Source organism: Euleptes europaea, chromosome 4, assembly GCF_029931775.1.
Source record: "Euleptes europaea isolate rEulEur1 chromosome 4, rEulEur1.hap1, whole genome shotgun sequence".
NCBI classification, from domain to species: domain Eukaryota; kingdom Metazoa; phylum Chordata; class Lepidosauria; order Squamata; family Sphaerodactylidae; genus Euleptes; species Euleptes europaea.
This window is the reverse complement of record NC_079315.1, coordinates 15787368-15859273: the sequence shown is the minus strand read 5'-3', so window position 1 is coordinate 15859273 and position 71906 is coordinate 15787368. Positions and strand designations below refer to the sequence as shown.

At 46.8% G+C, this 71906-nt stretch overlaps 1 protein-coding gene across 1 annotated transcript; it reads right to left on the bottom strand.

The window, feature by feature from the left end:
* Positions 1-14047: 14047 nt before the first annotated feature.
* B4GALT1 (beta-1,4-galactosyltransferase 1) lies at positions 14048-65911 on the bottom strand. Its single transcript, XM_056848493.1, has 6 exons — positions 65668-65911; positions 39646-39881; positions 21487-21674; positions 18602-18724; positions 15406-15510; positions 14048-14201 (listed from the first exon to the last, which is right to left on the bottom strand). Exons 1-6 carry the CDS (start codon positions 65909-65911, stop codon positions 14066-14068), a joined length of 1032 nt encoding a protein of 343 aa, XP_056704471.1. The 3' UTR covers positions 14048-14065.
* Positions 65912-71906: the final 5995 nt, after the last annotated feature.

Genomic DNA, 71906 nt, shown 5'->3' with positions numbered 1-71906 from the left:
TCTTTTCTTTATGTAGTCCTTATGTTGGTATTAAGGCGGTGGAGGGTAGAGCTTGCTGCCAAAGTTGCGTTTTGGCGATGTCCTTCCCTAGTGCCCTCGCAGGACCGGCGTCTAGGACTCCGAGGGGCTTAAAAAAGCCCCCTCAGAGTACCTAGGAGGTCAAACCGCGTTTGCGGGCTGCAGGGAGTTCCTGCTTTCCAACCCACTTGCAAGGGTCGGATTGGGGTATCTATGTACCCCAAAAATAACGCAAACTTGGATTTCTCCCAGGACAACCTGGGGAAATGGAGTGCTCTCTCCAACGGCACCACCGGAAGTCTATGCCTGGGAGGTTTTGCCTTGGGTTTGCAGCTCTTTAGATGCACATTTTCCCCATCCGAATTCTCAAAACTCTGCATGGGGGCTTATTTTTGAGAATTCAGATGGGGAAAATGTGCATCTAGAGAGCGGCGAAACCTCCCATGCGTAAATGGCCTAAGGCAGGGGTGGGGAACGTCAGGCCCGGGGGCCATTTAAGGCCTGCGAAATCATTTGGTCTGGTCCTTCGTGGGTCCTGGCAGATCTCTAGCTCAGAAGGATCTAAGATTGGCGATCCGCCCCCTCCTGCAGTCAGGAACAGCCTCTATTCAAGGTGAGTTTGTTTTGCTGAGAAAAGAAACCTTCCCCCCCCCTTGCAGAAGAGTAGTTAGCTATGGAGCTGCTAGGATCGCCCAAGAAACTGTATTAACCCTTTTCCACCCGGGCCGTGGAGAAACATATTCCCTCTGTACTACAAGAGGGCTGGGGGCAGAAGTGGCAACAGTGGAGGGGTTAAAGGGGGCAGGGCCAGAATGTGCATGGGGGGGCGCGAATTCTTGGCCAGTGTGTCCTAATTTCATCCCTGCAGGCGGAGGTAGCAGGAGCCAGCTGTAGAATCTGGCCCTGACCATGCGGAGCAGGAGCAACTCCAGCATGTGGCTGGACAGCTATGCCCAGCTGGTGCAACAGACCATCCTGTGCCACCAGATGGGCGAGTGCGCCACCGGTTGGATGCTTGCCTGCTTGCCTGCCCCTGGGGGGGGGTTTGTCATCTGGGGCAGCTGCCTGCTTGGGGCTTGGCCGGCTAATTTTTAAGTTGATAATTTTGTATGGCCCGCGAATGATGTTATAAATATCCAAATGGCCCTTGGCGGAAAAAAAGGTTACCCACCCCTGGCCTAAGGCATTTGCTGTGATTAGTTGCCACCTGACACCCTGGGGTATTCTGAACTGCTGATAACATACTGCAGAACAACTGTGGGTTGTTCTACACACACACACACACACACACACACACAACCCTAGCCAAAAGATGTCCCTTGGCTTTTATGTTAGTGGAAGGCAGGCTAACACAGCATACAGCAGGCAGAATGGTGCCTTCAACAATGTAGCATTGTATTATGCACGTGTTCCTTAAGCAGTGAAAGCACCATGCTTTGAAGCTCACCGGTTTAGGAAAAAGGAACCAAAATAATAATTAGGCATATGGCTGATGCCAAGATAACTCTTCGGTGGGGGCTGGTTGTAAAGGTCAGCCTGCCACACATCTAACAGCCTTTTATCGCCACACTGGCTCCACCTGGCTTTTGACACTGAAAGGGGAATTTTTCACGAAGATTTGCTGCGCTTTCAAATCTGATTTGTGTCGGTGCAAATTTTTGGTTATTCATTGTAGGTCCGCGTTTTCCCAAAATGAGCAATAAAAGCACACCTCTTGGCACATGGATGCAATTCCTGCCCCCCCCCCAATCCTGTCTTTCATTAAAGGGCAATGGGTTCCACACCTATAGAAAATAGAGGGAAGCTTTGAGGAAAGCGCTGCCTTGCCCCCCCCCCCAATTTAGAATCTGAGGGGTATTTTTCATGGCACCGGTTTCTGTCCTGAGCCAGCGTGGTGCCGGTTTATATATATTTTTCACGGGAGCCTGGCTTTTCTAATCTCCCGCATCATTCAGTATTCTTCATTGGAAAACATGCGCTTTTTTCCTCACGGACTCTTCTGTTCCAAAAGCAGAACAGAGCGAGGGTGGAAGAAAAATGGAGGAGACCAGAGGGACTGGTGGTTGTTTTTTGCGCTGGGGCTGGTGAACCGCACGACGTAATCTGCTGGGCGGAGTTGGGGCGGAGTTGGCGGCAGGCATAAACAATGAGCTTGTTGGAAGGGGAGGTCTCCTGCAAAAGGGACAGACCAAACCGTTGTCAAATACAGCGTGCTTTGTTCCCATGAAAAACCAAAACTACAGATAATTGACGGGGATAAATCGCAGCCATGAAAAAAAAATTTTAATCGGGTTTTTTATTGGTCCGTGGCAAAAGAGAAGCAAAATCTACCGTGAAAAATGCCCCAAAGAGATGTTTAATTTGGCACGGCTTTCTAAGGGCTTCTAAGAAGAAGCCACATGCATGTGAACCCCAGGGGCGGAGCGGTACATGGAACCCTGAGATTCTCCAGCAGGATCTTTGTCCAGTTATGTCACAAGCAGCCGGACGCGTGCTTTGATCTGCCGGTAACAGGCCATGGATTACATCTTGCCTCCAGATCCCAAGCAGATAATATACATCTTTGTTCTTTTTCAGTGAGCTATTTCGGTTTGCGGACAAGAAGCCGAATTAATGACTCAGTGGGGAAATGTTATTGCGATTTTGCCTTCCTTAGGTTCCTTTGTCGGTGCGCAGGTGAGCTTCTGACGAAGGGAAAGCTGATTACGTATAACTAGACAAACAAAAATTGTTCTTATTTGCCTTGGCATATCCAGGACTCTTGCATCATTCGTTGTGTTCTAGTCCTGAATTTCCATGTCTCCTGTTTCACATGCTTATTACTCATGTTCCAAAACTTCAATTAGTTTCATCAGCGGAAAAGTTATTGTTAATTAATAAGAAGAAATTGTAACTACTTGGACTTGGATCTAGCGTACTACTGTAAGAAGGAATGAAAAGGAAAATATAAGAAAGGGGTGTTCCTTCTTATGAGATTTATTCAATTGTAATTTATATTATATGCCTTTCAGTAGCTAGCAAAAATACACCAAGAGGGATTGCTAAAAGCTATCCATTTGAACTGCGAGTTACATACCTCTCTGGTGTCTTGAGATAGACATCCATCTCATGCCATATATAAAATATATTCCCGATGGAAAAAGCTACGGCGAAATGGGAGTTTATACCGGGTTCCCATCTTGGGATCTAGTTCTACATCTATAAACCCTACTTGCTCCCAGCAGAAGATTGTGTCCCCTCCGAGTGGAACACATCTCCGGGTTTTCGTTTCCGCTACACGAACAGCGTGAACTAGCTCCGGGGCATGTTTACTCTCCGGCTTTTTGGCTTGAATTCCTATGCTATGGCAAGGATTGAATGCAGTTTCATTATAGTTTCGGGACTTTCACTACAAGATGTACCTACGTATTTTTTTATGTACATTTGGATTATTCCTTGTATTATATTGTTGTTGCAGCCATCAGTGCGTGTCTGTTTTGCTTAACCTCCAGGTAGTAGCAGGAGATCTCCTGCTATTTCAACTGATCTCCAGCTGATATAGATCAGTTCACCTGGAGAAAATGGCCGCTTTGGCAATTGGACTCTGTGGCATTGAAGTCCTTCCCTTCCCCAAACCCCGCCCTCCTCAAGCTCCGCCCCAAAAACCTCCTGTCGATGGCGAAGAGGGACCTGGCAACCCTAGCTAGGGTCAAGGCTGAGAGGGTGTGCCTGGCCTAAGGTCACACAGCAAGTTTCCATGGCAGTGAGGATTCGAACCTGGGTTTCCCAGGTCCTAGTCCAACACTTTAAGCACTATACCATGCTTGCTCTCATTACATATACTCAGAAGTAAATCACATTTTATTCAGTGGGGCTTACTATCAGGAAAGTGTTTATAGGAGTGCAGCCTTAGGTACCGATTTTCCTTGTTACTAGCCAACATCAAAATACCTTTGATGGTGAAGTTGAACGTGGATGAAGATTCTTTAATTGTGGAACCTCAATAGGATTTGGAGGAACCCTAGGAAATTCTCACCACTACATGTATCAACCATAGGGTTGCCAACCTTCAGGTACTAGAAAAAAGTAACAGCAGAAAATTGCCAGTTCTTTACAAAATGCTAAATATAACTATAAACTTCAACTACATGTGCATCACCAAAATGCCACCAAATAATTACATGTGCTAAATTATAGTCCATTCATATTGATTAGGTCCACAATGGTATAATCCTATAGCAACTTCGACTTTCTGTCTTACCAAAGTTTTGAAAACAATGGAACTGTAAGACGGAAAGTCAAAGTTGCTATAGGATTATACCATTGTGGACCTAATCAATATGAATGGACTATTATTTAGCACATGTAGTTATTTGGTGGCATTTTGGTGATGCACATGTAGTTGTAGTTTATAGTTATATTTAGCATTTTGTAAAGAACTGGCAATTTTCTGCTGTTACTTTTTTCTAGCATACATTACAGCAAGCTGACCGTTTTGTGTTGTCATAACCTTCAGGTACTAGCGGGAGATCTCCTGCTATTACAACTGATCTCCAGACGGTAGAGATCAGTTCCCCTGGAGAAAATGGCCACTTTGGCAATTGGACTCTATGGCATTGAAGTCTCTCCCCTCCCCAAACCCCACCCTCCTCAGGCTCCGCCCCCAAAACCTCCTGCCAGTGGCTAAGAGGGACCTGGCAACCCTTAATCAGCCATGATAGGGGACAAGAAACGAATCCTCTTGGACCCAAGTGCGAATTTGAGGCAGTTGGCCTTAACAAGTGTCCAGACTACTAAGCCTATGGGGCTGCAGAAATGCAACATTGGATACGATGCACGCTACTGCCTTTGCCAACTGAAGACATAAACAGAAGGTGCAAGTGGAAACTATCCCAAACAATGGTCTCCATAGCAGATTGAGAATATATGACTTCCAGGAAAGGCAGTCCCAAAACATCCTCTTGGCTATTGTACTTGATAGATAAAAGTACCATATTTGGCATGCGGAATTTCCTTCTTTATTTTTGGGAAGGCAAAACTGTCAAGGTCTGGTGAATTGGCATTAGGAACATGCAGCTGACCATGAGCTATGAGCATTCCTGGAGATACTGGCAAAACATTTTAAACACCCACTAAAATGCTCGTCTTCAGCTTTCGCGGACCCAAGATGGGAGGGACTTCATTGCCATAGAGTCCAATTGCCAAAGCAGCCATTTTCTCCAGGTGAACTGATCTCTTATCGGCTGGAGATCAGTTTTAATAGCAGATCTCCAGCAAGTACCTGGAGGTTGGCAACCCTACCTTCAGCCAATCACTCGGTCTAACTTGCCTCACAGTTTTTCATTATTATTATTATTATTGTTGTTGTTGTTATTATTATATTAAATTTCCACCCAGCTCTCCCCAACTCGAAGGTCGGGCTCATTGTGCGGATAACAAGGAGGGGGGAATGATATTGTAAACTACTTTGGGTTCCCAATGGTGAGATAAGTGGGATATAAATGTTTTAAAATCTTGAAACACGAGGCCCAGGTCTCATTTACATCAGTTCTTTCACCTCCTGCTCCCTCTCTCATTTTCCTTACAATCCCCTTCTTTTTGTCCATTAGAAGCAAGCAAACAAACAAAAACCTATTCCAAACCACGATCATGGAGATAGGTCACAATGGGTAGCTGTGTTAGTCCCTCAGTAGCAGTAGAAAAGAGCAAGAGTCCAGTAGCACCTTAAAGGCTTACAAAATTTCTAGCAGAGTATGAGCTTTCATGAGCCATAGCTCACTTCTTCAGATACAATCATGAAGAAAGCACTACGTCTGACACACGTAAGGCTTTGGTGTGGCCTACTTATCGATCCTAAGCCCCCAGCCGAACACAACACACGAAGGAGTCTCAGACTTTAGACGGGAAACCCCAATTTCGAGTCTTTAAAAAACCGGTTCCACCAGGCCGGGGCAGGGCAGAAAAAGTCCTGGCCCTGGTTGAGGCCAGCCAGATACTCCTCAGGCCGGGGACCACCAGTAAGTTGGTATTCGATGATCTTAGCCTTCTCTGGGGAACATATCAAGAGAGGCGGTCCCACAGATACGAGGGTCCCAGAACGTGTAAGGCTTTAAAGGTCACAACCAGCACCTTAAACCTGATCTGGTATTCTAACTGGTATCTCTCTGCTTACATATGGGTGGGGCAAATGTTACTAGACTCAATGTTTTGGGGGATTTGCAAGGCTGTATTGGAGGTATATGTAGCCCTCTGCGGGTGCCAGTGATACAGTGGTAGAGCATCTGCTTGGCATGCAGAATGTTCCAGGTTCAATCCCCAGCATCTCCAGTTAAAAGCATCAGGTGGTAGGTGACGTGAAAAACCTCAATCTGAGATCCTTGAATAGACCAATAACCTGATTCATTATCAGGCAGGCACCTACATGTGTTTAAGGTGCCAGGTCCCATGAACAACATATTTTGGGGAGCTCCACCAGGTTGCAAGAGCTGTGGCCAACATGGAGATGTTCCTGTGAAGGTCCCATCAAATGTGAAAATGTGTTAACCGAAGCCCAAAATTTACTATCTCTTGTAATGTCAGGGGTTGTTTGATTATGGTTGCTCCTTAATCCTTGGTAGAGCTGGTTTAAGAGTGGCTGCAGAGTATGCATCAACTTGAAAGTTACTTGGCTGAATTCAAGAGTCATCTAGTACTGCTTCTCCTGGAGTATACCAGTTCTGACTATAGAAAGGGGATCTACATTTTTAAAAGGCCCTAGAACAGAACTATTCTCCCTGGAGTGCAGTGCCAAGTGTCCAAGGAGTTTTTAATAAGAGGAAACTATCAAACCTGCAATTCAGTACATCCCCTCCCACCCAATTCTGAAGTAGCTGACTCTAGCAATATACAGTTCTGCTTTTCTGGTATTAGAACCAAAGTGTGTGTCACTTGGAAGCAGAGAGAGTAAGTCACCAAGACACGATGGTACAAAATAGTAACAAAAATCAATTTATTCCAAGAATAACATCAAACATGATTCAGAATTATTATATTTTGTCACCGATAACAAGAGTGCAGAACCACAGTCTGATACACACAGAAGAACAAAAAGCAAGGGAAAACTTGTCCAAATAGACCACCATGCTAACTAATGAGTGAAGGGTATTTGATTTTAAAAAAGGTGACACGCTGTGATTGTTTGCACCTGAAATAATTAACATGCATTTTGAAGATAATAGGCACCTATGGTGATTTTCCAAATTGTCCTCTCTCTCCAAGACTGAGCATATTTAGGGCCCCCTTGCGATGTTTCTTTTAGTGGTCTGGGAGCAATCGCAGAGTGGCTCCTTGTAGCCCTGCCTAGTAACATCAGAAATTCAAGGTCATGTGGGAAGAGTCTATGCTGGGGCTCCTTCTCATGCCAGTATTGTTCCAGGAGGAGAAATGCAGGCATACGAAGCAGGGGGTGCCATATTGTTGCCGTGAAGCGTCCATTTTATTGACCTCTCTTTCCCCCTTCCATCTTAGAGCCGAGTCTAGCTCTTTGTCATCTCAGCCCCCTCTAAAGGGCTGCTCCAAGGAAGCACAGAACAGATCACTGGGCACAGGATTCAACTTCCTGAGAACCACAGCTTTAACTTTTTAAAAACTAATCTTCCAGCCCTTATGACATTGAAGATACGTCTGAAAGTTTCACAGGGCCATGCCTCCTGAGATCTCAGAAGTCAGACGGGAGGATGAATGAGATTACCAAAGGTTGGGGGCGAGTCTTCAGCGCCCAATGGGAAGCTAAGCCAAGATAAATGGCATCTTTGGCTCGCTTTGCACAATTTATACAGGTTGCAGAGTTTAGATGTTCTTAGTACAGAACTCGAATTGCCTGGGCGCAAAGTTCTAAAATGTACCCCACACCCCCTTGTGACATTGTCTGTCGACGGTTCACTGCGGCTACACGAGGAGTGACTATTGATAGAAAAAAACTGGACTAGAAGATTGATCCAGTTAAAAGAGAACAGATGCGGGTATCAGTGGTAGCATTTCAGTGGCAAGGGGTGAAAATAGTGCAGCCTGGATTCTTCCCACATGCCCTTAGCTTGCTGATGTTTCGCCCCGAGCAAAAGAGAATTGGGTTTCATTTACTCCATAAAGTTTCACCGTTAAACAGTTGATTCTTTATGAAGAAACCATGGAGGGAGGGAGCACCAGAGAATTAAAAGTACATGAACATAAACATTTTGAGTTCTTTTTTTTTTTTAACAAAAGCTTTATTATTTGTAACAGAGCAACTCTGAAACATTTCATCTAATCCTATTCTATGGAAAATTCTTTACCACCACCCTCACAAATCCATTTTAAGGCACTTTTATTAAAAACTTTGATGCTGAGAGATAACGTGTTCTCAAATCATCAAATGTGTTTTCTATGGCAATGTGACCTGATTTTCTCTCTCTCATGCACACACACACACAAGCAAAAGACAAAGCTATTTAGGATGCGCAACATAAAGCTGCTTGCATAGTTTGTACAATACGACAAATATTGTAATGTTTAGAGATAAGTTTACCTCGTGTGCAGAATGAACAGGGTTCCATAAACGACGAAGAGCCAGCATTTTAAATTTCCAAAAACTGCTAGTTTCTGGAAGGTGAGACTTCCCATCTCAGAGAGTTAGGAATCGGATTACGTTGGTAATAGGTCAGTGGTAGTTTTCTTTTCTAGTTTGTGTTGGGTCTCAAAATAGGGTTGCTAAGTGCCAGGTGGTGGTGGGCAAACCCCCGCCAATCCACCTGGCTGCCCGCCAACCAGCTGAGGGTTGGCAGGCAACGTGTGCACGCGTGCCTGCCCACCACGCCACTTCAGGTTTACACCCGGAAGCGCCGCGTCGCAAGGGGCCGTCTGCCACTCAAACTCCCAGTTTGAGTGGTAAAAGGCCCCTTGTGATGCAGCACTTCCGGGTGTAAATCGGAAGTGATGCGATCGTGGCCACGTGCGCAATCTGTGCCTCCCCTCTGCCCCAAAAACCTCCCGCCGGAAGAGAGGGGGGACCTGGCAACCTTAGTCTCAAAAAGAGGCAACCAAGAAACCCAGCCCTCAACAGCATGGGAACTTTACACACATTATTCCTTTCTAGTAAGAGTCTTGGGTATGGAAGCCTTCCTGAACCCCTTCACCACGAGGAGGGAAAGTATGTCTCATCAAGGCACATATCAGAACATGGTACCTGTCCATATCAGAACATGGTATCTGCCTCCTGATTCCATAGCAGAATCCTCCAATTTCCCCCTCGGAGTTTAAGGAGATACTGAACTGAACTAAGCTTGATTTGGAGGCTACTTTTTCAAAGTGGGGGGGGGGGGAAACATGCAAGAGCTCCAAACATTTGCCGGCTCAAGATTTCTCCACTGTAAGCAATATCTGAACAGGCCCCTAAGTTCTAAAGCTGCCTAACATTGAACGTTAGGACACTGAAGGGCATTCAACTAACCCCTCAAGGGACAATTTCCAGAATTACTACCATGGTGCCCTCTCCATGAATGTGCTCAAGCACATTTAAGAGGACCAGATACCTCTCCAATTACAGCCCAAATCATGTACTTAGTCTCCACGTTCACCGGTGGAAGCCCAAGCGTTTAAATAAGGAAGTGAATCCAAGATATCGCACGCACAAAACCAAAATAGAAAGGGCTACCAGCTAAAGGAAAATGTCGTCATTCTCTCCCTGCCCTGAAATACGTACTCAAGAATAAGGCACGCAAGTCAGAACATCAACTTAGCAAACTCACGGCCTGCTTGAATAGTACTCTCTCCCTGGAAGATTTTGGGTTCCCTGTCACGCTTCCCTCGCTGTGAGAAGGAGGCCTCGGAGATATTTAAAATGTGGGATCGCTTCTGCTCCTCTTTCAACCTTTAAAGAGGATTTTTATCTACAAGGGTCAGGGGATCCCACATTCAAATACATGTCCTCCATTTGACCCCTGCCTTCTCTTTGCCTTGAGGGGAGAAGCCGTATGCAGGCCTGCTGAGTTACCAGAGGCCGTTTATGCATGGTCATTTTTGATGCTCGCTCAAAGCTCTTTTTTAAATTGCGACTTAAAAAAATGCCTATTCACGGTCCCAGCGCAAAAGGAGAAATTTCACCCACCCCCCACTCGCCTGTCCCGTCGTTCGTTTGCATAGCCATTAGCATGTGCATAGCTAACGCACCGCTGTTGCTTTGCATGGTTCCCTCTGGTTATTCTTTGCAGCAGCGGCGAAGCAGGTCGGCGCCGGCTTCGCAGTCACTTCCGGAATGACGGTTCAGCGTGCAAAATTCAAAAAAATCTGCGGGGCAATTCAGCCGGGAACACGCTGCTAATCACCATGCCAAAATGGCCAGAGAGATGTGAGAATTCAGTGCCTCCAGCGGAGACCTTTTACACATTGATCTGAAAACAGGAGAATCTGGGGCGCTAACATTGGTGCCAGCCGTTTTTTGGGGAGAGCAGCAAAACACCAGCCACGCTACAAACTACTAAGCTGGGAAACGACGGGCTTCCTTCCCTCAGCTTGTCCCGTTAAATAGCGCGCGGCTTTCCTTTGGCACAGTTTGCTGGAGAACTATAGCGAAAAAAGCTAGCGGTTTTTGGAAAGGAACTGGGGTGAGGGGAGAAGGACCCTTCGCCCTTTTAAATAAGGTGAAGCTAGCGGGCCTAAGGATAGGCCCTATAGATAGTGCAGCCTGAGGTGAAATTGCTGAAGAACACGGCAGCTGTGCTCCCCTAAGGCACTTTTCTTGAGGTGATGTCGCTTATATTGCTGCTGTAAGGAGAGGACTACAGTCATAAGAACATAAGAAAGGCCCTGCTGGATCAGACCCAGGCCCATCAAGTCCAGCAGTCTGTTCACACAGTGGCCGACCAGGTGAATCTAGGAAGCCCACAAACAAGACGACAGTCAAAGCTTCTGTCCCTTCTTCTTTACATACATTATAAGCAGGGCCTGGTATATGGCTTGCTACAGACATGGCTGCAATGGGCGATCGCCAGTCTTTTGAAAGGCACCGAGAGCCCGCTGTAAAACAAGATACAAGACCAACATGAACAAAATAATAATTTAAGAAGAAGAATTTGGAGGCTACGGGATGAGGCTTCTAAACCGATCGTGTAACAACACTGCATCTTGTCCCCAGGAAGAAGTCTGGAAGGCCGGGAAACCGGGAGGGCAGCCCACGCAAATGGCCCCCCGTTTCAAAGGCACGCTGTTTATAAAACAGTTTATACGCGGAGATGCGGGCTCAATCTCCACAGACATAAAGAAGCCATAATTGTGCCACCCTTCTCAGTGACTGCCGAGCAAAAGGATGCCCAGCCTTACGCGGAATGAAAGGCATAAAACCGCCCTTTTCAGTCTGGTTTAAACATCATTTTGGCCTGCAGTGTATGTTGACAAATGCTGTTTTACGGTACAATAAGCTTTTATATACACTTCCCCTCCATAATCTCTCGTTTAACACATTGTAACAATTAAGAACAAAAACAACAACAGCAAATTCAAGTTTTACAGAACAAACATAGCCACGAAAAAAATATCTTTTTCCTTTGACATTTATACAATATTTAGGCTTTTACGGTGATAAACATACCTGAAAAAAACACAAAAAGACAATTTGAGCCCACGGTTGCATGTGATTTGCAGTTCCTCGGTGAGAGAAGGTAACAACATAAAGCAAAAGACAATTCAACATTCAGACATAAGGACACTGAGAAATACTGCCGTACTTATGCCAGTCAGGATATTTATGCAGCACAGGAGTTGGAAATAAAAGAGCTTCACTGAGCAATTATATTGTATAACTCTTGACTTCAGTGGGGGAATGCATGGCCGTTCCCAAGTTTACCCGCTCTACTATGGAGCTCAGGGTATCTGAGGGAATGAAAAGAAGGGGAGGTGGATCTTGACTCTCCCTGCTCCCTGCTTCCACCCAAACATCCCTGGCATGCTTACACAATGCGCCCCAAACCCCCTAAGCTCTCTCTTGTTTCTTCATACCCTGCAACCTTGCCCCATACACCGGTTCCATGAGACTGCCGTTGTCTACAAACGGAGAGGTACGATATCTGCATATGAAATCTTTGGCCACCTTGTACCTTCTATTCTTTGGGACTGCATCTATGCACTTCTAACCTGCTTGTTACAAAGGTCCAAACTGGAAGCGCCGGAAAGCTTTCGGGCAGATGTTATGTCAACGCGTCGGTCAGCTCCTCTCGCCGTCTGTCGACCACTGCAGTAGGAAATAGTTTCAATCCTGAACACAGCCAAACTACTGGCTCGTCAGCCACTTCCACAAGGTTGTCCTCTGCTGGAGACCTGCCCGCACTTTGCAGAATGCAAGGCAGAATGCTCCACCTGGTTGGGCAGAATGCTCCACCTGGTACGAGGGCAGAGCGACAGTTTACATACCGTCGTCCATCCAGCAGGCCGCTCTGCTCTGCTTGTAGAACACACCCCAAAAGCTCCTCTATACGAGCCGCAGGAGCGAGAAACACAGCCAAGCTGACCTCTTCTTCCTTCTAAAAAGCGCTGCTCAGCTGAGGAGGGGTACCAAGGATAACAAGAGGGAAGGCTGGTACTTCAAGCCTCATCTGTGAGGAGCAGCTTTGTAGAAGAAGCCTTCCATGTGCTAAATAAACAGTGACAAACTACTTGCTCCGTGTAACATGACCCAATCAGAAGGGACGCAGGCCAGCCACGTAAATGCGCGACCATCACCATGGAAGTTAATCTTTTCGCTATGTAACACTCATTTTTCCCGCAAAGAGACTTGAACTATTAAAAAAACCCTCTGCCAGCTGAGATGAAGGCCATTATTATGCTCTTCATGGACTTTTTAAAAAAACTGCAATCACACCAGAATGATTGATTTTATCTCTCTGGAGGGATACACACACACACACACACATATCAAAGTATGTAAACTCAATACAACATTAGCAGCATTTTCCAATCCTTCATACTGTAACTAAAGCACTGACATTTTCATAAATGTTACCCTAATGTAAAATTTAAATGGAAGGGGGGAGGGGAAAGACGTGGGCCTCTAATGACAGAACACACTGTCATTTGTCCAGCATTAATTTTTCCAAGCTGTGTACAACAATGACTTGAAAGCGGACAGTACTGCAGCAAACGGGCATGGGGACAATTCGCCAGGAAGGTCTCCCATGCAAGCAGGAGTGAAATGAATGGGAGGTGCACACAAGAATAAGTTCCCATTCATTTCAACGGACCGTGCCCGTCTTCTCCACAATTACAAATGGACATATATTCCAAAGTCTGAGTACAGTTTCTGAACCTGTAAAGGAAAAAAGAGCTAGAAAACTATATATGCAACAAAGTTTGGGATTAAAACTCTTGCTTGTCCTTGGAATCGCAACACAAGGCATCCTTTGAGATATCCGTTGTAATAAAAACAGGAGGCGTAAACCTGATGGGATGCATAGTCCTTGGTTAAGTTTTCCAAGGCCATTAACACATGGCTAGAGAGTGGTCGGTTTGTCCCTCTCATGTCTCACGCTTTTCAAAACCGAGAGCAAAAAACTGAATGCATGAGAGGGGCAACCATGAAGGCGTCTGTCGGACGGTAGAGGGCCTTGCTGCTGGGAAGGCCATCTGGCAGCTGCTGACCGGGCCGTTGCCCCCAAGTGTACGCTGCCGCCACCTCTCTCAGCCCCTCAACCTTGTCTCCCCTTCCTCCCGCGGCGGCAGCGCCCGGTCCGCCTCTCTCGGCCCTCCGCCTAGCCTCCTCCTGCTCCTCTCTCACCACCTCTCTCGGGGTGGGAGGGGTGTCGGAAGGGTCAAGCAAGGGGAGTCGGACCCCGTGCTTAAACGCACCAGGTAACTCTCAGAGTTGCAGCGAATATTTCTTTTAAGCCGCGACAAGCCAGGGACAGGAAAACCTTGGTAAGTTTCGGAGGGAGGGGGGGTTGATCCTGCGGGAGGCAGGCAGGCAGGCATGCATTTGTGAAACGCAGATTCGCTACACTTGGTGGATACTCGCAGGACAAAACGGCCATGCGTTAATGGCCTGAGTCTTCTGTTACGCCTCTCGATACTAGCTTTTTGGTGACCCAACATCCACAGTGATTTTTGTATACAAGTAGAATCTTTCAATCTTCACCGCCTTGTATGACAGAGTGTTCAAGCCATCCGAATTCATTGTCTCCTTTGTGTGAGCAATCTTGGTAAACCTGTGGACAGAAATGTTGGGAAATAAACTTGCAAACAGCCTGTTCAGTCCCGCCCCCACCCCCAAGAATAAAAACAAATGTTTTATATAGTCCAGTGTTCAAATTAAAAACAAAATATCGGGGACTGTGCTGGTGGGTCACAGAAGACCAACCCAGAATCTATGGAATTATATCTTTATTGAATTTGTCAGTTTAAAGATGGAACTCAAACGCTCATGTTTCACAGATTTATTTACTTCATTTGTATCCCCCCTTGGGATCAGACAGGGCTGTTTCTCCCCTTGGGATTGGACAGGGAGAGCCAGTATGGTGTAGTGGTTAAGAGCGGTGGTCTGGAGCGGTGGACTCTGATTTGGAGAAATGGGTTTGATTCCCCACTCCTCCATAAGAGCAGCGGACGCTAATCTGGTGAACCGGGTTGGTTTCCCCACTCCTCCACATGAAACCAGCTGGGTGACCTTGGGCTAATCACAGTTCTGTCAAAGCTCTCTCAGCCCCACCTACTCCACAGGGTGTCTGTTGTGGGGAGGGGAAGAGAAGGTGATTGTAAGCCCGTTTGATTCTTCCTTAAGTGGTAGAGAAAGTCAGCATATAAAAACCACCTCTTCTTCTTGCTACATGGTTAAGAATGTAAAGTGCCGTCAAGTCACAGCCAACTTATGGTGACCCTTCACAGGTTTCCCAGGCAAGAGACGTTTAGAGGTAGTTTGCCATTGCCTTCCTCTGCCTAGTGACCCTGGACTTCCTTGGTGGTCTCCCATCCAAATACTAACCAGGGGCGACCTTGCTTAGCTTTTGAGATCTGATGAAATTGGGCTAGCCTAGGCCGTCCAGGTCAGGGCACGTGGTAGAGTATAAAGTTTAAATCTAAAGAAAGAAGGGCTCGGTGTATTACAGATGGATTCTGTGCTTGTATATGAATAAAAGGTTTCTATTACAATCTGGTGTTTTTTCAGGGAAGGAAAGGAAACATAGGGCGAAAACGCATGGTCGCTTTATCCTCCTTTAATCCCTGTTTTAGCCAGGATCGAACGCACATTAGGCGAAAACGCATGCGTTTTCTGAATCCTGGCTGAATCCTGGCTGAAATAGGGATTAAAGGAGGATAAAGCGACCATGCGTTCTTGCCCATAGTAGAAGGAGAATATGACTCTTCGGAAATATCTGTACATGTGGCAGACACAGAGTAGTCAGAAGAACTAACCTCTGTGGGTTGGGCTCGTTTTTGTTGTCTCTTGAGTGGTGAATCATTCTGCATTTCCCGATGGTAGCATCTGGACGAGAGACTCCCATACCTTTAAAAACGAGCCTGCAGAAGCAAACAGATTGAGAAGTTGCCTTTCCTATTACTCAAGCCACACCCTGTTTGAAACAGGATTACTCTCCTTTCTGGTGGAAATAAAACTACACACTTTTTTTTTTGCACCACAGAAGTTTTGGCTTAACAAAAAAACCTGGATGGAGATCACTTAGATTGTTTATGCATAGTTACTTTCACTCACGTTCACCCCCGGTGTGAATCGGTTATTCCTTGGAGTTATGCATGAGTTTTCCGTCCATTAGAGATGACCTTGTGCTCAGCCCGCACAATGTCCGGGTCTTCCCATTCCTCTGTTAACCCGACTCTTCCATCTTCCCTGAGCAAAGTCCGGGTGAAATCCCCATGCAAAGGCAAAATGCTGGACACGCAAACTTGGCTATCGCTCACAGCCAATTACAAAGCAGCGTGTAAAGAGGCGGGGATTCAAATGCTTCCTGCTTCCTCAAAGTTCTTTCTGAGCAGAATAAAAGCTTTTTTAAAACCGAAGCTTGGATTTCTCCCCACACCTTTCAGACTGCTCCGTTTTTTGTTGTGCTTAAAATGCTTTTTTATGTGGTAATTGGGTTTGGGGGGGATTTTCACTCACAGTAAGCCAATTACAAAGCAGCATTTCAAGGGGTGGGGACCTGATTTGAGCTTGGAGACTGCTGGTGCAGAGACTCCCAACAGGAAAGCGTGGGTCCAGCCAGCAACAAACCTCAGGTACAACTCCCATGCATAAACAACCTTCGAGAGGAGATTTCAAATAAGGACTTCTCTAGATGCGCACTATTAGCCAATAAGCTATTAATAATTATGGCCACATTTACTTCTTGCCCATTCTCTAAGAGAGGCAAGAAGGTAACATAAATTTTGCTCTGAGCAAATGAATGGAACGAGCATTTTACTCATTCAGAAAGTGAAAATATTTTATAGTAGGTTTTTTGTTTAGAACACTTCCAAATTTTCAATTTCCCCCTTTAAAATGTCCTTGGAAGGGGAAAAAAACAGACTGCCCCCCCCCCCCGAATTTTTCTGTGTACTCCCTCCCAGGGCGTTTGCATCTCTAGTAAGTGGCGATAAGACAAGTTTTTCCAAGAACATTAATGAAAACATCCTGCTGCCAAAGGTTTGACCCAGGTGGCGGGAAACTGGACTTTGTTTGGTCTCCGACTCAAAGGGCGGCAGCTAAGCGACAAAGAGAACAGTGACCCTGCACAACGCCAAGCGTCGCGCTCAAGTCCTGGACCTTCTGCCAGCTCGGTTTGAGTGAAAGCCAGCAAGAAAAGGGACACAATATGCAAACAACAAGCCCAGGCCCTTTCAGGACGCAAGCCACCGCAGGCTAAAATTCACAGTTTCGATTGCAGCTGGAACGAGCTTCTCGGTTAAACTTTTCATAACGGTCGCTGGAGGAAACATAGAAAAAATGGCAGGTGTGCTGGTTCAGCTCAGACTTATGCATTGGATACGGTTCTTTGTCCTCCTCCTAACCCAGGCTTAGGGCCAAACTATACGTTACGGCACCAACCGCAGCTCTGACAGTGGCTGCCAATGCCATTTTACATGGAAATTTAGCTTTTTAACTGCTGCTGCGAGGCCTGTGCTGAGGCAGAATAGACCAATCTCCCCCCGCCCCGCTTTTTAAGCACCGAAGCAGCCATTTTGGGGATCCCCCGGAATTACAGCTCGTCTCCAGACCACAGAGATCAGTTCCCCTGGAGAAAACAGATGCTTTGGAGGGCGGACTCTATGGCATTGTACCCCACTGAGGTCCCTGTCCTCCCCAGGCTCCATCTCCAAATCTCCAGGAGTTTCCCAACCTGGATCTGGTAACCCTTCCCCCCAATCCCCTGCTGGTGTCCAGGGGGGACCTGGCAATCCTACCGTGGACTCCCCGTACTGCCTTGGCCAAACCACTCCTTACAGTCTCTTACAGTGCAATGCTAAACAGAGTTCAGTAGACGAGCAGCTCTTAGAATCATAGAGTTGGAAGGGACCACCAGGGTCATCCAGTCCAACCCCCTGCACAATGCAGGAAACTCACAACTACCTCCCCCACACACACCCAGTGCCCAGAAGATGGCCAAGATGCCCTCCCTCTCATGATCTGCCTAAGGTCATAGAATCAGCATTGCTGACGGATGGCCATCTAGCCTCTACTTAAAAACCTCCAGGGAAGGAGAGCTCACCACCTCCCGAGGAAGCCTGTTCTACTGAGCAACCGCTCTGTTAGAAAATTCTTCCTAATGTCTAGATGGAAACTCTTCTGATTTAATTTAGACCCGTTGGTTCTGGTCCGACCTTCTGGGGCAACAGAACACATCTTACATCGCTGCGTTCCAAATTATGCCCACGGAGTTCCTTGCAGGCCGTTATTTTTTTTTAAATTTTTTTTTAAAACCTGGCTCAACGCATTTGCTTATGTGGTGGTTCAGTAGAAGATCTCCCCCATTATGTCCTGGCCTGTCCTTTATACACTGAGCCCCGGAACAAGTTTTTGGCAAATATTCTTTCTGTATTACAATTGTCATCTGATGCTGACAAACTAATCTATTGGTTATCAGATATAGATCCTTATAGCTCTCAAAAAAATGGCACTGTATGGCCTAGCGGCCAAGAAAATCAGGGCAAAGCAAATCACAAAAGGTAGAAAAACTGGATAGAGCCGAATGGGCATACTTCAATTTTTAAAAAACTTTTCTATTCCTTTTAATGATATTGTATACGTTAATTTGCTGTTAAATTGTTTTAGATCTGATGTTATATTGTTTTAGATTGCAATGGCCTTATACAATAAATTTGACTTTGACTTTGAGTTCAGTAGACTTAGAAGGGAGCAACTCTGCTTAGGACAGCAGTGTCAGTTTTCCCCATCTGCCAGAAGGCTAAGCTAGACTGCTATTGTAACAGAAAGGAGAGTCTTGGGTAAATGGGAAGGAGCTGGCAGGAAAGTCTGAAAACCCCACAGAAGAAGACTGCAAGTCAACTGGCTCACAGAACAAGAAGTGCTAGGAAAGTACTGCGTCCAAGGTACATGCCTAGGTTGCTGCTTGCAAAGACAAGCTTCCCTAAAGAGCAAAAGGCAGAAAAGTCTTACCTGTTATAAATATCATCATCTTCTCCTCCCCAACCCCAATAATTATTGGGGAACCCATTGATTTTTTCAAACTGCTCCTTGCTTAAGGCAGACACCCCGCCAAAATACTGGTTGTAAGGTAAGCTGGAAGAGAGACAGAGAGGTGGTTAACAAGGTCAGGGCCTGCTATGGTAGAAGAAGGCTGGACCGCAAGCAGAAGAAGGGAGCCAAAGTAATGCAAACAAAACGTAGCATCGAGAATTTCAAGATGCATGTGATCGACACTGGCCCCCAAGGGCTTTCCAACATGTGCGCTGCAACAAAAGAAACATCTGTGCGGCTATTTTCACATTAACACCAGCGTTGGAAAAAATATAAATAATCTGAAAACCAGCTCTCTGAGGGCTAGACCAGTTGTGTCCTGGGAGTCCCGAATTTGGAGCTCCCATTAATTTTTAAATCTTAATTTTCAGGTGTTTGGCGACCTGATACGGATCAGGACCACAGCACACAAGGAAGTGGATTTTAAGTTCTCTCTTTGCGCCACTTTCACAACCTGCGATGCCCCCCAGAGAGCCGGTGTTTACTATGTTGGGCTAAATTTACAATTTATGACTAGGAAAATAGAAGAGCTATACTCGACCGCGGTACAGATGTGACCTTGCCTGCCTGCCCACACAGAGTTCAGACAACTTTCCATAGTGTGGAGTTCAAGGTCACACCTGGAAATTAAGCATGTTGCAGAATGTTAGTGGCCAGGGGTGGGCACAGCTGCACGGTGTGGGGGTATCGTATCAATGCAGAAGAACAGCGATTTGGATGTTGCTTGAAATTAATACATTTGGCAACAAAATTGACAATCACTTAGGAACCTTTGTGTATGAAGGCCATGAATGTGCCAAGAACAAGAATCTATGATTTCTTTCTTTTTTTTAATTAATAAAAATGGACAGTCAACAGTAAATATATACATAACTAAAAACAAATAGTCACATAATCACATGAAGTCACATAAAATACTTTACAAACCTGCATCCATAAGCCTCTTCTTGCTTAACTGAAAATATATCTTATTATAAAATGGACATTTCTGTTGTTCGAATGGTTCTTGTCCATAACAGGTCTACACTATTAATATCATTTTTTTGGGTAAGCGCTTCGCTTCACTAAAATAGACACCTCTTTTATTTTTGACAACCAATCATGTATCTTAGGGGAGGTTTTCTGGTTCCACTTAATAGTAGAGCAGAAGATCACAGTGTAACAAGAGATTCCCTCACACATCTAAATACATTTAAAGGCTTTGCCTCCGCAAAACTGTTTAGCAATTATCAACCTTTAATTCTGATAATACAAAAGAATAAGGGGGTGAATTCAGTTCTTTGAACTGTTAACCAGCAAACCAGACAGAAAACCTGTAGAAACTTTTCTTTTATTGAGATAAGAAATTGTTGCCTTTATTAAACAAGGCAGAAGAAAATAAAAGCTAATAAAAATTAACACTACAATTAAGGTGAAGATGAATGCTAAAATTACCAGAGTTCCTAGGATTGCTTAATCATATTATGGCAGATAATAGTTTTAAAAGCAAATCAGGTTTCAGTTTTTGTCTCGTTGCTTTTAGGGATTATCAATAAGCCCAGAAATCTCACCTAGTCTTCTTCTGAGACTTCCAGCCAGAGAAATCTGATTTGCTTGTCAAAGGCAGGCATGTTTATAGAAAGTTATCAGTCTTATTCATAACCGTGTGATGATTTAGATAAATGATTAGCTTATTTGCCCTTGTTGATCTCATATTTAGTCATGAGTCAATCAGGATGTGCGTATGAGTTACATTTGATACAGCAAGATAGGAAAGCCAATCTCAAATCTTAACTTCTACTAAAAAGGAATTGCTCTAACTTTTCTGTAACTGTTCCAATTAACTGTCCGAGATGAAAGCAACTTGAAGCAAACAAAGTCCATCGGCAATTGGAAAGTATTTGAACTCTTGGTCAGCTTGAAAACTCATCAAGAAAGGTTAGTGATATCAAAGCTACCTGCTACAACAGGTTCAGTCCCCGACATTTCCATTGCAAAGTACCGGATAGTAGATGGATGCAAAAGACCTCTAACTGGGACCCCCTGCCCAGTCAGAGTAGACAATACTGGCCTTGGATAGACTTAAGGATCTGACTCAGTATGAGGCAGCTTAATGTGTTCATGTTGCTTACCAACTGAAAAGGTAAAGGTAAAGGTCCCCTGTGCAAGCACTGGGTCATTCCTGACCCATGGGGTGACATCACATCCTGACGTTTCCTAGGCAGACTTTTTTTTACGGGGTGGTTTGCCAGTGCCTTCCCCAGTCATCTTCCCTTTACCCCCAGCAAGCTGGGTACTCATTTGACCAACCTTGGAAGGATGGAAGGATGAGTCAACCTTGAACCGGCTACCTGAAACCAACTTCCGTTGGGATCGAACTCAGGTCATGAGCAGAGCTTGGGACTGCAGTACTGCAGCTGACCACTCTGCACTACGGGGCCCGTTTACCAACTGTAGAAGGATTTAAACCAACTTCTCCCTGCCAAATCAATAGGTCTCTCCTCTGACCACAACCTTGTTACTTCTCTGCCGCCTCTGATACAGTTGATCACTCTCTTCTGAGTAACTTCCTTCATACCCTATGTCTCCACGATTCTGTCCTCAGCCAATCACTTCTTCAGTGTTTCCAGAGGAAGTTATTTACCTGGCTTCCTTCTCACTGCCGAGATCCTTCAGAGATCTGTCTGTAGCCCCTTCTCTTCTTTTCCTACACACCTTGCCCGGTAGACCCACCCAAGTAAGGCCCCTGTTATTCCCATCCTCGATGTTGACAGATATGCTGTCGTGACTGTGGGGTAGATAAACGTTGCCGATTGATCTCTTACCTAAATCCAAACTTGTCCATAGACACAGAGAGATGCCTGGGCTGGTCGTAACACTTGTAGGTATTTCGGTCGTCCATAGGAACCAGATCAACGTCGCTGAACACAAAGCAGTCGTAATCGTATTCTTTCAAAGCTTCGATGAAGCCTATGTTCAGAAGTTTCGCACGGTTGAATGTTTCTTCTCCTCCCTGATAATGAGAAAAAGAAGAGCGGTTCTATACCTTAAGCAGAGCCCAGCCGGCATTTCGCTTATCAGCTGAAGCCCTAAGCCTTCGCGAGCAGCAATGCAAGCACACAAGGAGGGAACCGATCATTCAAGCTTGTTATCTGCCATTTATGCTCGTGTCTGGTATAAGCCAAACATTACTTTTTTGCTTTCTTCACAGGTCTTCAACTGGACCCTTGTGTAGGCTGAAACACAGATGAAGCATTAATAGCGCACAGCACTGCCCTTACACTACCAAATTTACAGCATGTGCCACCCATCATGCCGTGCTACTTTCCTTTCTTCCTTCCTGCCAGCCAGCATGGTGTAGTAGTTAAGAGCAGTGGACTCTAATCTGGAGAACTGGGTTTGATTCCCCACTCCTCCACATGAGCAGCAGACACTAATCTGGTGAACCGGGTTGGTTTCCCCACTCCTACACATGAAGCCAGCTGGGTGACCTTGGGCTAGTCACAGCTCTCTCAGCCCCACCTACCTCATGGGGTATCTGTTGTGGGGAGAGGAAGGGCAGGAGATTGTAAGCCGGTTTGAGACTCCTTAAAAAAGGTAGAGAAAATTGGCATATAAAAAGCAACCTTCCTTCCTTCCTTCCTTCCTTCCCCCCCCCCCCCCACTTTTGGGAGAAAGGCCAACCCTGCCCAATTGGCAGGTCAGGCAGAGATTAATGGATTTGCCAAATCAAACCTGAAATTAATGTCCGTGTGTTGCTCTAGTGTAGTGACTCAGAAGGGTCAGCCTACACAAGGGTCAATGGCTCAGGAGCCACACGTGGCTCTTCAGAGCCCCCTTTCCCAATGCGGTGCCTGTCTCACATTCCAGGAATTTTGGCCAGGCCTTCGTACAGCACGGCTTTTGGTTGGCAGATGGTTTGCACCGTGAAAATAGCCAACACCGGAAGGGCTGAAAGATGGGTAAGCTGCTAGCTTTTCTGAGCAGCAGCCCTCGTGCCAGAGATGGAAGTAAAAGGCCAATCCTTTGCAACCACCCCCCGAACACACCTGTGAGAGCCAGGTGTCTCTGACTCCCCTTCCCCTTCTTAGCATTCCCTATCTCTGGTCCTTTGAACTCGTAAAAGCAGTTCACACCTCCCCGTGCCTTCCTGGGCCCCAGCGCCTCTTCTGCCTTTCCCAGGTGCCACTCCTGCCCTCCCCTGCGGCGCTTCCTGCATGCACTCCCTCGGGCCGAAGATGGCCTTGAGGGTCTGATACTCCTAACAGTCTCTCTGGGACCCGTTTGATGTTTTGTATTGCACCAATCTATCTTGTAGCTTCCCACGACTGAAGTGTGAACCCCAGTGCCCTGTAGTCAATATATTCTGTAACCCTGATAAGCTAGCTCACTTGCAACTTCAAACCCGTGTCTGTCTTGTACTATCTGAAGTCTTCAATAAATCCTTTGTTTCTGCATCCAAGTCTGAGCAAGTGATTTTGCGAAGTTAGCACAGCTAGGTTGGGACTCTCACATTAAGTTGCAAGTCCTTGCCTTTTCGTTCTGCATCTGTACCTTAAGGGACAGCAATGCCAGGCGATGAGGATCCCTCTACACCCCCGGGTTCACCGGACAAACCCGAAGCTCCGGCGAAACCTGACTCTAAGGAGGAGGGTGCCAAGTGGAAGGTACCCGGTGCCCCCCACCCGGGACCGGGCTTGGGTACGAAGCCCAAGAACACCTTCAACTCCTGGCTGGACTCTCCTAAAAGTTGGTCGCTCTCCCGGACCGAGGCGAAGTACCGCCGCATGGCCTTGTCAGGCACGAGGCTCGAGGACGACCCTGCGCGTAGGGAAGTCATGATGGACGAGGAACGGAGGCAGTGGCAGGAGGAACGCCAAGCCATGCTGGAGCGCATGGATGCCATGCAGGCCGTGATGGGTGAGATGGCTGCCGCCATGGATGCGCTGAAGGTACAGCCTCCCCCCGACAACCTCCCGGATGGGACACCGGCGGCTCCCCCCGCGCCTCCCAGTGCCCCGGCCCGCCGTGAACTGAAAATCACGTATGATGGGTCGGGGGACCAGTTGACTTTCTTTTTGGTCCAAGTGGATATCTTTATGCGGGAACAGGGCCGGACCTTCTGAAGAGTCCCAGGTCCAGTATGTGGCCTCCCTCCTACAAGGCGAAGCGGCCGCGTGGATGGTGTTACAGTACGAGCTCCGCTCCCCGGTACTGCGAAACCTGGATGAGTTCATGGTTGCTCTCCGAAACCGGTTTGAGGACCCGAACTTGGGGGAGCGGGCCAAGGCTACTCTGATGCAACTACGCCAAGGGACTAAGTCGGTGGCGCAGTATGCGAGCGAATTCCAATCTTTGTCGAGCAGAATCCTGGATTGGAGCGAAGCTACCCGGGTGCAGTGCTTCAGAGAAGGACTAAACCCGGACCTGCAACACTGGGCCTTCATGCAAGGTAATCCCCCGGACGTCGAGGGCTGGGTGCGCCACGCTGCCGATATCGAAAATCGGAAGCAGCTCCTGACTCTGTCCAAACAACGCACCGGCAGCGACTTTAAGCCGAGGGGGGACCGACCAAGCGGTCCCAGAGATTCCCGCACCCCAGGCGGCGGCGGCCCCTCGGCAGCCGAGCGCCGCAAGCGGTTTGAAACCAGGGTGTGCTTGGTGTGTGGAGGTAAGGGCCATTTCGCCTCCCAATGCCCGTCCCGCTCCGGCCGTCCGGCTCCTCCTCGCCCGACCCCGCCCGAACCGGAGAAGGCCCCAGCGGAGGGCCAACACCGACGCCGAAGCAGCGCCCCGGGGCGCCGGAGCGCGCCCTCCGCCCTACAGGTGAGCGCTCATGACGGAGCCTCTACCTCTACTGGTCCATCGGGACCCCGGATTACAAATACAGCTTTTGACTCGGCCGAGTCACGGAGTACAACTACCACGTCTCCCTCGTCCAGTGAGGAGGAAGAGTGGGAGACGCCGGCAAAAAACGCCGTCGGTCTGCTGTAAGAGGGGCTCCTCAGCAGACCGCTCCAATCGTTGTGCAAGGAGCTCCACCAATGGTAAGCGCCCAAGAGGATAATGTGTACATCCGGGTCCACCTATCCTTACCCAAAGGGGGTCCGGTGTTAGAATTCCCCGCGCTAGTTGACTCTGGGTGCGCCCGCACCTTGATTAGTGAGGAAACCGCCAAGAAACTGTGCGTTCGACGCAAACGGCTCCCGGGTCCCCTCCGTTTCTCTCAAATGGACGGTAGTGACTTTAAAAAGGGGCCCGTCACTCACCGTACCACTGAGGTGGTCATGGCTGTGGGGGAACATTGGGAACGACTGTACTTTACCATCGCCCCCATAGTGGCACCCGTAGTTTTGGGGATGAATTGGTTACAGGGACACAACCCCTCCATTAACTGGGTCAAACGGACACTCACTTTCCCCGAGGACCCCTGCGGAATGCACGACAAGGACCGAGTACTGTGCACCCCGGCCGCCGCGCTGGTGGGTTCCCCTGGGTCCGTCCCCGCGACACCCCATCTCCCCTCGGAATATTCCCAGTTCGCGGATGTGTTTGATGTGAGGGAATGTGATGAACTGCCCCCACACCGAGAAACTGATTGCGCTATTGAGATCGTGGGAGATGGCAAGTTGTCTAAAGGGAAAGTTTACCCCATGAGCCCAAATGAAAAAGCTGTGTTGCGGAACTATTTGGACAGTAACCTAGCGAGGGGCTTCATACGTCCCTCCAAAGCTCCGTACTCCGCCCCCGCCTTTTTTGTCAAAAAGAAAACGGGTGACTTGCGACTGTGTATTGACTTTCGTAGACTGAACGCAGTCACTCAGTCTAACGCTTACCCCCTCCCTCTCATTCCAGACCTTCTAGCACAACTGAAGGAAGGCCGAATTTTCACCAAACTGGACTTGGTGGAAGCCTATCACCGCATCCGCATTAAGGAGGGGGATGAGCCCAAGACGGCCTTTTCGAGTTGTTTTGGCATGTTTGAGTACCTAGTAATGCCGTTCGGACTTTCAGGGGCTCCGAGTGTATTCATGCAATTAATTAATGAAGTGTTACATGATTTGTTGTTTCGGGGGGGGGGGTGGTGGTATTTCTGGATGATATCCTCATTTATTCTGAAACCATGGAAGAGCATGTCCGACTGGTGCGCGAAGTCCTCCAGCGGCTGCGGGACCACAAATTGTATGCGAAAGTGTCTAAATGTGAATTCCACCAGCCTTCTATCACCTTCCTGGGTTATGTAATTTCCCACCAGGGGTTAGAGATGGATCCCGAAAAGGTTCAGGCCGTGCGGGATTGGGATCCTCCCACCACCCGCCGCCAACTACAACAGTTTTTGGGGTTTGCCAACTTTTACCGCAACTTCATTCCCAATTTCGCACAGGTGGCTCTCCCCCTCACTTCCCTTTTGCGCACCAAGGGGAAGGGAGCGAACGCCGCGCTACCCTCGGCCCGTTTGCAGTGGTCACCGTCCTGCCAGCAGGCGTTCGAGGAGCTTAAAGTGCTGTTCTCGTCCGAGCCGGTACTATCCCACCCGGACTGCACTAAGCCTTTCGTGGTCCAGGTGGACGCCTCGGACGTAGCCATGGGGGGAGCTCTCCTGCAGAAAGACGACAGTGGGGTTTTGAGACCATGCGCCTACTTCTCCAAAAAGTTCTCCCAGTCGGAAATCAACTGGGCCATTTGGGAGAAGGAGGCGGCGGCGGTAAAACATGCCCTTACCATCTGGAGACATTTTTTGGAAGGGGCGGAATTTCCGTTTGAGGTGTGTACCGACCACAAGAATTTAGAGGCTCTCAAGGGAGCTAGAAAGCTCAACGCTAAACAGATTCGTTGGACTCAGTTTTTCGCCAAGTTCCGTTTCACCCTCAAACACGTCCCCGGGAAAGAAAATGCCCTGGCCGATGCCCTGTCCCGACTCCCTCAATACCGCAATGACTTCGACCGTCCCGTGGACTCCCTGTTCACCCCCGAGCAACGGGGGGAAGTCTCTGGTCTAGCCGTCACCACTCGGTCCCAAGCCCGCCAACCGAGTCATCCCATGCTCAAAGGGGTCCCAGAAGCTTTTCAGCAAAAGCTCCGAGACGCATCTCTGCAGGAAGCGGAGCAACAAATACTCCCCGCCGGTATGGAACAGCGGGACTCATGCTGGGTGCGGGGTGGAAAGCTTTATGTCCCAACACCTCTCCGCAAGGAGGTCTTGGGACTAGTCCACGGGACCAAACTTGCGGGGCATTTTGGATTTGTAAAAACCCTACACCTGGTAAGGCGGCAATTTTGGTGGCCCAGCATGAGAGCCGATGTGGAACTGTACGTGCGCAGCTGCCCCATCTGCGCCACAGCAAAGAAAAGGATGGGGAAACCCCCGGGGCTTCTGAAACCCTTAGAAACACCCACCCAACCGTGGGAGGTGATCGCCATGGACTTTATTACCGATCTACCCCCCAGCCGGGGTAAGACAGTCCTATGGGTGATCACGGACCTTTTTTCTAAACAGGTCCACTTCGTTCCCTGTACCGGACTCCCCTCGACCCAGGGTTTGGCTAAACTTTTTATCACACACGTCCTGAGACTTCACTCGATTCCCAGGAAGGTCCTCTCCGACAGGGGGGTCCAGTTCGTCGCCAAGTTCTGGCGGGCCTTCCTAAAACTAATGGGGGTGGAAGAGCAAGGACTCTCCTCGGCTTACCACCCTCAAACCGATGGGCAAACAGAACGAGTCAATGCTGTGGTCGAGTGTTACCTCCGGTGCTATGTCAACTATCACCAGGACGACTGGGTGGATTTACTACCTTTTGCTGAGTATGCCTACAACAATGCCCCTCACTCCTCCACTGGTTTTAGCCCTTTCCAAGTAGTGTACGGGACGGAATTTGGCCCTTTTGGTTCCACCCCCGTCACTCCTGAACTCGAGGCAATCCCGGAAGCCCAGGAATGGGTGCAGGTGATTCGGTCTACTTGGCCCTGGTTGCAAAAGAACCTAGAACGGGCCAAGCGCAAATACAAGGAACAGGCCGACAAACATCGGTCCCCGGGCTGGGAGCTCAAGGTGGGGGAACTGGTTTATCTCTCCACCAAGAACCTGCGCTCGCTCCGGCCCTGTAAAAAGCTAAACGATCGGTACGTGGGACCTTTCCCTATTTCCCGGGTAATCAATGAGGTCACAGTGGAGTTGGAGCTGCCTAAAACCCTTTGGGGCGTTCACCCCGTCTTCCATATCAGTCTACTCAAACCTTACGTACCCGCTCCTCAATTCCATTCTCCTCCCAAGCCCGAGGTTCCTACAGTAGTGGGCGGAGACACGCACTTGGAAGTCTCTAAGGTCTTAGACTCCAAATGGAGGAAAGGGAAACTGTTCTATTTTGTCCGATGGAAACATCTGGGGCCTGCACACGACGAATGGGTAGCAGCCCCCCACATGGCGGCCCCCCGTCTCGTTCACGAGTTTCACTGCGCCTACCCTGAAAAGCCTCGGCCTCCCGACCTTGCGGGAGGGGGGCCTTAAGGGGGGCAGCATGTGAGAGCCAGGTGTCTCTGACTCCCCTTCCCCTTCTTAGCATTCCCTATCTCTGGTCCTTTGAACTCGTAAAAGCAGTTCACACCTCCCCGTGCCTTCCTGGGCCCCGGCGCCTCTTCTGCCTTTCCCAGGTGCCACTCCTGCCCTCCCCTGCGGCGCTTCCTGCATGCACTCCCTCGGGCCGAAGATGGCCTTGAGGGTCTGATACTCCTAACAGTCTCTCTGGGACCCGTTTGATGTTTTGTATTGCACCAATCTATCTTGTAGCTTCCCACGACTGAAGTGTGAACCCCAGTGCCCTGTAGTCAATATATTCTGTAACCCTGATAAGCTAGCTCACTTGCAACTTCAAACCCGTGTCTGTCTTGTACTATCTGAAGTCTTCAATAAATCCTTTGTTTCTGCATCCAAGTCTGAGCAAGTGATTTTGCGAAGTTAGCACAGCTAGGTTGGGACTCTCACAACACCCTTCTCCTAGTTATGGATCACGGTGGGTAACCGTGTTAGTCTGTCTGTAGTGGTAGAAAAAAGCAAGAGCCTAGTAGCACCTTAAAGACTAAAATAATTTCTGGCAGGGTGTGAGCTTTCCGTGAGCTACAGCTCACTTCTTCAGATACAGCTAGAATAGATGGACTCACATTCTAGCTGTATCTGAAGAAGTGAGCTGTAGCTCACGAAAGCTCACACCCTGCCAGAAATTATTTTAGTCTTTAAGGTGCTACTAGGCTCTTGCTAGGAGCCCCGTGGCGCAGAGTGGTAAGCTGCAGTACTGCAGTCCAAGCTCTGCTCACGACCTGAGTTTGATCCCGACGGAAGTTGGTTTCAGGTAGCCGGCTCAAGGTTGACTCAGCCTTCCATCCTTCCAAGGTCGGTCAAATGAGCACCCAGCTTGCTGGGGGTAAAGGGAAGATGACTGCGGAAGGCACTGGCAAACCACCCCGTAAACACAGTCTGCCTAGTAAACGTCGGGATGTGACGTCACCCCATGGGTCAGAAATGACCAGGTGCTTGCACAGCGGACTTTTACCTTTAGGCTCTTGCTCTTTCTATTACAGATAGTCTGTCTTTCTCACACACATATTGCTTTATATATAGTAGAAAAGGGAAAGAGTCCAGTAGCGCCTTAAAGACTAATAAAATTTCTGGCAGGGTGTGAGCTTTCGTGAGCCACAGCTCACTTCTTCAGAGACAGCTAGAATGTGAGTCTATCTATCCTTAAGTAGAGAAGAGAGAATTCAAACACCCAATGGCAATAGAATGTAAATGTCAATACCAGGTAGATGACATTAGGTAAAGGTCCCCTGTGAAAGCACCGGGTCATTCCTGACCCATGGGGTGACGTCACATCCCGACGTTTCCAAGGCAGACTTTGTTTGCGGGGTGGTTTGCCAGTGCCTTCCCCAGTCATCTTCCCTTTACCCCAGCAAGCCGGGTACTCATTTGACCAACCTCGGAAGGATGGAAGGCTGAGTCAACCTTGAGCCGGCTACCTGAAACCGTCTTCCGTCGGGATCGAACTCAGGTCGTGAGCAGAGCTTTTGACTGCAGTACTGCAGGTTACCACTCTGCGCCACGGGGCTCCTATGACATTAGCAGGCGGGATTTGATCAGGTGTGATATGCAAAGGAATAGCAGGCGTGGAGATGGTTATGGTTATAGTTATATTAAGAGTTATATTACTGGGTGTGTGCGCTTGGTGGAGGGGATCACAGGGCATGCAGTAGTCATGTGGCTCTTCTGGCTGAGGGTAGTCACGTGTTGCGCTAGTGCTGATGGTAATGATGTGCTGCTCTCTTCACGAGCCATGGAGAAAGTGCCACGGCTCTAGTATTTCTGCCTCTGGGCTCATTCCCACACACAGCTTCCAAACCTCAAAGTCGTCGCTCATCGCTGGTAGGCCAGTCGGCAGGCAAAGATCACGACGGCTCTTCCTAAGGAACTGTGTGTGTTAAGTCGCTTCCGACTCATGGCGACCCTATGAATGAAAGTCCTCCAAAATGTCCTATCTTTGACAGCCGTGCTCAGATCTTGCAAATTGAAGGCTGTGGCTTCCTTTATTGAGTAAATCCTAAGGAACTACATGTCCCTTTTAAAAAATGTGAGCCACAACGCAGCAGAAAGCTTGCCGGTACTCCATCTGTCCTACACCACGGGCGCTACAAATGTTTGAAACAAGCCTCTATTGTTGTAAGGATTCCTTCACCGTCTTCAGTTGTGCCACTTTCCCCCTCCAAGACTCTGTGTAAACATCCTGCTTCTTCCGACCTCTCAACACCCTACATATTTCAGCATTTGTAGAGCAGGTAGGAATTCAAATTCCACCCCTCCCCTATCCATCAAGTACATCATATACTTGCAAACCAGCTGAGTTGCAGCACACCTGAAGAGTGTTAAAATAAATATTACCTCTACCAATAACTCATGAGAGTCAACAAAATTCTAGCCCAATTTATGATTTAAAGAAGGGCGATCTACTTGCTCCAGACGGAACCTTCCTGTATCATGGGGACACAGAAATGGTAGAAGAAAGAAGAGTTGGTTTTTATACCCTGCTTTTCTCTACCTTTAAGGAGTCTCAAAGAGGCTTACAATCACCTTCCCTTCCCCACAACAGGCACCTTGCGAGGTAGGTGGGGCTGAGAGTTCGGAGAGAACTGTGACTAGCCCAAGGTCATCCAGTGTAGGAGTGGGGAATCAAACCCAGCAGGCTGAAGTTATTTGGGCTTGCAGTTCTGAGAGTTTCTAAACTATGTGGGTCCTTGCTTTATCCATCAATATTTTAAAAAATGTTAAGGGATGTTTTTGCTTATTAAAAATGAAGCTACTCTTCATGATGAACTTTATACGAGGGATCAAAATCAGATTCTATTAAGGACAGACAGAACGAATGACAGCGGACAACATAACATGCTTCATGTAGTCATATCCGGACGTTACTGCGTTTGTTCCCGTTGATCTCTCATTTTCACTGCCTCTACCCATTTTTCACCTCTTTCTGTTTTGCTGCCCAATGAGTAAGAATGACCTAAAAGGTTTTAAACATAGTCGGGAGTATCATCCAACTAGATCTGGCCTGTCGTTTCTTTGTTGGCCTGGACACAATTCCTTTCTTAAGCAGAGGCTAGATGGCCACTGGTTAGCAATGCTGATTCTGTGAATTTAGGCAGATCATGAGAGGGTGGGCAGGAAGGGTTGCGTCAGTGCTTGGCTCTCGTGGCCTTGTCTTGCGTGCCCAGGGAAATGCCAATCACAACGTTGGGGTCAGGAAGCAATTTCCCCCCAGGCCACATTGGCCAGGAATCCTGGAGGTGCTGTTGATTTTTGCCAGCTTCTGGGCATGGAGGAGGGGTTACTGGTGATTTTCGCTCACAGCAAGCACTACAGGTAAGCCAATTACAAAGCAGCGTTTCAAGGGGCGGGGACTTGATTTGAGCTTGGAGACGGCTGGTGCAGAGATTCCCAAACGGAAAGTGTGGGTCCAGCGAGCAACAAACCTCAGGTTAAACTCCCATGCGTAAATGACCTTTCACCCTGGGCATCCTTCTGGGCCATGTTACAATTGAACAGGCCACTGGAGGACAGGTAACAGGAAGTTCGAGGGAAAGCTTCCTTTTTAAAACAGAAAAGATGGTGCAGAGTATTGAGGACTCCGGGATAAGTTGTTTGGGGGAAGTGGTCCTGTTGGCTCGCTTCTGCCTCGCTTGCATTTGTAGCAGTTGCAAAGAAGCCCCCCCCCCTCTTTCAGTTTTAATCATGATAAATATACAAAAACCAGCCAGGGAGCAGAAAAGTCAGCCCGTTTAAAAGCAGCTAGAATGCAGGAAGTGGAAATACATGACAAAGTACTGCAATGGGAACCCTCATGACAAGAGAGCAAACGTAAGAAAAAGAGCTAGCACAACAACCAACGCAAACTTTTCCCCAGAAGCATCTTTCAGAGAAGACAGTTGTAAGACTCCCACTTCTTGCCCTGATCTCCCGCTTAGGAAAGAGAAACATTCTGCAAATTTAACTACACATTAATTCTGCCTTACAGACATACAGAGGGCATGGAGCTATCCGATCATCTGCACGATGGCGCACAACCATCTGCCGTGCGCCGTAGGCTCAAATGCGTCTTACGCACGAGCCCGACTGCGGGCACCGAACCTAGATGGGACCAACACTTTTTGCATTTGCAGCTGGGTAAATAACAAGCCTCAACGAAACCGGCACAACTCGATCAACACGGTGGAAATAGGTAAAGAGGCGTGTCAGAGATGAAACTGCGATAAGGGGATACAGCATTTATGAAAGGACAAGATTTTTTTTTGTTTCGGTTTTGTCGTGCTTGCTTTTCTGCCACCCTTCTGTCGTTTCCTGGAACACTGTGGCTGCGTCGGCTTTTAGAGGCAAATTCGACTAAGCCGATGGTGCAAATTCGACTAAGCCAATGGTTTGCAAACTGTGGAACCTTTTCCAGATCAAAGTGCTTGATAAAGAAATCCCTGCATGTTGCCGGAGATTCTGGTAGGGTTGCCAGCTCTGGGTTGGGAAATACCTGGAGATTTTGGGGGCAGAGCCTGAGGAGGGAGGGGGTTGGAGAGGGGAGGGACTTCAATTCCATAGAGTCCAACTGCCAAAGCGGCCATTTGCTCCAGGGAAACTGATCTCTGTCACCTGGACATCAGTTGGAATAGGAGAATCCAATTGCCAAATTGGCCATTTCCTCCGGGTGAACTGATCTCTATTGGCTGGAGACCAGCTGTAATAGCAGGAGATCTCCTGCCATCACCTGGAGGTTGGCAACCCTAACTATGTACCCGGGGGCACACATTTTGTTGTCCACGGGCCACACAGTCAAAAAACACTGCCCCGGAGATGCAGAAGACCCAGCAGGGCGAGGGGAGAGAGAAAATTTTAAAAAGCTCCCCCATCCACTGCTTTAAAGGATCACATCTTACAACTCCATCTCTAAAATATTTCCACGAATTTAAAACTAGAGATCTTATCCTTTTCAGGGTCTCAAAACAGTAACTTATATGTATGTTAATATCCAACTTTTAAAGGTGAAAAGTAAGCCAGTACGGTAAGGAAGTGGTTGAAGCGGCACCGCCCGTGTTTTGCCTTAAACCCGCCACAAGAGACAGTACTGGCAAGAGATGTTACTTTCACATTATGCACATTATGCACTCAAAAAACATTCCCCCTTCTTTTTATCACCACCCGAGGTTGCTGAAGTGTTCTACAGGGTTCAAATGGCAACTGAGGCTTAGCTCGATAAATGAGGACTACATGTGCTGACCCTTCTTCCTAGAAATGCCTTCTAACTAATTACTAGTAGGTTCAGAGAGCCAGCTGGACTCCGTCCTCTGGCAACAGCTGCACTCCCGTCATGTCTGAGCAGAGCGAACTGCTGGCTGCGCTAAATCAGCTAATCCCACCCACCGACTCTCTGCTCCAGTGTTACAACAAGTCAAGCAGCTGGTGCTCGTTCCTTCTCCTGTACAAATGTTATTTAAGAGAAACGCAGAGCGTGAGGAGAGTCGTTTCAAGCTCCGCACGTTCAAAATCGGACTCGGCTATCGCTAGTTCCCTGGTCTCCCAGGCTGCAGGGTTTTTTCTCTCTCCGCTGTTCGCAGGGGAGAGTTCACCGCCTTTTTAAAATTAGATCCTATAAAAATTCCACGAGGAGGAGGAGGAGGAGAAGAAGAGTTGGTTTTTATATATGCCAACTTTCTCTACCACTTAAGGGAGACTCAAACTGGCTTATAATCACCTTCCCTTCCCCTCCCCACAACAGACACCCTGTGAGGTAGATGGGGCTGAGAGAGCTGTGACTAGCCCAAGGTCACCCAGCTGGCTTCGTGCGTAGGAGTGGGGAAACAAATCCAGGTCACCAGATTAGCCTCCGCCGCTCCTGTGGAGGAGTGGGGAATCAAACCCGGTTCTCAGATAAGACTCCACCGCTCCAAACCACCGCTCTTAACCACTACACTACGCTGGCTCTCCAAATGAAGGATGTAAAGTTTTTCAGTTTATGTGAACGCTGAAAAGAACTGTTCTGTATATCCATACATGTCACTCTGTGGAACCCTGAGATCCTTTGGAAGCATGCCAAAGATTACGCAATGAGAAAATCAGTAATGGTGTATAGGAACATAGAAGAAGCAGAGTTGGTTTTTATATGCCGACTTTCTCTACCACTTAAGTAAGAATCAAACCGGCTTACAATCACCTTCCCTTCCCATACATGTACACATGAAGCAGTCCTTATACCAAGCCATACCACTGGTTTATTAGGCTCGGTATTGTCTACTCTGACTGGCAGCAGCTCTTTAAGGTCTCTGGTGGAAGTCTCTCATGCCACCTCCTATCTGATGTTTTCTAGCTGGAGATGCTGGGAATTGAACCTGGCACCTTCTGTGTGCAAACCATGTACTCTACCACTGAGCCACAACCCCTTCGCTATGAGGAGGAATCTCCCTGAAAGACAGTTCATCTCCCACTACTAATCACTCCAATCATAGTAATGAACAACTGCAGGGAAGTGTGCAAACATGAACACACATGAACACATGAAGCTGCCTTATACTGAATCAGACCCTCGGACCATCAAAGTCAGTATTGTCTACTCAGACTGGCAGCAGCTCTCCAGGGTCTCAGGCAGAGGCCTTTCACATCACCCACTTGCCTAGTCCCTTTAACTGGAGATGCCGGGGGTTGAACCTGGGACCTTCTGCATGCCAAGCAAATGCTCTACCACTGAGCCACGGCCCTTCCCCAACAAGCTCCACAGTGCACTCTCAGTTCATATGGGATCAAGGCAAGAACCAACTTGTACCCTGTGTGGACAGGGCGTACGCTCCAAAGTGTACCCCAGCAACCTCTTGAAATGCATGGGAATTCTGTGGTGACCAGAGAAACCAAGTTTAAAGACTTCTGCTCAGGGCAGAAAGTTTGACACATCACAGAAACTGCTGAATAGAACTTAAAAGCAATGTTTTTCCAAACCGTGCTGTGAGGCAGGCCCATAACCCACTAGTTACCCACACAGTAATAATTACAACCTAGAAGGCTTTATGGTACAAGCAGAAAACACCACAGAGAGATGGCTATAGTGCAAGTAATTAAAGACGGCTCCAGTGAGGGAGCCAAGCTGCATGCCAGAAGACAATCGGCATCAAGATTGTCCCATTGGCTCTGTCAGCATTCCAACCCCCATCATTTTACATATTCTCACTCTTTCCCCATGCCCCCTTCCATACATCATTCAGTTGAATGCATTTCGGATGGTTTGAAAGTTGATGACAAAAATGAAATGGATTCGCGTTTGAGTTTGCATTGTGCTAGAAGTTAAGAGGTTGGACGTTACCATTGGAGCAGCAGGACGGTGGGCATTTTCCTTTCTTTTGTTTTTTGTCCTATGAGATGCAGAGTACAGAAGCCTGCAGATGGAGCAAGAATCCCCCACACAGAAATTCTCCTTGCTTCAGTCACTGCTTTGCTATAGGAAAGGCTTAACAAGCAAAAGGTCAGATTTCCCCACTAGAAGGAAGAAAGGAAGGGGGAGAAAAAAAGAGGAAGAATGGATGCAAAGGAAGGGCAGACAAGGACACAAAGAGGAAAAAAAAGCAATTGTCAAGAGAGCAAAGAAATAAGAAACGTTTTCTTAGGCTCTGAAAGCTCTCCATGTGCAGAAGAATAGCATCTGGACAGTTTAGATGACTGCCAGTTCTGCATTTTACATACATAACCAGCCAGAGCTGCACAAAACACATGAAATCTCCTGCTGAAATAAAGTTATTTTTAATGATAAATAAGGTTACGGATGCTGGACAACTTGTTATATTACCCTGGCTCCAAAATGAGAGAAGCAGCTGTACCATTATGTCCCAGATAAGCCTAAACTGCATGTGCTTCCTAGGCTATCAATCTCGCCCTTCGTTGCAAACTATCTGGACATATTGTCAACAGACTACCATTAAGGCAGTGAATCCAAAACATAGAAGGAAATTCTGTTACAATCTGTGGTTTTCCCAAATAAATGCATTTAGGACCACTGTTTGGAAGAAAGCATTTTTGCGGCAAAAGAACCAAAAATGCAATCAAGAAACACAATTTTAAAAGGCCATGTATCCACCCTCAACGCTGTTATAAGAACCAAGATTTGAAGGAGAAAAGCAGTTCAGATTAAGAACACCAATAAGCATTTTCCTTCTACACAAGACAATAATAAAAAGTAACTTTTAGCAGAACCCATTCAGAGGTTGAATTTTCAATGACTGCTCAATACAGTAGAGGTTGAGTATTCCCTTATCCAGACTGCTTGGGACCATAAGTGTTCCGTATTTCAGATCTTTCCATATTTTGGAATATTTGCATACACATAATGAGATATTTTCCTTTATGTTTTATATACACTTTATACACATAGCCTGGATGTAATTTTAAACAATATTTTTAATAATTTTGTGTACATTGAACCATCAGAAAGCAGCTTGGCCAGATAGTTTGCAAGGAAGGGGGATTCTAGGATTCCCCCATGCCTGACATGAGGGCCTGAGTAACGCCTGCTTATCGGCTCAAAATATCCGTATTTCGGATCCTGCCGTATTTTGGATGTTTGGATAAGGGGTACTCAACCTGCACCCTGAAGGCAAGGAGCAACACTGCTTACAGAAAACAAATTTATCACCTGGTGATCACACACCAGTATACTGTGAAAATATCGGAAGCATGCTTGGAAAAGTTAAGCCTCCGCTACGACTGCTTCTGTAGCTCTATAGATCCCGTCTGTCCTTTCCACTTCTCTGCTGATATATAAGCAGTGATGTCACATGAACATGAAGCTGCCTTCTACTGAATCAGACCCATGGTCCATCAAAGTCAGTATTGTCTACTCAGACCGGCAGCGGCTCTCCAGGGTCTCAGGCAGAGAGTCTTTCATGTCACCTCTTTGCCTGGTCCCTTTAACTGGAGATGCCTGGGATTGAACCTGGGACCTTCTGCATGCCAAGCAGATGCTCTACAAACTGAACCACAGCCTGTCCCCATCCCAAGGGAGGAAGTCAGGACACACAGGGATTCTATGACACTGCTCTGGTGCTCTCGCTGACAGGAACAGGGGAATCCTAGAAGGATCACCTTTGCTCAGAAAGCACCTCTCATGCTTGAGCCCGGACTAATTAGACAAAAGGAAAGGCCATCCCGCAGTGGAAAGGGGGACGCTTGCCTGTCTGCCCTGTGTCTGGGGAGCAGACTGAAAGAAGGAGGGAGGGAGGGTTGCCAGCTCCCGGTTGGGAAATACCTGGAGATTTTGGGGGTGGAGCTTGAGGAGGGCGGGGTTTAGAGAGGGGAGGGACTTCAGTGCCGTAGAATCCAATGGCCAAAGTGGCCATTTTCTCCAGGTGAACTGATCCCTATCGGCTGGAGATCAGTTGTGATAGCAGGAGATCTCCAGCCACCACCTGGAGGTTGGCAACTCTAGAGGGAGGGAGGCAGCGTGTATCTTTTTGAATGCCTGAGTGAGGCGTGCCTCCCATTTTAATAGAAAAGAGAAACCCCTGTGTTCCCAAGCATCAAATATTTACGAATCACTGCAATAGACGAGTATAGTTTCGCAATTTCTTTACTGAAGTCTTATAGTCTAAGCAAGGCTGACTGTTGCTTCAAAAAAAGGGGGGGGAGACTGCTTATGCAGAAGCTTTAAAACCATAGTTTCCTATGTCAAAAGCTACTTCAACGTTACAGATGTGTTTTGCGGTGCACCTGGCCTAAGCTCACAAAGGCCAAGAAAGTGTACCGTCCGTTTTCAATGTGCTTCCTGTTGTCCCTGACTGCACACAACGCAGTTGGCATTGCCAAAGCTTAGGAAGATGAGCCCAGAATTTGATGCATGACTGACACACTGCAAATCCACAAAGGTGTTTGGTGCTGAGTTGGTTTTTAATAACCAGAGGGCACAACTAAACTTCTCAAGGTATTGGCTATACCTTCCCCAGAAAGATACCCATGACCAAGCTGAAAACACTTGCTATTACAAGCTGCAGCGATATGCTAGGAAGCTAGCACTGAAAAGTTATGATAATACAAGCAAAGGGGCAGGAGCTACAGGACTTGATCCAGGAGCCCTGCTCCTCGAGCTTCCTGCACAACCGGGGTTGCTGATCAGAAAAGGGAACTGCAGGCAATTCCGGTGTTCAGTTGCACAACAGTTAAGAATCCTCCTAAACTGGCCAATCTGAAGCCATTGTCTGATATAAAGCTCCCTGACAGGCTACCTTCCCTCACAGTCTAGGCAAGTTTCTTCTGAAGGAGGGCTCCAGATTCTCCCTTGGCACCAAACAGGCAGCCTTCAGCACACTTCACTACAGCATAAGGTTGCCAGCTCTGGGTTGGGGAATACCTGGAGATTTTGGGGGTGGAGCCCAAGGAGGGCAGAGTTTGGGGAGGGGAGGGACTTCAATGCCACAGAGTCCAATGGCCAAAGCGGCCATTTTCTCCAGGTGAACTGAACTCTATTGGCTGGAGATCTGTTGTAATAGCAGGAGATTTCCAACTAGTACCAACTAGTACCTGGTCACCTGGTCACATAATCATCTGACTACTGCACTTTCCTAAACTTTGTACTTTTCCTCTTTCAATCAGGTGATAACCCAAACCGGAGAGAAACAATACCCTTGTTTTTTTCTTTTCTGCAAAATATGGAGTGTGTCACTCTCCCACTTCTGGAGAGTGACCAGTTCTAGATTTGTGGTAAAGGAAGTGGTGGCAGCGGTGGGAAGAGATCGATCGCTTTTCAAGGAGCTAGCTTAATAAAAGCGTGTCGTTTCCTTTGAGATACATAACTTGACAAGCAACAAGGACAGCTCATCCAATTGAGGTGGGGGTTTTTTAAGTATAAAGTTAAAAACAAAATCTGACTGAAGGACAGACGAGGCACCCTCCCACATGCTGTCCATCATATGAGATGCCAGTTATCAAAGGTTCCAATGGGGACAACTAGATCCACAGCCTTCCTACAACTTTGCTCAGGGACAGCTTGCACGACCAGCTCTTGTCTGAGTTTTATAAGGCTGGTAACAACTTTAGAACGACATCTGGATAGCTGGAGGGAGAGACGGCCTGTATTTCATCTAGCTCTTAGCCGGTTTATGGATCTCTGCTGGTTATATATTGCTCAACGTGGTAATTAATAGACGGTTGTTATTACAATGTTAATGCAAATAATTAGCTGCTTCATAAACCTTGCCGGCTATTTTTTAAGAAATAAAATAATTCAGCAAAGGTTATTGGTTTTGTTAGCTACTTGAAAAGCAAGGTACCTTTGCCCGCATTTGCAGAAAGTTCCCATTCCACCGTTACTTAGTAGAACCATCATCTTGTTTTCTGGCAAAACATCAAATACTAGTCCGAAAGAACACGGGGAGCATGCTCATACCTCGATTATGCAATCAGTACACAATGAAGACTACTGATCTCTTACCTGGTTAATTACATATATACCATAATCAAGCTGTTGTCTTTGAAGGATTGGATGCAAATAGTACAGCCAGTATCTCAAGTGTTCATCCCGGTTTCTGAATGGGATAATAATGGCTACTTTCTGCAGTGCTATGCAGTCCTTTGGGGTGTAGCGGCCTCCTTCCCTCAAGTCTGGGTTTTCCTCCTCCACCTTCTTCAAGCTCACAGGGTGAGAGAACTCTACACGCAACGGGCCAACTGCGGGGAGAACACAGAAAACGTGATTGTGTATTAACGATAATTCCATGGGATTCTTGGTGCCCTCTTAAGAAGCTCTTCAGAACAGCGGCAGGAGCCAAGAATTTCATTCTGGATACCTTTATGAAGGATGTTGTACAATGAGTTTTAAAGGGACGATTCAGTAGCGGCCTCTTAGGATCGCACCCTAGCATTGGGTAAATATGGCATACTGTTTTAGAAGAAGAGTTGTTTTTTATCTGCTGATTTTTTCTACCACTTAAGGGAGAATCAAACCGGCTTACAATCACCTTCCCTTCCCCTCCCCACAACAGATACCCTGTGAGGTAGGTGGGGCTGAGAGAGCGTGACTTGCCCAAGGTCACCCAGCTGGCTTTGTGTGTAGGAGTCTGGAAACAAACCCAGTTCACCAGATTAGCCTCCGCCGCTCATGTGGAGGAGTGGGAAACCAAACCCGGTTCTCCAGATTGGAGTCCACCGCTCCAAACCACCGCTCTTAACCACTACACCTCGCTGACATCTCACAAGGAGTATGTTGGGGAGAGAGGAAGGGAAGGAGACTGTAAACCAGTTTGATTCTCCAGAATCAAACCAGAAAATATATTTCAGTGCTTTCCCCCCACCCCACCCAAACCTCATGGCTTTAGCTGCATAATTAAAATTTCATAATTAAAAAAAAAGAAAACTGAAATTAGACCTGTTACAAGAAGGTACTTGGGACAGAAATAAGAGGCAGAAAAGAAGCCTGTGCTAATGCAGTGTTTATCTATCACAAGGTTTCGGGCCACCACAGTTTAAAACGCTAGGTTAGGAGCACACTCAGATGAAGGTTAACCACAGTTCATATCAGCGTAAATGGAATTTTGATCCATAGCTCAAAGGAGGCATTTGGATGCAAGAGATCGGGGCAGGGGGACCACAGCCCCATTCCTTAACCCCTGGTTTCAAGATTCAATCTGTCCTGTTAATAGCCACTCAACCTGGTCGCTAAAACGCAATAATCTCCACCTTCAGGCAGAGGTGCTTTTCTGAGCTGAAAGCAGAGTTGTTTCTTTGGTGCTCCTTTTCAGCACAGGTATGCCTACACAACTAAAGCCTGAGCAGAACTGGCTAGTGACAATATTTGTGACTATATCCGCAATGCTTGCCTTACTGTGCATTCCAGGGGAGGGGGCGAATCCTCTCGGGAGATGGCGTGACCTCGCCACCAGCGCAACTGCGGCTTATCACGGGACAAGATGCACTTACGCTGGCAGTGAGGGCAGTTCTGTCGGTGCCTGAGCGCCGCGTGGTGCCTCGCCCCTCAGCCGGCAAAGTCTCCCCGTGGTGCAGGCCATGGCGGAGAAGTGCGGCGCCGGCATGGGGGGCGTTCCTGGGGGAAGCTGCCATTAGGCAGCTCCCTATGCCCTTTTGGCCCCGGACGCCAGCAGCTAGGATGGCGTTGCTGCGGCTGCTTTTTAGCAGGCGCAGCCTCACTGTTTTCTTTTTAAAAAAAATTTTTTTTATTGATTTTTTATAATTAAACAAAAAGTAAAAAAAACTAAAATAAAATCATAATACAAACAAAAAAAGAAAACATAAAAATACAAAATCACAAAAACAGCACTTTTACAACCAACAAATTTACATTGTATAATACAATTTGTAAAATATATAGTGCCCTAATATCCACCACCCACCTTAACTGTGTACCCACCACCCTTGGACTTCCGGAGAAGTGTTTTGACAGTGTTTAAGAATCTATTATTATTTCTAATTAAAAAAAACAAACATTAATCTATAATTCATTAACTATACTTGTAAAATTCACTGTTTTCAATGGGGCTTTTAGGCCCATTGAAAACGAAAAAAGCCCATTAAAGACTTGTTTCGTCCTGGCGGCGTGCGGGAAACGGCTTAGGAGGAGGCGTGGCTGCGTCTCTTCCCCGCCGTCCCCGCATGCTGGCATCTCAGGAATGCACGGCTAGTGTTCCAAGTAAATTATAGTGCCATCCTAAGCAGAGTTACATTGACTTCAATGGACTGAGAAGAAGAGTTGGTTTTTATATGCCGATTTTCTCTACCTTTAAGGGGCATCAGACTGGCTTAAAATCTCCTTCCCTTCCTCTCCCCACAACAGACACCTTGTGAGGTAGGTAAGGCTGAGAGAGCTCGACGAGAACTGTGACTAGCCCAGCTGGCTTCACGTGTAGGAGTGGAGAAACCCAATCCGGTTCACCAGATTCGAGTCCACCGCTCATGTGGAGGAGCGGGGAATCAAACCCAGTTCTCCAGATTAGAGTCCACCATTCTTTAACCACTACACCACGCTGGTCTTCGTAGGAGTTTCCACTGCCAGTAAAGTCTCCCGGATGTGATAAATTCGCTGGCTGTGAGCCGGAGACCCACCTCCAACAACCAATGCACAGCTGGTGTTAAGATACCAGGCACAGATTTATTCAGTCCTTCTGAAACCCTCTTGAACAACTGCCGCTAACATATTTGGGTTTCTCTCAAAGGACCGACCACATGCAAATCAAAACCTCTTTCTGGTAGCGCTTGCCCACTGAAACAAAGCATTTCCTTTGGAGACACTTTTTTTATTATTATTTCGGTATTTGCACCCTGTTTTTCCTCACCGATGGGAGCTCAAAGTAGCTCACAACTATCATTCTCCACTCCTCCGTTTTATCCTCACAGCAACAACATGGTGAGGCAGATTAGGCTGAGAAAGGGCGATTAGCCCAAGGCCACGAGCTGAGCTTAAGGCCAAATTAGACGCGGCAGCATCATTCCAGCTGTTATCTGAAGAAGTGAGCTATGGCTCATGAAAAGCTCATGCCCTGCCAGAAATTTTGGTAGTCTGGACTCTTGCTCTTTTCTACTGCATTTGTGGACGAGTGCTTAAACACACCAACCCCATAGGCAATGAGGGTATATAAGTCCATGCTTATAAGTGGAGCAAAATTCCATTTCCATTTATTTACTAGCTCCTTTGACCGAAGGTCTTGAGCTTAACCATAGCAATAATACATAACACATAAATAAAACACCAAATAATCAATTTACAATACCCAACATATACTTAAAGTTAAAACACAGTAGAATTGTAGTTACTAAACATAGCATCACTAATACCATAACAATCAATGTTTTCCCCTTGAACCAGCCTCATTGAACTGGGATCATTCAAATCATAGAATTTAATCCAACATTCATCTTGCAGTCTACGTGCTTATTTTGACGTCTAAGCAACATCACCTCCGCCAGAAATCTTGCAACAGAACTAGTTATATCAGGGTGAATATCTCCCATTATGTGGGGTATCACCCAGGACTCTAGTGGAAGTTTGTATTTAGACAATATCGGAGTAATCCAACGCAACCTAGGAGCTGACCAGTGTTGACAAAACAATAAAAGATGGTGCAGGGTCCCAATATCTCCAGATTTACATTCACAAACTCAATCAGAGTAGGGAATTTTCGCAAAACGACCTGACAACTAGGGCTGTTGATTCGGTTCGGCCCGAACTGAAAAACAGCCGAATTTCCCCTGATTCGGTGGTTTTTAGTTCGGGACGAACCGAACTCAAAAATGGCAGGAAACCGGGGAGCTGAATTCAGCGAGTTCGGGAGTTCACGAATAAATCCGCCCAATTCGGGGCCGTCAGTAAGCAGCATAACTGTCAGTAAGCAGCAGTCTCCTCCCCCGGCCAATCGGTGGCCAAGCTGGGTCTTCTTCTGGCCAATCAGTCAGGATTGAGTACTGGAGGAATCAGCTGATGTGCGGCCCGGCCGGGGGGAGAGAGAGAGAGAGAGAGAGGGAAATCCTCGTGTGTGTGTGGGGGAGTGCTTGTGCACATTCCCTCCTTTCTGTGGCTGCAGGGGGCGTATTTTTTGGGGTAGGGACACAAAACTTTCAGCAGAGATTCAGACAAGCCTTCTTAAGAGACCACCCAAGTTTTGTAAACATTGGGTCAGGGGGTCCCGAGATATGGGCTCCCCCTTTTTTCTTTCCATGGCTGCAGGGGGCGCATTTTTGGGGGTACAGACCCCAAACTTTTAGTGGAGTTTCAGATGAACCTTCTTAAGATACCCCCCAAGTTTTGTAAACATTGGGTCAGGGGGTCTCGAGATATGGGCTCCACCCTTTTTCCCTCCCCCTTTTTCCATTTACGTGGCTGCAGGGGGCGCTTTTTTTGGGATACAGCCCCCAAACTTTCAGCATAGCGTGAGACAATCATTCTTAAGATACCACCCAAGTTTTGTAAAGATGGGTTCAGTGGGGACAGAAATATCGGCTCCCCCCCTTTCTCTTTCTGTGGCTGCAGGGGGCGCATTTTTGGGGGTGCAGATCCCAAACTTTGATCGGAGCTTCAGACAAGCCTTCTTAAGAGACCACCCAAGTTTTGTAAACATTGGGTCAGGGGGTCCCAAGATATGGGCTTTCCCCTTTCCCCTTTTCCCTATTGGGATGAATGGATCAGTTGATCTTGAATGCATCTCCAGAGCAAAATGTCCCGTGCTTAAATGGAATCTTCTTGGATTACCCAGTCCTCCTCCCACCCCTCCTGATGGAACAGAAGACAGCCACAGTAAGACCCCTTTGGGGGCTTTAATCTATACTTTTTCTCCTGTGTGTGTGGGGGGAGGGAGCAGTTTCTGTGGGGGGGGAAGCCAAAGGGGGCTTTTGCCGGTTCTGCCTGGGGTGTGTGTTCCCCCTCGAGTCTCTCTCTCCCTGGTTTGAGGGGGGGCTTCAGTTGTGTGTCTTCAGGTTTTCCCTCATTCATAAGAGCGGTTAGGTCTATTTGGATGCTTGCTCAAAACTGGTTTTCAAATGGTGACATAAAGAATGCATTTGCCCGGTTCACCAGATTAGCGTCTGCCGCTCCAAACCACAGCTCTTAACCACGACACCACGCTGTTGGAGCAGCATTGTGTACAAACCAAACTGGCCCCCTGGGTAGGATCACATTCAGAGTCACGCCAGAATGGGAATTTGGTTGACTGCGGTGCAGCCAGGATGCAAATGAGGCCTTTATAGACCTCACAGTCCTGGAGACTGATTACCTTACAGGTTTTGCTGGCTGACCTAGTACAAAGCATGATAATTGGGACTGATGACAGTCCCAGGACCTGCATGGTTAATGTTTCCCTACACGTCGACAAGAACTTTGTGCTACGGACAAATATGATTTCTCTTTTACCAAGCGTAGCGTAGAACCCTCACAATCGCATTAGGAAATCACGGCCATCAATGGCTGACGTAAGCAATAAGGGCATTAAAAGCCTATTTAATTTGCAACATCAAGCGCTCGACCATTAGCCAATCCCAGAAACAAAGGTCATCATATTAATATTTTGTTGTTGGCACATATTAAGTGCCAATGAAGTTTTCTATAGTAACTTATTTGAAATACTTAGCCTACCTTGGACAAAGAACTACATACAGTATATTGTGGGGGACGGGACCAGCATGGTATAGTGGTTAAGAGCGGTAGTTTGGAGCGGTGGACTCTGACCTGGAGAACCGGGTTTGATTCCCCACTCCTCCACATGAGCAACGGATGCTAATCTGGTGAACTAGATTTGTTTCCCCACTCCTCCACATGAAGCCAGCCGGGTAACCTTGGGCTAGTCACAGTTCTATTAAGGGCTCTGTCAGCCCCACCTACGTCACAGGGTGTCTGTTGTGGGGAGGGGAAGGGAAGGTAATTGTAAGCCGGTTTGAGTCTCCCTTAAGTGGTAGAGAAAGCGGGCATATAAAAACCAACTCTTCTTCTTCTTTCACATGCATAACACACAAGTTCCTATTACAGTTTAAAAAGCTAACATGCATACTACAGTCTCCCCAACATTTATGTGGCAGCTCGCTCTGACACCAGCAAACTGATTAATGACTCTCTGGTCACAATGGGTTATTCTACCCAATGTGAAACATTAGTAAGACCTCCTTCCCTCTGCTGTCCCAGGTACAAAACATCGTCTGCTTGAACTTCCCGTCAGTTGCAGAGACAGCAGGTTCAGGGGAGAATCAGACAAAAGTAATGACTACAGGAGAATTACTCAACTTTAAGGTTGACAATAAGGAAATTGAAATTGTTCAAGACTTTCTATTCCTGGGCTCCAACATCAACCAAAAGGGAAATTGCAGCCAAGAAATCAGAAGGAGATTGAGACTGGGAAGGGGCAGCTATGAAGGAGCTAAAAAAGATTCTGAAGTGTAAGGATGTGTCACTGGCAACCAAGATCAAGTTAATTCATGCCACAGTATTTCCTATTACGATGTATAGGAAGAAAGCAGATTCCTTTGAAATGTGGCGTTGGAGGAGAGTGTTACGGATACTGTGGTCTGCCAAAAAAACCAATTGGTTCTAGATCAAATCAAGCCTAAACTGACCCAAGAAACTAAAATGAATAAACTGAGGCTGTCGTACTTTGGTCACATTATGAGAAAACAAGAGTCACTGGAAAAGACAATCATGCTAGGAAAAGTTGAAGGAAGCAGGAAAAGAGGAAGACCCAACAAGAGATGGATTGACTCTCTAAAGGAAGCCACGGCCCTCAGTTTGCAAGATCTGAGCAAGGCTGTTAAGGATAGGACATTTTGGAGGACATTGATTCATAGGGTCGCCATGAGTCGGAAGCGACTTGACAGCACTTAACACACACACACACCTGGGGAAAGCAGTGCAGTGGGGAAGTTGGGAATGAAGGCATTCTGCTCATCCTGAACTCAAAAAACGAAATCTGGCCAGGCTCTTTTGTTTTCTTCTCAAGAAGGGGACCAGCATGCAAACTGTAGGGTTCCCCCCTTTCATTTTTTTTGGTGCCGTCAAGTCACAGCTGACTTACGGTGACCCCGCAGGGCTTTCAAGGCAAGAGACATTTGGAGGTGGTTTGCCATTGCCTGCCTCATTGTCACAACCCTGATATTACTTGGAGGTAGCCCATCCAAATACTAACCAGGGCCGACCCTGCTTAGCTTCTGAGATCTGACAAGAACAGGCTAGCCTGGGGATATTTCATACCTAACAATAAAACCTTCCTTAACACAGCTGGCATAAAACTGTAGTGGGGCAGACTTGACTTATTCTAGAACATTCTCCAACCAATATGGACCCCGCTCAGCAATGAAGCTGAATGAGCCCATATTAAAATAAGAATGTAAGAGCAGCTATGCTGGATCAGATCAATGGTCTACCACGTCCAACATCCTGTTTCACACAGTGGCCAACCTGATGCCCCTGGAGGGCTTACAAGTAGAGCATGAAGGTCAGTCTGCCCCGGTTCAGCCTCTGGCATTCAAAGGTATACTGCCTCTGAACATGGAGGTTTTGCTTCAACATCATAGCTAAAGGCCTCTGCAGGACCTGTCTTTCATGAATTTCTCTAATCCCCCTTTAAAGCCAACTAGTGGCCTACATCCAGGGGCGGTGAATTCCATAAGTTAATTGCTGTTTGAGTGATGAAGTGCTTCTTGTTCTCTGTCCTGAACCTAATGCCCATTATCTTCATTGGGGGCTCATGAGTTCTGGTACTACATGCAGCCATTCCCAGTTAAAAGCTCACGGTAATTAATTATGTTTATTCCAAGAGGGGAAAGGGGGAAACAAAGCTAATCCACCCAGCAAGGAAACTGGAAAAGCCAATTTCTCTCTTTTGGGGATGGGCCGTTCTCCCTATAATTAAATTTATCCTTCTAGCAATGTTTCCGTTGTAAAGCCAACACTGCACAGAAAATTATCTTGCCATCAAATATTTTACTGCCCTTCTTTTCTAAAGGCCAAACAAGATACTGAGTCGTAAAATGCATGGCTCCATTCCACATTTGCGGAGGTAACCAGAAATATGAGCGAAGGAGGCTCTGAAGGGGAGAATCGGCTTGAGGAAAGGGTGCATGACCCCTCCCGGCCCGCTCTTGCAAATGGCCAACAAAGGCATCCTCCTGGTCAGACAGAGGGAAGGTTAAGCATACCCCCCCCCCGTTTCTCCCGTGCAAACAACGTCTTGGGTCCCCAAATTACCCTTTTGAGGGAAATACAGGTTAAGGAGCCCCACATTGCACTCATAAAATCTACTCTGGGCCCAAGAAAAGCACAAATGTTAGAGGCATAAAACAGAAAAAGACTTTCTTTGGCTCGGCACAGCTACATTTCTTAAATACATTTCCTACACACCAGGCTTTCTTCATTAGGACAAGGGTTATTTTTTTTTTTACCTCTCTAAAACTCTTCCGCTCGCCAACAATTTGTCTTGGACTAATAAATCAGCAGTTTCCCAATGTCATACTTCCAGGGAGAACCCTTTCTGCACAAGCTACACTGTGGAGGAACCCATGGTGCGTTTGGAGAGGATACTCGGGAGTTTTTTTGGCCGCGTCTTAAGTCCACGCAGGTTGGTGGCAGGGCCTCTGGGGCTTCACCATTAGCTGTATGTGAAAAATAGTGACTATATCCCAGAATGAATATTAAATATCTTCTGGGGATAGTTTCGACTGGGTTCCTTTATCGCTGGGTTTCTCAATGACAAGATTAGTAATGGCAGACAACATTCCCTGAAAGGCAGCTCACGTGCTTTGGCTGATTTTCTTGCTGAGAAAACCAGTGACAAGCTACCAAAGAAGAAGAAGAGTTGGTTTTTATATGCCGACTTTCTCTGCGACTTAAGGGAGAATCAAACCAGCTTACAATCACCTTCCCTTCCCCTCCCCACAACAGACACCCTGTGAGGTAGGTGAGGTTGAGAGAGTGTGACTAGCCCAAGGTCACCCAGCTGGCTTCAGGTGTAGGAGTGGAGAAACAAATTCAGTTCACCAGATTAGCCCCCGCTGCTCACGTGGAGGAGTGGGGAATCAAACCTGGTTCTCCAGATCAGAGCCCACTGCTCCAAACCACCGTTCTTAACCACTACACCACGCTGGCTCTCCAGGGGTCCCTGAAACCCAGAGGTCCATGAAACACCATTTGAACCCTCTTGTATTAAAACATAAGTGTCTAATGGACTAAAATTAGCAAATTCCTAGTCTTGACACCCTAACCACTACACAACACTGGCTCTAGGGTTACTATCCTTAAGGGGCCTGAAGTTTTCCTGGAATTAAAACGGATGTCCACTCTACAAAAATCAGCTCCCCTGGAGGAAACGGCCACATCGGAGGGCCTTTACCCTAAAACCGCTTGCCAAAAGAAAGAACATTTATCAGTCTATCAAAATATAATCTGGTCATCCCAGTTCCTACCAAAGGTGTGAACCTTTGGTAAAGGATTGTTCTTAAAACCCAATAATTCTGCCTGCACAAAGCTGCTCAAAACCTCCACAGCTAACCATCAAATCACCTTCCTATGAGGAAGTATAACTTGGGAGCCATCAGGTTCTGAACTACCTGAGCCAATGTGGTGTAGTGGTTAACAGCAGTGGTTTGGTGAGGGTGGAATCTGATCTGGAGAACCGGGTTTGATTCCCCGCTCCTCCACATGAGCGGCGGACACTAATCTGGTGAACCGGGTTGGTTTCCCCACTCTTCCACATGAAGCCAGCTGGGTGACCTTGAGCTAGTCACACTCTCTCAGCCTCACCTACCTCACAGGGTGTCTGTTGTGGGGAGGGGAAGGGAAGGTGATTGTAAGCCGGTTTGATTCTTCCTTAAGTATTAGAGAAAGTCGGCATATAAAAACCACATGAAGCTGCCTTATACTGAATCAGACCTTCGGTCCATCAAAGTCAGTATTGTCTACTCTGACCGACAGCGGCTCTCCAGGGTCTCAGGCAGAGGTCTTTTGCATCACCTCCTTGCCTAGTCCCTTTAAATAGAGATGCCGGGGATTGAACCTGGGACCTTCTGCATGCGAAGCAGATGCTCTTCCACTGAGCTACGGCCCCTCCCCAACTCTTCTTCTTCTACAACTGAGCTGGAAACAATTCAGCCAGTGCAATGGAAATGGAGAAAAATAAAGGTTCATTTGCCTTAGCATAAGCTGTGCTGCAGTGCAAACAAACTTGAAATTAGGGTAGGCATTGGTGTAATGGCCCCCCAGTGCAGGGAACAGCAATACATATGGGAGAAAATGGGTATTTGAAGAGGCTTTCCCACAAGAGAAAGATTTGTGCTTGAAAAACTTTCTTTTTTATACCTTCCCCTTACTTCTAAACTTCCTAAACATATATAATACCTCCCCTGCCTATGTTGAGCAAGGGGTTTAAGAGCGGGGGGCAAGCAGGAGACTCACAGACATGTGGAACATTGCAGAAGCAAAGTCTAAGGTCAACGGTCACACTAACATATTTTCCCCATGGAATTTGCTATTGACATTTGTCCATCTATGCCAGCAGAGCTAAGGAATAACCACAAATGGTTTAATGCCACGTTAACTTGGTCAGTAAAGTTAAGAAATAATTAACTCCAGCAGTCAAGTACTACATTCTTGCACTGCTCACAATTCCTCTTTAAAGGGGATTCAACTACTGCTGTCCATTGCTTTCCTCCACAGACTGTGGATGGGACCACTGCTCAGTGGCAGAACATCTGCTTTGTGTGCAGAAGGTCCCGGGTTCAATCCCCAAGATCTCCCATGAAAAGGATCTGGCGGAAGGTGGTGTGGAGACCCTGGCCAGCTGCGGCAAGTCAGAGCAGCCAACGCTGCTCTTGATGGACCAATGGTCCGGCTCAGTAGAAGACTATTTCATGCATTCATGTCTTGATAGTGGGCAAGGGAGCATGGAAGGTGCTAAGATTTGAGGGGGCTACCCAGAGATTTCTGTAGAAGGATCAAATATACAGTCTCTTTATTTCCCCTGAGAATTGCTAAAGAAAAATCCAAACTTAGCACCACCAGCGAAGTGAGACTGACAAAGAAATGACCAGTGACAATTCTAGCGCGAATTCTTATACAATACTCCAAGCGCTTATAAAAACGAGCCATAAACTGTGCCAAATACATAAAGGGGGTGAGGAAACCTGGTTCTTTTTAATCTAAACTGAACCGCAGATCAAAGGATGCGTCTACGCTGAGTTTAAAGGCTCACGCAGCCAAACTTAAATGATACAGGAAAAAACACTTTTGCTGGAACGCTTTCCGTTTCCAGAACAATTCCATATCACCAAAGGAGACTACCTATGAAGCATGTCATACATAAAGTTGGTAGTAAAGCTCTGACACATGGATGGAGAAATTGTTCAAAGAGCGCAAAATGCATCAAAGTGGGAGGGAAACTATACTAAGAACACACAAAGCTGCCTTATACTGAATCAGACTCTTGGTCTATCAAAGTCAGTATTGTCTACTCAGACCAGCAGCGGCTCTTTAGTGTCTCAGGTAGAGGTATTTCACATCACCTACTTGCCTAGTCCCTTTAACTGGAGATGCCAGGGATTGAACCTGGGACCTTCTGCATGCCAAGCAGATTTTCGATCTGAGAAAAACTTGCGCACTCAGGGATGATTTGATCAGGTCTGATTTGCTACCTCGACGCCCTAGCTGTAGCACCAGGGGCCATTTTAAATGTGGGCATTGTATGATGTGTCCTTATAGTTTGCCTGTTAAGGAAGTGAGTACATCCACGGGTAATTTTAAATATACTTTGCCTTCCTTTACTAATTGTGCCTCCCATCAGGTGGTTTACTGCATTGTTTGCAAATGTGGACTTTTATAGATTGGGTCCACAATACGTGTGGGAACATCGCTCATGTATTCGGGCCAAAACTAAAGATGCGCCCCTAGTGGAACATTTTATTACACAACGCCATTCTGAGAACGACTTATCTTTTTTCGTTCTATGGCAATATAAACCGGCACCATATGACCATCGGAACGTGCAGAAGATCTTACTTCAAAATGAGATGAGACTTATTTTTCTTTTTAAATCTCTGGCACCGGGAGGCTTAAACACTGAATTTGACCTTTCGTGTTTTCTTTAATAATAAGGAACCTGTACCCTTAAGATCCTGGATAGGAAATAACACCCTACTGACTGGTGTGACTATTTAGACTTCTGGGTAAAATTAAATCACACCCACTGAATGAATTGTATTTTGGAACCCTCAGAGGTCGAAAAACAATACTTCAAGCTTGGGCAAATTGTATGTATACATTTTATTTATGGATTATGCATTTATATAAGTACTTGGTTAAATATAAGAGCAGTGTAAAGATAATATTTTATTCTTTGTAGCATGTGGGCACTGTGGCAATCTGCCATAAATGTGAGCCTCACCATTAGGGCGGTGTCCCTACTAAGAAGTCTTTGGACTATCATGGTGATTAATTCAACATTACTCTAACTCAACAACAACTAAAGAGCTGAAGAAGACTTCAACAAAACGCAGCCATGATCTAGAGGGCGCGTTAAATTTGTCTTCTAGAAACTTCACGGAAGAAGAGATAAACGTATTACAACTTGGTTTAGGATTTGTTCCCATCCCTTCTTACTCACCCTTCCAAATGAGGGTGGACCTCTTTAAACTATTTCGCATTATAAAACTGAAATAATTTTTTAAGGAGGATCCCAATTACACTCATGCATCTACCTTCAAACCCAAGTCAACTTTCATTCCTAAGAACTGTAGTCACTTTATTAACACATTCCAATCCCTAATATTAAGGGATGTGGATGAATTGGAAAAACGTAACTCCCTCCTTGGAATTGTCTTTCTTCTGATTAATTCAGGTTTATATTTCTGTTTAAATGCTTATGGTGTTAATAAACATTTTCAGGATACGCTTAATTTGTTATTGAGCTGAACGTTCCTACACAATTGACAGCTAAATGACGGCAGCAAAGGATTTATATTTGAGAAAGGGTTCACTATGAGTGAGTTCTAGCAGTGATTTTCATTTCCGGGATGGGATGGGGGTCTGAGCATGTGCAGATCACTTTCCCCATACCAATGATGAAATCACAGCCACACCTACAGCATTGCTCTGAGATTAGGAAAAGAAGCTTCTGGGTCATGTAACTGATGACTTAATTAGGACGCCTGTCCTGTGTGCAATCTAGACAAAATTTCAAATTGTACATCATAGCAATAATGGGATACTACGGAATATGCTCCACACAGCGTCTCAACAAGGATGCAGGGTAGGCAAGTAACATCCTTACAGCTTCTCGCTGGCCCTGTGCCCGCAGTCCAACACAAACCAGATGGGACATTAGGGGAGTCCAATTCACACATGACAAAGTCCGTGAGTTCCCCCATTAGGCTGGCGCAAGAAGAAGAAGGAGGAGGAGGAAGAAGAGTTGGTTTTTATATGCCGACTTTCTCTACCTCTTAAGGAAGAACCAAACTGGCTTACAATCACCTTCCCACAACAGACACCCTGTGAGGTAGGTGGGGCTGAGAGAGAGTGTAGAAGTGGGGAAACAAACCCAGTTTACCAGATTAACGTCCGCTGCTCATGTGGAGGAGTGGGGAAGCGAACCCGGCTCTCCAGATCAGACTCCACTGCTCCAAACCACCGCTCTTAACCACTACGCCACGCTGACACATACTAACTGGGAGTTCTGGGCTTGGAGCTTAATTCCCAGGCGCATAGGAGGAAGGCGCTTAAGCCTTCCCTTGACCCCCCTCCCCATTACACACAGCTTCCAGCACGAAAGGAGGAACAGTTTACATCATGAAAGGTCCCAACCACACTTAACTCCCTCCATCGCCATTCTAGGAGAGAAGGTATTTATGCAATTATTTACAGAACTGGGAGGGGAACGGGTTTACAAGCTGATTCACACCTTGGCACCTTCTGCTTTAAACATTACCAGCTGTGGATGTATTGGGATCATCTCTAATCGTTTAGAGATTGGCAAACCCTGACTAAAAATTTGAACAGGGACCAGTTCAGGTGTAGCAAGGTGAGTCAGGTTTTATCACTTGGCAGCTCAGAACTCAAAGGAGCCCTTGGCTGATCTGTCCTGGCATGGCAGATAAGATTAGCTTGTTTGCCTTGTGCACAAATACACACACAAACACAGAGGAAGATATTCTCCATTCCCGGTTGGCCTTCAGAGAAACATCTGCGTTTTAACATAAGGAACAAGTCAGTAAACAAAGAACACACACCAAATATATATATGAAATGTGATTTCCTCTTCAGCAAAAACTTTTCTTTTAAAACTTGTGAAAGAGCATACAGTGCCCGCCTGTTTTTCTTCATTAGGTTTCCCTTCCTCGTCTTAACTCAAAAGACATTTTCTGGCTGGGAAAGGGATTGGACAGAATACAGTGAACGACGTTTCTTCAGGATGAAGGTGGGCGAGACATGTTAACCACAACAGGAGTGGCTTGGTAACTCCATAACTAACTGTCTGCAGTACAAATGTATGCTTTTCTCCTCCTTTCCCACCACAGCCTCTGATTAAACCGGTTGTGAAATCCAATTCCGACACTCAGAACGAAGGTAGTAGTTGTGCCTGTTACAGGGGTCTATTGGCTAGTGCCTTTGAGGTCAACCCCTGCTTTTTTCATGAATCCTTCATGCCTATCCTCTATGAAAGCAAATCTCAAGAGTGTTTAATTGAACCTGCGCGTACTCATCTATTGTTACTTTTCACTCCCTTTCCTTCTTCTGCTTAACAGGGTGCATCCCACTTCTCTGGGGCTAAAATAAAAAAAGCCTGGTATTTTTACACTGTTTCCATGCCACATATGCGACAGATGATAAGCAGCTAACTCTGTTACTGGCTATGATGGACGTACGGCCACATCAGGTATACTTTTCAGACCCTAACCCCAGCAAAAGACGCTAAGCATGAATGACAGCCCTTTTACATAAAGTTCCTATTGCACAGATAAATGTGCCTCCCAATTTTTACTTTTAAAAATTCTGTCATCAGATACCCATTTTGGATCAGAGCTGCCAGATCCCTCGTCGCCACCGTCGGGAGGTTTTTGGGGCGGAGCCTGAGGAGGGCAGGGTTTGGGGAGGGACTTCAATGCCATAGAGTCCAATAGCCAAAGCGGCCATTTTCTTCAGGGGAACTGATCTCTACCAGCTGGAGATCAGTTGTAATAGCAGGAGTTCTCCAGCTAGTACCTGGAGGTTGGCAACCCTATTGTTCACCCAAACGCAACCCGCTTGAAGGCCTTTTTTTTCCACAACAAATTTTACTACATTTTTTGACCAGATGTCCCCTCTGCTGTTCCTCATCCTCCCTCCAAATTAGGGCAAGCTAAAAGCCCCATGGCGCAGAGTAGTAAGCTGCAGTGCTGCAGTCCAAACTCTGCTCACGACCTGAGTTCAATCCCGACGGAAGTCGGTTTCAGGTAGCCGGCTCAAGGTCGACTCAGCCTTCCATCCTTCCGAGGTCGGTCAAATGAGCACCCAGCTTGCTGGGGGTAAAGGGAAGATGACTGGGGAAGGCACTGGCAAACCACCCCGCAAACAAAGTCTGCCTTGGAAACGTCGGGATGTGACGTCACCCCATGGGTCAGGAATGACCCGGTGCTTGCACAGAGGACCTTTACCTTATAAAACCATTTAAAGAGGGAAACGGGTATGCAAAGAGCATGCTTGCATGGCTCCTCCAGGCCATTTATTTGCATTTCGTCAGCTACTTCAAACAATTTCAGCTCAAACAAGAACAACACAAGCTGTTACCGCACTAGGTATTCCCAGCGATGGATCAAGAGTTTGGAAATGTTATAAAAAGCATCGCTTTAAAAGGGTTTTTGGATGCCATGGCTAAAGAATGGTTGGAAAACGTCTTCACAGCTAAAGGGGCCAAACAAAGTGCGAACAGTATTTTTTATAACGTTTTCAAACTCTTAATACATCGCTGGGAATACCTAGTGTGGTAACAGCCAAAGGATCTTACTGCCTGGCCAAAAAGGAAGGCAGTGTTGTTATGCATCAAGTTCTGAGCTCACTCATTCAAGATTTCTTGCATTCCTAAGGTTCACCAATATTGTCTTGGATGGTCAAAGGATAGTTTTGTTCTTGCTAAAGTAACTAAAACCAGGTTAACACCACACCCAGGTCTAAATCAAGTTTCGAAAAGGTTTGCCAGCTCCGGGTTGGGAAATACCTACAGATTTTGGGGGCGGAGCCTGAGGAGGGAGGGGTTTGGAGAGGGGAGGGGCTTCAATGCCATAGAGTGCAGTTGCCAATGCGGCCATTTCCTCCAGGGGAACTGATCTCTACCGGCTGGAGATCAGCTGTAACAGATCTCCAGCCACCACCAGGAGGTTGGCAACCCTAGCCCAACATCTAACACAAGTGTGTGTGTGTGTGGACAAGCCAGCTGAGAAAAATTTGCTTTGACAGATTTGGCCCCATTCACAAGGGCAGGGTTATCTGGGATGCACAACCTGCATTTATAAAAATAAGACATTATGAAGGAAAGGGCCAGTCCATACAGTTCAAATTTGTGCAAGCCAGCCATTTGCCATACAAATGTAATTCTCTATGCATTGCAGTTTTCTGGTGCATGAGGGAGTTACCGCTCTCCGAGAGACACCAGGAATGACTAAGAGACTCATATGTCACAGCTATGGGTTGTGAAAGAGAAAGGATGCGCTTCTGTAGCAGTTCAAGCCAGAGGTCACATGACACCTCTCCAAACCGTTCAAAGAAAACCTCTACCAAACAGCTCCCTCGAGCCATATAGTACCTTATAAGTCTGTCAAGTAAGGTTGCCAACCTCCAGGAGGTGTCTTGGAGATCTCCCACTATTACCAGTGATCGCCAGGAGATAGAGATAAGTTCCCCTGGAGAAAATGGCTGCTTCGGCAATTGGACTCTATGGCATTGAAGCCCTTCCCCTCTCCAACCCCCCTTCCTCAGACTCCACCCCAAAAATCTCCAGGTGTTTCCAACCTGGACCTGGCAACCCTACCATCCAGACTCTTACGCTATGTGACCTAGCAAGCCAAATGCAGCCCACCAACCATGTATGGTGGCCCATAAGGGATGAGTCCCATTTGAACACACATGCAGCTGCCTTATACTGAATCAGACCCTTGACCCATCAAAGTCAGTCTTGTCTACTCAGACCGGCAGTGGCTCTCCAAGGTCTCAGGCAGAGGTCTTTCACATCACCTCCTTGCCTAGTCCCTTTAAGTGGAGATGCCGGGGATTGAACCTGGGACCTTCTGCACGCCAAGCAGATGCTCCACCACTGAGCCACAGACCCTCCCCTTAGCTCCTTAGCTCCATGTCTGGGATTATCAAAAAGAGGGGAAGTCATGCACCTGATATAGGGTTGCCAGGTCCCTCTTCGCCACAAGCGGGACGTCTTTGGGGCGGAGCCTGAGGTCGGGGTTTGGGAGGGGAGGGACTTCAATACCAAGAGTCCAATTGCCAAAGTGGCCATTTTCTCCTGGTGAACTGATCTCTATCGGCTAGAGATCAGTTGTGATAGCAGGAGATCTCCAGGTAGTACCTGGAGGTTGGCAACCCTAACATTTGACAGGCCACAATTTATGCGTTCAGCCTAAAGGGTCACAGTAAACTGTGCCGGCTAGAGCGGGTTCCTGTCCAATTTCCATACCAGGCATGTGCTTATCAGCCTGTGGTTATATTTAGTCTCCTCAACAACACAAGGTCAAAGCAACAAGATCCTGGGCTCTCCGTATCGGGCTCAAACAGCAGCAACTCAAGGGGAGCATGGCAAATAACAACCCAAGGGCAGTTCCAAGAGACAGAAACCATATGCTGTCTTGGAAAAGGAAACCATCCAAAGGGCTCTCGGAAATTCAGACATATCTGATGCAGCGGAACCCAGATCACACAATCCAATGTGAGAAAAACAGGTTAGCCAAGCAACCATTCCCCAGCTCTCGCTAGAAATTTACCCAATTAAAAAATGGCACATTTAGCGTATCTGTACTTATTTCCCCAACCACTGCGCATCCAGTTCTAAGCAGAGTTACACACTTCTAAGTCCGGTTTAGAATTCAACCAGATGCCTCAATGGAAGATTTGGTAATTAAGTCTCCGTACCCAGGGAGGTAGCAACATCTAGATCAGTGGTTCCCAAAGCAGGCAGTACCACCCCCTGGGGGGCGGTGGGATTAACTAGGGGGGCACTAAGAGGCAAGGGGGCAGCAGGGGGTGCTATAGGTGGGCCCCTTCAACTGTGTTGTTCACTAATTTACAATAGATCAAGCTATGGCACCAGGCTGGCAAATTTGGTAGCAAACTAACAGAATTTTCCCCCCAGACTTTGAAGAGCTGGTACCACTGGATCAAGTTCATCAGTTTTGCTGAATAAATTTCAACTAAAAAGTGTTAATTTGATTTTTAATAAATGTGTAATTAATTGTTGCTGTTTTGAAATTTTATTGTTATGATCTCCTTTAGTGAGTCGTGCAAACCCCTCTATTGAATAATGCTTTTTATAAAATAGGGTAGGGGGGCGCTGGGATTGATTTTGTGGAACCAAGGGGGCGGTGGCCTGAAAAGTTTGGGAACCACTGATCTAGATGGTTAGTTCCATAATGGGAGCACACCCATATCCTACCCAGAGGTCCTTGGAGAAAAACCAGGATATAAATGGGATGAAAGAATTAATCCAAGCGTTTGCAAAACTGAGTCACAATCCTTGTCCGTTCCCCGGGAAGTCTCTTTTGGTTACGGCACGAGGAGAGAAAGCCAGGCATAAAGCCAACGTGAGGCCCAATCCGTGGTAAAGTTTCCTGGAACTAAGCTCTCCCATGGGAGCTACGCAAGAGTCCAGAAGGCCTTGCACAGTAAACCTTTTTGATGATTTTGCAGGCAGTAACCAGTGGAAGACCAACCTCCCCCCCAAAACCCCAACACTCTTCTGTTTTGTATTGTGAAAAATTCCTCCAGTTTGTGCCACATCTTTAGCAGCAAATTTTATCGTGCTCCACGATCCTATGCGTGTTTACAAGAAGGCATCCAACTAGGCTTTACTCCCAAGTATGCACATGACTGTAGAGCAATCCTAAGCAGAGTGACCCCCTTCTAAGCCCACTGACTTCAATGGACATAGGAGGGTGTAGCTGTGCTTAAACGGCACCGACAATATTAAGAGTTAAAGCAATGAAACAACTCGATTCTACATGCCAGTCTGTCGCTGTATTGTATGTTTATATTATTTAGAAATTGGCTAACAATAAAGTGTGTGTTAAGTGCATTCCTTAACATGAGAGCAGATCCCTAAACACACTTATTTTCCTTTTCATTCTCCTTTCGTTTCCCCTTTTGTATTGTGTCTAACGGGATGTAAACTATTATTTTAAACCGTAAAGTATCTTGAGTGCATTGGCAGAAAAGCTGTTTATAAAGGCAGAAAATAAATATCTGTGTCTGGATACAGGATGTGAAAGCTTTTTGGAAGCAGTGACTGCAAAGGTTTCTCCCAAACATTAGCAATAAGACCCTGTTAACAGTTGTACTTAAAACTCAACTGTTGTCAAAACTGGTAAAGTAAAAAGAAAAAAAATGGATTGGATCGTGCAAGAAGGGTAATAAGGTATTACGAACTGAAGAGACATAGTGTGATTACAAGAAGAATAATTGGTTTTTATACGCTGACTTTCTCTACCACTTAAGAATCAACCTGGCTTACAATTACCTTTCCTTCCCCTCCCCACAACAGACACCCTGTTGAGGTAGGTGGGACCGAGAGAGCTCTAAGAGAGCTGTGACTAGCCCAAGGTCACCCAGCTGGCTTTGTGTGTAGGAGTGGGGAAACCAATCCGGTTCACCAGATTAGCGTCCGCCACTCATGTGGAGGAGTGGGGAATCAAACCCGGTTTTCCAGATTACAGTCCACCGCTCCAAACCACCGCTCTTAACTACTACACCACGCTGGCTCGCATTATTCTATCTCATGCAGGAATAAAACACATGGATCTAGTGGAAATAAATACTGAATAAAAAATAGTCTGAACAGGAAGAGCATTAAGTTAAATATCGTTTCAAAAACCTCAGTGCTTGGTGTTCATCGATTTGTTCAATGCAGCCAAAACCCAGAAAAGCACAAAACCGAGTTATCTAGTCTATTTTTCGTATTAAATATTAAATGACATCCAGTTACTGATTAATAGAAACCAGACAACAGGGGGAGGGGAAGCTTTATGAAAACTAATGAGCATTAAAAGAATTCCACTATACTTGGTCAATTGACTGAAAGAGGGATTCTGTCATCCCGGCATGTGGCACCTCCATTAAAACCACACACATTCTGTTCCTTACACCATCAAGATGATTTGCCTATCAAAATGAAATTTGGCATGTTGGGTAAGCAATACAAAATTGCCACGTTTTAAGGAAATCGGATGAAAAACAGCTGAGCTATAGCAAAATCAAAATCGGAGGCGGAAATGTATTTTGCCCAAGAGTTGCCTACTTTGAAAGGGGAATTTAAAAAAATGGGGGGGGGGGCGGGATAAAACCTAAGCATAATGAGGGTGTCGTGTACAAAATTATTTAATGAAAACAGAGGGGAAAGATTGACACGTTCAAAAAAATTTGAAACTATATTAGATGAAAGCCAAAGAGAAGAGTTAAGCGAATCACTCACATTTACAGAAATTTCCCCTAACAATTAGGGTTGCCAACCTCCAGGTAGTAGCTGGAGATCTCTCGCTATTACAACTGATCACTTGCCGATATACTTCAGTTCACCTGGAGAAAATGGCCGCTTTGGCAATTGGACTCTATGGCATTGAAGTCCCTCCCCAGTCGCTGCCCCCAAAACCTCCCACCGGTGGCAAAGAGGGATCTGGCAACCCTACTAACGATATTGAAAGTTGCATTGTTTTACCCCCCAAAAAATTATAACTACACGACAAATAACTAAGTGGCTTTGGTAATTGGTTTTAAGTACACTTATAATAACTGAATACCATCAAGTCGCAGCTGACTTATGGCAACCTCTCATGAAGTTTTCAAGGCAAGAGTCGTTCAGAGGCGGTTTGCCGTTACCTGCCTCTGCACAGCAACCCTGGACTTCCTTGGGGGTCTCCCATCCAAGTACTAACCAGGGCCAACTCTGCTTAGCTTCCTGGCAAGCGTGGGCAGGTCCAGGCTCTTAAGGCCGTTACAAGTACTTTTCTTTCTCCTGCTGAATTAACCAACCCACCCATCCATGCACATAACTACAGCAGCACAAACAGACTAACCACAAAGGAGAAGTTTCTCCCGTATTTGGGAGAAACCCTGGGTTCGGAGAAAAACGCAAGTCTCACCCTCTGTCCCCAAAAAGGGAAGGAGGCACCCCCCTCCCGACAGGCAGCCTGCCAGTTTTCGGTTAGGCGGAACAGAAGCAAGCAGAAACCCATTTGCTTCTATTCAAGACTAAGTAGATCCCGTGCTTTGAAAGGCTAGGTGGGTATTTGCCCCAAGCGCTTACGTGGGCACAGGGTGAGAGGTTAGGAATAGCCTGAGCAAATGTCCAAACAGCCTTTCAAAGCACAAAGCCCAGCCTTTGTCAGGGCAAGCCCTGATCCTGGCCTTCCCAGGGTTATGGGGGGATTTGCCCCCAGATCTCCCCAGGGGTCAAATTACAAACGAGAGAGACAGAGTGCTTTGCAAACATAGGTTAGGGCTTTCCAAACAGTTCCTACCCCGTACTTTGCAGGATTATAGGAATTGGGTGAAATCTGTGACTTCCCAAACTTCTAAGCAACAGGTCACCACCTCCAGCTAAAGAAACCGAGAGATGCCTGATTAAGAAAGCTGGGAAAATTCAACCCATAGGGAAAACTGCCCTCTACAGAAGTTCAAGATAATAACCCTCTCTCTCACCCCAGGGTTAAGCAAGTCCTTGGTAGAGCTGAATTTCCAAGGTTGGGATTTAAAGAGAACGGTCACAGAATCTCCCGCCAGATAAATGATATCATGGTCCTTTAAACCTTGAGTCTGAGAAAAGTCCCTGTAAGAAATTCAGCCCTACAGGTTCCCAACAGGAACACCACTGCTCTGGGGCAAATGAGCTATGGGGCTGGACTTTCCAAACTGTAGGGATCCCAAGGACAGCCAGATCAGCTGTTTGGGAGAACCAAGGATGGGTGTCAGCCTGCTCCAAATGTGGGGAAATCTGACCCTAAAGGGAAAATGTCCTATAGGGCTGAGGTTGCAGGCAAAGCAAGGGACCAGCTTACTTTAGAACAGTCTGTAACACTTTGCAAGACAGAATTTCTAGGAAAGAAAGATATAAACATTCGTGAGTGTGGTGGTGGTGGGGTGTCAAAGCAATAGGGGGAAGAAAGCTTATGCATGCTTTGTGAGAAACCCCTAAAAATATTTGCTTAAAGCTGCTAATGCGACAAGCAGGGAAAGGTTAAACAAAATGGTGCATAGATCCTAAAGATACTTTTTAAAAAAGAGCAGTTATGTGGGAAATTGCAAAAGGGGGGGTCAACCTTCCCCCTTCTGCAGTTCCCTGAGTGTGACTGGCTCACCCAGCGAGTTTCTGTGTCAGAGCAGGGGAATTAAAATCTGGGCCTCCCAGATCCTAATCTGATGCTCCAACCACTACACAACACCGCCCACCCTCCAGACATAGCTATGGCACAGAGTCAGGCTTCTATCCCTAGCTTTGGAAGCAGTAGAGAAGAGTCGGTTTTTATATGCCGATTGTCTCTATCTTTTTAAAAACCAGAATCAAACCGGCTTACAATCACCTTCCCTTCCTCTCCGCACCTTGTCAGGTAGGTGGGGCTGAGAGAGCTCCAAGAGAGCTGTGACTAGCCCGAGGTCACCCAGCTGGCTTCGTGTGGAGGAGTGGGGAATCAAACCCGGTTCTCCAGATTAGAGTCCCCCGCTCTGAACCACTACAAAAGGCATGTGGAAGCCTGAAGTTGCTGGGATCCACACCCTTGCTGAGAAACTACCACTGTGCCAGACTAAACAGGGAAATGTCAAAATGCCAAGACTCCACAGCTGTTGTTCAAGGCGTTCTGCAGATGTGGAGGGGAAAAACCCGATTCTTATGCAAAACTGAAAGAGACAACCAGCAACTAATCGAATTTTTTTTGGGTGGTGGTGGTGATTAGGCTAGCCAGGGGCTATGCAGGTCAGGAAACTCATTGAATAGGAACTTTAAATATACACCATGTGGGGAGGACACTCTTCCTTAAGCAACGTGGCACATGTGATTCATCCACTTATGCGCCTGTTCACAGGCGACATGACAAAGTTCTGTTCTGCAGTGCTCGCCCCCCACTTTAAGCCGTGATAACCAACTGTCGGCACGATTATGAACCGGAAATTCAAACCGACAGGCAGGCTGCCCTCCAAAGGGAAGTCACTTGCCTGATATACATACAGCCCGAGCGGATGCAGCCAAAGAGAAGCGAAATGTGTGTGGCCGCAGATGACTGCAGGCGTGCCAACCTATAGCTCTGAAACCCCAAAAGAAAGATGGGGGGGTTATAGAGGAAGAAAAAGCGATGTGCAACCGAAGCTGATGTGAGTCTACTCAGAATTCATTTATGCATGGGAGGTTTTAGCCTTGGATTTGCCTCTCTCTAGATGCACATTTCCCCCATCCAAATTCTCAAAACTAAAAAATAAACCCCCATGCAGAGTTTTGAGAATTCGGGTGGGGAAAATGTGCAACTAGAGAGCGGCAAATCCAAGGCTAAAACCTCCCGTGCATAAATGAATTCTGAGCAGACTCACATTTTCCCCATCCGAATTCTCAAAACTCTGCATGGGGGCTTATGTTTTAGTTTTGAGAATTTGGATGGGGGAAATGTGCATCTACAGAGCGGCAAATCCAAGGCAAAACCTCCCCTGCATAAATGGCCCCTTAGGAAGAGTTCCTTCCCAGCAAAGGTGGCCAAACCATGCAGTCCGATCCTGGGTCCACTGGGTCAGAAGCCCCCCTCCTCCTGAAATGGGGGTTGCTTTTAAGAAAGGGACAGGGGATTGCAGCTTTCCGTTTGCAAAGTTGGATCCCCCCCCTTTTTTTTGTGTGGTTCTTTTCTGAGGCTCACAGCAACCACATGGGACAAATACACACACACACAGCCTGTAGGAGAAACGTTTTCTAACCCAACTGCGCTCAGCTAGAGGTTGTTGGAGGGGAGGGGGGTTCCGATCGACTATATGGGGCTTGCTTCCCAGAAAGGGGCCCCGGGATCGCAGCCTTCCATTTGCAAAGTTGGATTCACCACCCCCCGCCCACTCTTTTGGGGTTCCTTTCCGAAGCTCACAGCAATGGCATGGGACAAGCAACACCCCCCCAAGACTGTAGGAGAAACTTTTTCCAACCCAACTGCGCTCAGCTAGAGGTTGATGGAGGGGGGGGGGAGGGTTGATCTACTATATGGGGCTCGCTTCCCAGAAAGGGCCCCCGGGATCGCAGCCTTCTGTTTGCAAAGTTGAATCCCCCCCCCCTTTTGGGGTTCCTTTCCAAGGCTCACAGCAACCACATGGGACAAGCAAGCCCCGCAAGACTGTAGGAGAAACTTTTTCTAACCCAACTGCGCTCAGTTAGAGGTTGTTGAAGGGGGACACAAGAGGGTGTGTGTGGGGGAGGTAGTTTGGAATTTCCTGCATTGTGAAGGGTTGGACTAGATGACTCTGGGGATCCCTTCCGGTCGACTATTTGGGGCTCGCTTCCCAGAAAGGGGGCCCGGGATCGCAGCCTTCCATTTGCAAAGTTGGATTCCTCCCCCTTGGGGAGGGGGTTCCTTTCTGGGGCTCACAGCAATCGCATGGGTCAAGCGACAACCCCCCCCCCCCAAGACGGTAGGAAGAAACTTTTCCCAACCCAACTGCGCTCAGCTAGAGGATGTTGGAGGGGGAGTACCGATCGACTGTATGGGGCTCCCTCCCCAGAAAGGGCCCCCGGGATCGCAGTCTTCCGTTTGCATAGTTTGGATTCGTCCCCTTTTTTGGGGGGGTTCCTTTCCTCTTTTTTAATTTTTATTATTTTTATAATAAAAAAAGAAAAAATTATAATATACATAAATCAAAACCACAAAAAAACCATAAAGTACAAAAGTACAAAAACACACACAAAAAGAAAAGAGCACTTATAAAACCATCACAGTTACATTGTATAATATAAATTGCAAAATATACAGTGCTCCCCCACCCACCCCCTAAACAGTGTTCCCACCACCACTAGACTTCCGGAGAAGTGTCATGACAGTATTTAAAATTACTATTATTATCGCTATTGTATTAAAAAAAAGACATTAATCTATAATCCATTAACTATACTTGCAAAATTCATCTTCGCCCATTTATCCCAATATGCGGTGGCCTTAAACCATGGTTGTTTTTTGTTTAAACTGTACCATGTCTTTACCATGCAACGAATCTGTAAGTTTGGCCATCCGCATATACATCCATAGTTTTTCTCTAAGTGGGGGGGGGGTTTCCTTTCCGAGGCCCCTTAAGACTAGGAGAAACTTTTCCCAACCCGGGCTGCGCTCAGCTAGAGGTTGTTGGAGGGGGAGTCCCCATCGACTGTATGGGGCTCCCTCCCCAGAAGGGGAGCCCCCGATCGCAGCCTTCCGCGGGCAGAGTTTGAATCCGCCCCCCTATTTGGGGGGAGGGGGGTTCCTTTCCAAGCCCCCCCCCCCAAAAAAAAGACCGCAGGAGAAACTTTCTCCAACCCAACTGCGCTCAGATGGAGGTTGTTGGAGGGGGGGGGGGACGACTCTCCGATCAAGCTGCAAAAGGGACCGGCTTGCAAAGAGGGAAGTGGGGTGGGGGGGGGGAGTGGGGAGACAGGAAGAGGAAAGGGAGGGTGTGGGTCGGGGGAGCCGGATCCCAGCCCCCGACGGCGGCGAGGAGCCCACTTGCAGAGGAGGAGGAGGAGGAGGAGGAGGAGGAGGAGGAAGGATCCGTGCAGGCGCGCAAGGCGCGAGGGGCAGCGGCGCTTACCCAGCAGCGGGGAGGGGTCCGGGCAGTGGGAGAGGTTGGCCGTCCGGGGGGCCGGCGGCGTCTCCGGCCGCGGGGGGGCGCTGGCCCCCGGCCGGGAGGGGGGCCGGCCGCGGGGGGGCGGCTCCGGGCGGCCGCGCGCGTGGCCGGCCAGGTAGTAGAAGAGGACGGCGGAGAGGTGGAGGGCGCAGAAGACCACCAGCAGGCGGCACGCCTTCTGCAGCCACGACCCCGGCAGCTCCTTCATGGTCCCGGGGTTGGGGTGGGGTGGGGGGGTCTCAGATCGCCGGACCCGAGGGAGGACTCATCCCCGACGGCCGGCTCCGGGGACGACTGCAGGCGCCCCGCGCTCCGCCGCGCTGCCGCCCGGCCCGCTGGCGCAGGGAGGAAAGGCAGGGAGGGGAAAGGGTGATGTCAGGCTGGGGCTCCTCCTCCTCTTCCTCCTCCTCCTCTCGCCCCCGCTTTCCCCTGATATGCCTGTATTATTATTATTATTATTAATAATAATAATAATAATAATAATAATAATTTTTTAAAATAAATTCTTATAACATAAAAAGAAAATTAACAGTTAATGTAACGGGGGGGGGGAAAGAATCAAAATATCCAGGAGTATCTATACATACCCATAACAGGGGGGGGGAAAAGAATCAACCAAAATATCTATACATACCCATTAACACACTTTCAAGGATACGATTGTTAACTCTCGCAAGACACCCCCTTACCCTCCACCCACCGCCTAATGCAGTGGTTCCCGACCTTTTTTTGACCAGGGACCGCTAGGACTTTTTTGTTCGGGGCAGGGACCCCACGGTTCAAAATAAAAATCATTTGAAAATAAACTTTAATCATAACTGTTAGTTCAACGTTCAACGTAGACTAATATTTGGATATATATTTTTATAATAGAGAACTTATCCAGGAGTATCTATACATATCCAGGAGTATCTATACATACCCATTAACACACTTTCAAGGATACGATTGTTAACTCTCGCAAGATACCCCCTTACCCTCCACCCACCGCCTAATGCAGTGGTTCCCGACCTTTTTTTGACCAGGGACCGCTAGGACTTTTTTGTTCGGTGCAGGGACCCCAAGGTTCAAAATAAAAATCATTTGAAAATAAACTTTAATCATAACTGTTAGTTCAACGTTCAACTTAGACTAATATTTGGATATATATTTTTATAATAGAGAACTTTTAATTGAAAATGTTAATTTATTATGGGTCTATAACTTTGTTTCGCGGACCTTAATTTAGTTCTCGCGGACCCCTGGGGGTCCACGGACCCCTGGTTGGGAACCAGTGGCCTAATGTGACCCTTCGCCTGACTTCCGCAGAAGTGCCTTGACCGTTTTAAACATATTTGTCGCTAATAAAATGTAAAGATGTTAAAACAAAAGACTAATTTCTATAACTCACTAACTTAGGAAAATCCATTTTTGCCAGTTTGCCCCAATATGTGGCGGCCTTTATCCACACATTTTTAAATTCTTCCGTATCCTTTCCATGTATGAATTCCGTTAATTTGGCCATCCTCATATAAGTCCTTAATTTCTCCAGTCCTTGATTAGAGGTTTATTCATATGCCTGTATTATTGTATCAATTCCCAATGACAATAACACAGTGTGTGTGTGTTAAGTGCTGCCAAGTCGCTTCTGACGCATGGCGACCCTATGAAAGTCCCCCAAAATGTCTTGTGTCTTTGGCAGCCTTGCTCAGATCTTGCAAATTGAAGGCTGCGGCTTCCTTGATGGAGTCGATCCATCTCTTTTTGGGTCTTCCTCTTTTCCTACTGCCCTCCACTTTCCCTAGCATGACTTTTCCTAGCAGTAGGAGGTTGAGAGTTCAAAGCAGTTTGTTTATTAGACCCAATCTACACACTGGGTGAGAATTGCCCCAACTGCGGCAGGACAATTCACACACACATCAAAGGAGTGCAAGCACGGATATCATCTTTGGTAAAGGGTGGTACAAAAGACGAAATGCATGGCGTCAATACACAGAACCAATAGTGGATATTTAAGGATTTGAATACCCTATTAGAGATTCGGAGGCGTTACGTAGAAATGGTGATCTCATTCTCACTAGTAGAAAAGGGCAAGAGTCCAGTAGCACCTTAAAGGCTAACAAAAATATTTTCTGGCAGGGTATGAGCTTTCGTGAGCCACAGCTCACTTCTTCAGATACAGCTAGAATGTGAATCCATCTGTCTTTAAGTAGAGGAGAGTGAATTCAGACAAGCATTAGTACGTAAATGTTAACAGTATGTAAATATGAATAGCAGGCGTGATGGGATTAGGTGTGGTATGCAGAAGAGTCTGTGATGTCCAGGGGAGAAATGGGTGTAGAGAAATCAGCATTGGTAATGAGCCATGAATGCAACCTTAATCACCCACTGGTGATTAATCTCCACACCCATCTCTCCCCTGGACATCACAGACTCTTCTGCATACCACACCTAATCCCATCACGCCTGCTATTCACATTTACATACTGTTAACATTTACATACTAATGCTTGTCTGAATTCACTCTCCTCTACTTAAAGACAGATGGATTCACGTCTAGGTGTATCTGAAGAAGTGAGCTGTGGCTCACGAAAGCTCATACCCTACCAGAAAATATTTTTGTTAGTCTTTAAGGTGCTACTGGACTCTTGCCCTTTTCTACTACTGCAGACAGACTAACACGGCTACCCACTGTGAATCATTCTCACTAATGAGCAGTGAAGACCCATATTCCCAGGTGCTTCTCTATTTGATCCTAAATTACTGCAGTTCTTATCTTGAACCCTGGCAGCTGCCAAGGCTAACTAAGAGGGTTCCTAGCTGGTTCTTATCTCTAGAAAACCAGCTTATGCAAGCATACTAAGGCCTTCTATGGATTCTTTAATTAGCTTCTAACTAAGGAGTAACAGTGGGCCTCTTATACTTGAGGCCTGTAACATAAGCAAGTGCTTGGTGTAACTATACAAGCCACCTCTAATATGCTGAGTGTGGCATGTTCATGAGTGCAGATATACTTTATTGAGTACAAAGAATATATTTCAAATCAAAGAATACATTTCACTAAATTTCCCATAGCATATAATGATTTCAGGCATACACTCCCTCCGCCTCCATCCGCACGACCGGTTGCCCTGGCTTTTCTTCTTTCCGTGGGGCCCGTTTTCAGGAGCCGCTCTTGGGCCAACTCTGCCGGGGACGTTTTTTGCCTTGGACGTGCCGCTCTTGAGAGGCATATTTCCTCCCATCCGAATGCTCAGAACTCTGCGTGGGGGATTGGGGTTACCGCACTTTGTATTCCCAGCGGTGGATTAAGAGTTTTGTAACGGGAAAAATAATAAATCAAAAGCAGGAAACGGGAGACAGAGAGACCTTAGACCAGAATTAGAAAAAGCCAGTGTTTATTCAGTAGCTGCTGGGCTCAGCCTTGCTCTTGAGAGCATCAAAAGAATTAGCTGCGCATTTTAACAAAGGTGTGCAACATCTTTTATAAGCTCATTATACATTTGAAAATACATTATGCATATTTTATAATAACTTTTCATTGGATGCAAAGTCTTAGCTAATAGCTTACTGGTTGATTATCATATTCAGCTTATTTATGATTGGCTTCATTATAATACAGAATACAGGAATGCCATTGGTCCTGTTTGAAGTTCTTTCCTGCCCCTGGTAACTACCATTGACTATTGTTCTTTCCTTAAGATTCCAGACGCCAGTTCTGGTATCTTCCCAGCTCTGGTCCAGCCAAACCTTGGAAGATATCAACTCCCTTCCTCCCTTGTCTCGCTAGCTTTAATCAACAGACCTCCTCTTTCTCGTTTTTGCTATTCTTGGCTCCACTCTTTCTTTCCCTATTTCCCCCTCCTTTCTGCCCTTGTTTTTCCAGAGGCCTACTGGTTTTTCAAAGGCCTGCTGTCTCAGTTTGAAAATGTTATAAAAAACAATTATTTCCAGCGATGTATTAAGGGTTTGAAAACGTTATAAAAAAATACTGTTCGCACTTTCTGTGTATTCCCACTGATGTATGAAGAGTTTGAAAACGTTATAAAAAATACTGTTCGCACTTTGTTTGGCCCCTTTAGCTGTGAAGACGTCTTCCAACCATTTATAAGTTGTGGTATCCAAAAACCCTTTTAAAGCGATGTTTTTTATAACGTATTCAAACTCTTAATACATCGCTGGGAATACAAAGTGCGGTAACCCTCATTGCTTTAACAGGGTTTTTGGATACCACGGCTTATAAATAGTTGGAAGACATCTTCACAGCTAAAGGGGCCAAACAAAGTGCAAACAGAATTTTTTTTCAGTATTTTGATTCAGCTGAGCTGGGGACTACAGGCAGGGGTGAGTTTAAACTTTGCCTTTTTTAAAACGCTGGGGAGCCTAACTAAACTGAGAATTTAATTGAGGTTTGCTGGGAGAGGGTTGTGATTGTTGTGCCAGGGGGGTGATTAAGGTTGATTGCTGCCTGAAAGCTTGATTGTTCCCTTGTTAAGTGGGGTTGTTGTGATTGGCACTCGTGTCTGAGAGGTGGGGGCTGTGTGCATTTAAATTCCAAGGCTCCTGCTCACCAGAGGCTGCATTTTGATTCAGCTGAGCTGAGCTGGGGACTACAGGCAGGGGTGAGTTTAAACTTTGCCTTTTTTAAAACGCTGGGGAGCCTAACTAAACTGATAATTTAATTGAGGTTTGCTGGGAGAGGGTTGTGATTGTTTTGCCAGTGGGTGATTAAGGTTGATTGCTGCCTGAAAGCTTGATTGTTCCCTTGTTAAGTGGGGTTGTTGTGATTGGAGCTTGTGTCTGAGAGGTGGGGGCTGTGTGCATTTAAATTCCAAGGCTCCTGCTCGCCAGAGGCTCTTGCCCTGTGGCTCGTGACTGGGGATCTGTAGGTAATTATAAAATCTTTTTATCTTAGCAGAGTAACTCTCCATCCGGTTGGAGTACCAAGCAACGTGAATATCTATGTGAATTAGCAGCAGATAGCTGCAGGGCAAGGAATTTTGGCACTCAGTTCTTATTTGGTACTAGCTGTACCCGGCCACGCGTTGCTGTGGCTCAGTCTGGTTAAATGTAAAAGAAAGAAAAGAGAAAGCGCACGTTTCTAATATGTTTAATTTCACAATGCTTGTGGGTATACAATATTTTTTGTTGTTACATTGTGCAGGTATAGAGATTGTATGCTCTCTATATGCACATTTTCCCCATTCAAAACTCAAAAATAAGCCTCCATGCAGAGTTTTGAAAATTTGGATGGGAAAAATGTGCATCTGCAAAGCGGCAAATCAAAGGCAAAACTTCCCATGCACAAAGTTTCGTATTCTGGGCAATCCGGCACAGAATTCCACCCCCTTAGCTCGCATCATGTGTAAATCGGCTCTCCACGCCGCCTGTCCCCACTGCCTGTGTTACAATCCCACCCAAGGCAGTTCCAGCCCGTGCCTTCCTGCCCTGCTCCTTCTGGGCAGCCTCTGTTGAAACCGAATAGTAAAATCGAGGGGTTTTTTTGGTCTGACTCAGCAGGACTGTTATTAGTGGATCTTATGGTGTCTTGAGGGCCCTTAAGGAAGTCAGTTCAAGTGTCCCCCCAAAAAAGAAACTGACCAGACCATTCAAAACCCCAAATCACAATTCTAGGAGGGGACAGAAGCATCTGTATAAAGCAGGATAGGGGGTAGGCCGTGGGGAGCAAAGATAAGCAAGCAGTGCTGTAGAAAAAAGAGTCCAGTAACACCTTAATGACTTAACAAAATTTCTGGCAGGGTATGAGCAGTACTGGTCAGGATGTAGTCTAAATCAGAGTGTGGGAGGACCTTTCGTTTTCTTTCTGTTTCCGTTTCCTTTTTTTGTGTCGCTGCGCTCTGGAAGAGCAGAAACGTCCACCACCCCTTTGCACAGGATCTAGTTTCCTTAGGACAGGGGTGGGGAACCTTTTTTCCGCCGAGGGCCATTTGGATATTTATAACATCATTCACGGGCCATACAAAATTGTCAACTTAAAAATTAGCCAACCAAGCCCCAAGCAGGCAGCTGCCCCAGATGACACCCCCCCCACATGGGCAAGCAGGCAGGTGTCCCAACCAGTGGCAAACTCGCCCACCTGGTGGCACAGGATGGTGTGTTGCACCAGCCGGGCGTAGCCGTCCAGCCGCATGCCGGAGTTGCTCCTGCTCCACGTGGTCAGGGCCGGATTCTACAGCCGGCTCCTGCTACCTCCGCCTGCTGGG

What these genes read in the sequence shown, in the direction of transcription:
- B4GALT1 (XM_056848493.1), bottom strand. Translation starts at nt 65,911, where the DNA reads ATGAAGGAGCTGCCGGGGTCGTGGCTGCAGAAGGCGTGCCGCCTGCTG. An exon ending in ATGGACAAGTTTGGATTTAG is followed by an intron (nt 18,725 to 21,486) that starts GTAAGAGATCAA and finishes TCTCTCTTCCAG; the next exon opens with CTTACCTTACAACCAGTATT. An exon ending in AACGAGCCCAACCCACAGAG is followed by an intron (nt 14,202 to 15,405) that starts GTTAGTTCTTCT and finishes TTCTGTCCACAG; the next exon opens with GTTTACCAAGATTGCTCACA.